Source organism: Panthera tigris, chromosome A1 (assembly GCF_018350195.1).
Source record: "Panthera tigris isolate Pti1 chromosome A1, P.tigris_Pti1_mat1.1, whole genome shotgun sequence".
Classification (NCBI taxonomy): domain Eukaryota; kingdom Metazoa; phylum Chordata; class Mammalia; order Carnivora; family Felidae; genus Panthera; species Panthera tigris.
In genome coordinates this window covers 30804427-30876515 of record NC_056660.1, presented here as the reverse complement: position 1 = coordinate 30876515, position 72089 = coordinate 30804427, and the positions used below count along the sequence as shown (strand labels likewise).

Here is a 72089-nt window from a genome sequence, read left to right as displayed (position 1 = left end):
AGATTTTCTATTTCTTCTTGAGCCAGTTTTGAAGATTTGTGCATTTCTAGGAGTTTTTCCATTTCATCTAGATTATCCCATTTGGTGAACAGTTGTTCATATTATCATATAATCCATTTTATTCCTCCAAATTCAGTAGTAATTTTATTGCTGATTTTAGTTACTTGTGTCTTCTCTCCTTTTTTCCTACTCTGACTCAAGCCTTGTTAATTTTGTTCTTTACAAAGAAACAAGTTTGTTTTTTGCTGCTTCTATTGTTTTTTCCATTCTCCATTTTGTTTATATCCACCCTAATCTTTATTATTTTCATACTTCTGCCTTTGGGTTTAGTTTGCTCTGCTTTTTCTAATTTCTTAAGGTACAAAGTTAGGTTTTTGATTTGAGATTTCTTCTTTTGTGATTTATAGCTATAAAGTTTTAAAATGATAAGAATTATATCAATATTTTATGTGTATCATCTGTTAGGTTGTGGAAAAATATGAACCTTCATACACTGTTGGTGGGAATGTGAAATAGTGAAGCATGGTGGAAAATTGTTTTGTGGTTCTTCAAGAGGTTAAATACAGCATTACCATATGACCCAGCAATTCATGCACAACTATATACCAATGAAAAATGAAAATACATGTCCACAAGGAAACTTACACACAAATATTTATAGTAGCATTATGCATCATATCCAAAAGATAGAAACAATACAAATGTCCATCAGTGGATGAATGGATAAAGAAATTGTGGTGTACATACACACAGTGGAATGCAGCTATAAAAAGGAACAAAGCATGGATACGTACTATAACTTGAATGAGCCTTGAAAGCATTATGGTTAAGTGTAAGAAGCAAAAAACAAAAGATACATTGCATGATTTCTGTAAATACAAATATAATATATTCAGTACAGGCAAATCTATGGATATAGAAAGTAGATTTGGGGTTACCACAGAATTGGGGGGTTGGGGAGTGATTACTTAATGGGTACTGGCTATTTTAATGAGGAGATAAAAAGTTTTGAAGCTAGAGAGAGCTGGTTGCTGTACAACATGATGGGTATTACTGAAATGTGTACTTTAAAATGGCTAATTGTATTTCAGGTGAATTTTACCTTAAAAAAATATTTTTAAGGCAATTAAGAAACAATGACTTCATTAACAGCTCCTTGAGGGAAGGACTTTCATATCTTCTGCCAAAAGATCTCAGCAAAGTGCTAGAAACAGCAGCTGAACATTAAGTCCTTATTGACTAAAAGGCCATAGTAAGCAACGTCATTGGGACAAGGGCAACTTAAAATTACAACTTGCTAAAGCAATAGCAAATTCATGATAGCCATTCTTTCAAGTTGCTTACTTCTGTGAACCACAATTGAATATTCAAATGTCAGTAGGGATTCTCTAAAGAATGCAGGCAACTTCTACTGCCTGCACTACAGCTGCCCTCCAGATCCCTGTCAGTGGCTGTGGCTGTTCACCTGCAGTGACAGGCATTTGAGAGGAGAGCTAACTAGAAATACTTGCTGCCACCTGGCACTGAATTCCCCCTAGGCTTTTCATGTTTTAGAAGTTTTCTGTAGGTCAGCAGATGTATCTGTGCTCCTATTCCCAAGAAAGCAGTACCCCATTTTCACAATGTCATTACCATGGCAGAAAAATCATAAAATTAGGATACACAAGTATTTATCCTGCTACCTAACGCAAAGCAAAATTATTCCCTACAGCATATTCTCAAATGCTTTGGTGATGTCTAATTTTAAACCATTCAGCTTCTATATACATTTTTTTTTCCTTTTTTAGTTCCTGGTATGGCACCCAGTGATTTAGAGTCTACAGCTCTGCTGTTGCAAGAATGTTTACTGCAGGGCATTATCGGAATCTGAATAAAACAAATGCTATAATTTCCATAGGAATAGGCTTCCAAAGAGGTGTGGGCACTCCAACTTTGGCAACCCTCTTTAAAAAGAGGAACTATGTATTACAGTAGGGGGGGAAAGGAGAAAATAAATATTGTAAAGTGACTCTAATTGGGACTAGGTTTCTGTCCCCATGACAGTACAATGTTTCAAACTGTCTGGGAATCGTGTGCACACTTGAGGCATTGTCTATTCCTTCCTGCTGCTATTTAAGAGGCTATCATAGGACTCAACTATGTCATTCTCTTAGGATGATACTCGGTGTCTTTGCACACAGCTTAATTTCCCAAGGCCATTTTAGTTATCAAAATATTTCTCACTTGTTTAGGGAAGTGTTGGGAAAACACCAGTCAATGTTTATTTGTGGCTATTTGATATAAATAAGAATCAGGAAGATTATATAAATGAAAGTCTGTTCAAAATCATTCCAGTGGTATAAAGGCTTTCTACTTATAGCACAAGGTTCTAGGGATACAAAATGTATAGCACAGGGTCTTTATCCTTATACTGCTCCTGGAGCACTCACCAAGAAAATGAAAAGTGCCATCTATAATACAAGGGGATTCTCAACAATTGAATAAAAGCCACTTGTGAGAAGAAATTTAACTCTACTCCTGTGATGAGCTAAGATCAGGGGGTTCCAAACCAAAGGAGAACTGAGAGACTAACTGTGCTAATGCCAGGGGAAGGCATTGCTGCTGTGGCTATTCCCCAGAAAGGGTGACAATTGGTCGATACGCAAATTAGCATTTACACCAATATGCTTCCCTGGGCCGTATTCTTGAAGAGATGTTGATTTTTTTTTTTTTTTTTCTTACTGGCGTTCTATATTTTTTCTATGTGTGGTATGTAGAAATTCGAGGTCCACATATCACCAAGATCCTGGATGATTTTGTTTTATTTGTTAATTAAGAATATTTTTAGAGGGAAGAATCATACATGTTTAGAAAGAACTCTTATCACAAAATTACAGCATAATCTATTTTTATTTAAAAAGAGGCTTACTAAGTTTAAGCATACTTTGTGTGGATGATGATGATCCAGTAAAGACATAGGACACCAGAGTCTGGTAGGGGTGCAGTGCCTGTCCCCAGGGTCCTTGATCAATCTTCTCTGCCAATAGCTTGGCTTCTGCCTTAGGGCACAGTTGATTGCTTTTGCCCAGCATACTTCTTCAATGTCTTCGGTAGCACCGTCTCTTTAGTATGACAATACTACATGACCTTTGATTAATCTTTGCTTATAGACCATGTCAGTTTCTCATGAAATATTTGCTAAAATCCAAGTTGATGGTTTCCAAATTCTGGTTGCTATTGAATTCTAAGTACATGTAAACTTATCACAGAGTTTTATACGTTTAGAGTAGTTACCATCATCTCGTTTAGTGTTAAGATTTTTAATTTTGCTGGCAATCTCTAACAGTGGAGATTGCAAAACAAGTATGTCTAATCTGTTATATATACCTGAAGATCCTAGAAATGTACCTTGTGTTATTTAATTAAAATATAATTCTGGAGTTAAAATAACTAGCAGTCATAAATAGTGTAATGAACCACCCAAACTGAAAATAAGTTGATCAGACACATAGTACATTTAGAGATGCACATCCGACTACACTGATGAAGGTGAGGGAAGATCGAGAAAACAAAAGTACAGCAGAGAGTGCAGCATGCTGGCTGACTTGGACTTTCACCAAAAATGCCAATAGAACGTAGGAAACTTGAAACCCAGGGGTCAGGGTTAATTATTTCATTTGCAATGAATTATTTATTTTGCAATGGTCTCAGATATTATTCAGTTTGGATTTATACACTGTAAGAGTTGAAAGCTGAGGAGCGTTCAGATAGGAGACACAAGTAAGATAGAAATGATGGGCATGTCAAAAGAGTCCTGGAAACTGTAGGAGCAAATCAGTTTGTCAATCAACAAATCAACTAAAATCATAATGCAATAAAGAGTTAGTTGCTCTAAGCATAATGGGCAACTTCATGTGTGAAAGAGGACCAAATGATTATTTACTAGCTGTTTGCAAATACATGATTATGGATGTGAGGACACTGCAAAGGAAAGGCAGAATAAGAAGGAACATATGAGAAATGGTTGTTGATCACATCCTCCAGGGAAAATAAGCCAAGTTAAATTATGGAGTAAGGGATTGTGGAGGAATAAGATCATTACAGCTTAAATCCAAGAAGCAATTTCCATTTTCAGCTCTTAAGATGTTACTCCCTATTCTTCTGATAGTTCCATGTGGATCTATGGGAGATGGTGCTTGAGCAGATAATTGCTTGAAGTGGATTCCAGCTCTGATTCCTTTTGTAGCCCTTCAGTGAGTTTATAGAGATTTAAACTGTAGAGTCGCTAGGTCATCAGAAAACCAGGTTTTGTGAGTGACTAAGACAAACAGATGCACACCCAGACGCAATTATGAGAATGGTTCACAAATTCGTCACTTCTCACAAGATAATTTCATCCTGGATAGAAGATTTACAATACCATTAGGTTCCCTTTCAACTGCAGACTTGCCACAAATATTTTGCATTTGCTGGTTCAGAAGGTACCCAGAGACAGCAGCAAATAGTAACTTTGATCTAGCTACTTCAGTAAGTGCCTCAAACACAGAAGATAGGATCATTAGTAGTTTTGCCTTTTACCTCTGAGCCTTATTTATTTGTGTTCTTGATCTCATCAATATTTTTGAATCTACCAAACCAAGTGAAAATAAGCTACAAAGATTCCAAAGAGCTAGAATGAAGAGAAAGGGAGCTAAGTCAAACTTGCCCCACATAGTGGGTATGGAAACAGAGGCATGTCCAGTGGGGCCAAAGTTATGGCAGAGGTGTTAACACCACACTTCATGGCTAACTGCCAAGGAAAAGAGAAGAAAGGGGGAATAAATAGTGGAGTGGTGGAAAGGAAGAGTCCAGAAATGGCCAGAAGTATATGTTCAGTATGGTGTGAGGTGAGCACTCTAAACACTAACCATGTGCTGTGGTGTTAGACACTGAAACTTCTGTTCACCTGGTGTTAATATACATTTTAAGGTTCCATGTGGCAACTAACTCTAACTGGATCCTTTCTTGTAGTGGGTTTAATAATAACCTTATTATTACGGTTGTTGTTGTTTCTGTCAAATTAAAGACTGTGTAGAATTACCAATATGAAAGTAAATAAATTGGGCTGTTTGGGTTGAAAAAGAATAGTTTATTTACTTTCATACCCAGTTTATCCTCCTCTGCTTAGACCTTTATTTTATTCTATTACCTGTAGAGGTATTTTACTCTATTACCTCTATAGAGGTAATAGGACCTCTATTACCTCTGGAATACTACCATTTTACATTTTGAGAGGTGAATTCATTGATTCTGTTCAGGGAAAAAATTAATCACATCCTTCACAAACACTGTATTCTTGGCAAATCTCTTTGATGGGGAATACCACTAATTCTTGATATGAACTTGTTTCCAAGACTGTTTCCATTCTTCCCTTCCCTCCCATCCCCAATATACACTGTTTCATAATATCCCCCAAATTCCTGTGGTCACAATCAACAAACTTAGGTATATTTTGAATAGGAAGCATCTTCCCAAGACTATTAGTTCTGGCTGAAGAAGCTGCTTCGTTTGAAGTTGCCTGCCTCCTGCCACTTCAAATAATAATCAACTATCAAAAGACGCCCTCCAGGAATGTCACAGAGATGAACAGCTAGATGTAAAGAAAGCTTTCAGTACCCTTGGAATAACTGATAGACTCGAATTTTCCTCATAGACTGACGACTCATTAGCATTACAGATGTGAATAAATCATGAATTCTACTTCTCTAGATGAAGGCTCTTCCTACGCCTGCAGAGTCCATAATCAAGGTAGTTTTCCAAATAATATAGGAAAGAGAAAAAAATATACTACTTTTGCTTCAATTAGCAAGATATTTAAAGTGTATGGTTGGAAGATTTTTTTCCCTTAAAATATCAACATAATAGCTTCCATCTTCCTTTCTGCTTAGTGTATAGAAAGAGGAACAATTTGCAAAAAAGGTATTGTTTTTCCTCAGTGGACTTGGAAAAGAGACATCAGACTAGCTTCTGGGTATGTTATAGAAATGCATAGGAACTATAAAAAATAATTGAAACTTGCAGAGTGAGTTTCAGAGTTTTATTCACTGCTGAATTTTGCAAACTTGGTCTTTGCTCTGTTTGAACTTACAGAACTAAACAATTTCCCCAGAATTTCTCAAGGTCACCTTTGTTTCCAAAAAGCATTTGAATCACAATCTAAGTGAAAATAATGACCTCTTAATAGTTTGTTTAGTCCAGTAGTTGTCAGCCTAGATGCACATTAGAATCACCGGGGGAGTCTTTACAAATAGTGCTGCCGAAGCCCTACCTGCAGAGAATCTGGTTTAAGGAGGTCCAGGCTTCAGTTTATTTTTTTGTTTTTTGTTTTTTTTGTTTTTTTGTTTTTTTTAAGACCCTGGTGATTCTAACGCACAGCTAGGATTAAGAACCATTGAGCTTGTCAATATCTGGAGTCAAATATTCAGTTTCTGATCATAAAATTCGACCTCGTGTACTTGTTGTCATAGTAGGACTAAACTCCTATCCAAATACACCTTCATTTAAAGCCTCAGGAAATCAACTTTGTGGCGATTAATGGATTCTTCATTTTGCCTGTCCCTACCGCCCCCAGCCCTTCTCTCTGAAGTCTACTTGGGGATTTATTACAAAAAATGCTGATCTTGGTAGGAAATGTACTAGCCATCAACTCTCACTATATGGGGAGGCATGGAATTAGTGTCACTGGCATAGACCTAATAATTTGTCTCTTAAAACTTAATATTCCTTCACCTGTAATGTAAGCTTACCTGTATGATAGCTCCCCTACTTAAGGCTCTAATGCTCTTCCCTACATCTAAGTATAATTGCTGAGTTTTGGTGAGCCCAAGTATCTCCTCCTCCTTTTCACCAGGGTTTCTTGGTAGTGCCTTGCTAATGAACAGATCACCTAAAACTGATTTCACAGAGTCCCATGTCTCTTGGTGTTGCCTGGGCACCAATTCCTGCTATCATGGTTTCTACCTGGTCTCCACCTGCTTGAAAGACACCTGAGCTAACCACCATGCCTTAGGGTCATTTAACTTGAATTTTTCAGATGTCCCTTAGCAAAGTAACGTTTTCCTCCCAGCCTATCATTTACTTTCCTGGTTTTCTTACTTCCTACACTGCTTTGCTTTTGCAGAGATTCCATCTTACCTTATACTTTCCTTTATCATGAAGCTAAAGTTCTATAATGTTAATTTTCAAGAATAGTAGTTATCCTTTCTTTCACCATATCTTATTTTCACTATTTACAAATCCATGTATTTATTTGCCTACTATTTACATGCTGTAGATTACAAGATGTACCATATGTGTTGGCAACCTGTAATTTTAGAATCTTAAGAAAAATGAAAGTTTCCAAACAAAAGAAAAAGCTTACCAAAGGTAATACCCTGGAGATCAGACAGGGTTTATTCATTATGTCTGAGCCTGGGGCATTCCAAATGCCTTCTAGCAATTTGTTTTTGCAAGTTCAATTAATTTTAAACATGAAAAAAGTTTTGCTTCCAAATTATACACTGGATCCAATTATTTAATATTTATATCATTGAGCTCTAAAAGAAAATTCAAGGAAGCAAAGAAAACATGAATTTTAGCATTTGGCCCTACTTTTATTTTGAGAAATACATTGTTTTGATACATTATAAACATGAATTGAATTTCACTTATTCTTACAACAACATTAAAAAAGGAAGTTAAAGATTTTCTATGGATTATTATAATTATTTTCTGTTCTTTTTCTAATAACACACAACAGCATTTCTTCTGCTGTAAATCATGTATAAAATTAGAAAAAAAACAAAATTACCAAGATCAGTGAATAGATTTCAGTAAGGGTGATGCAGATACTTAGATTGTAATGATGGCCCACCATAATCTTTGCACATTTAATTTGGTAGCAATAGTTCTATCTTATGATGATCATTCCCCTTTTTCCCCTAGAGTTTAATATTCTCTTTCAAAATAAACACCTTATACATATGCATTCAAATGACAGATTGTTGTTGCATAAGATTATTTTAACTCTATCTAAACTGTAAATCCTTCATACCATGCCTAATACTATAGAATACTACAGTGTAAGAATGACTCAGCATGAGGCAAACAAAATTGCAAAAACTAACTTTGAATAGGGAGACATAAGAAGGTGTATGTTTTCATTAATTCCTATGCATAGGGAAACCTAGTTGATGCAAATCTAGGTGATGTATTGAACATACATGCAGGCCTTCACTGTCTCCTGAAACTCACTGAAATGATAATGAAGTGTTCAGAAATGGATAAGGCCAGAGAATAGCAGAGGAAATGACAACAGATGAGAAATGCCAACCAAAGTTTGGAAGATGGAAAGCAGATTTACAGTGTAACTCAGCAGCCGTGGGAAAGCTGAAAACTTGACTGCAGGCTGGTGGGCATCAAGAAGCTGGCCTATAAGACTTGAGAATGCAGACTTGAAGAATAACACAATGGGTTTACAGTGAATATGAACTGTGGAGAGCTGTGTGGAGAGCTGATGGCCTGCCCCTAACTCTAAGTATACTTGGAGGTTTGCTCTCTGCAGAGGTTGCATGAGAAAGTCCCTAAACTCAAGTGCACCGGGGACAGACAAAGGTACCTTGCATCCTAATCACTTTGACCCCCATCCTTTCCAGCATTTGACTCATAGAAAGCTGGCACCCAGGCTTATACACAAAGCTTAGGGCACTCAGATAGCAAAGAACTGAAACTACTGAAAACTGTTTACCAACAAAACAATTGGGTCTCTGCTTGATTATCTTCTGGTAGGTGGAATAATGGACTTTAAAGATATCTAGATCCTAATACCTGGATGATGTCAGTATGTTACCTTGCATGACAAGGGAGTTTGCAGATGTGATTAAGGATCATAAGTTAAGGATAAGGAAGTTATCCTGTATTATCCAGATGGCCCCAATTTGATCACATGGGTCCTTAAAAGCAGATAACCTCTCCTGGCAGTAGTCAGTAGGAGGTGTGAGTATGGAAGAAGGGTTCAAATGATGTGAAAAGAAGTGGACCCACCCACCATTGCTAGATTTGAAGATGGAGAAGGAGGTCTAGGAAGCAGGGAATGTGACTGGCTTCTGTCAAGAAGGTAGAAAAAGGAAGTTAATGGATTTTTCTTTAGAGCTTCCACAAGGCAACATGGCCCTGTGAACACCTTGATTTTAGCCCAGTGGGATTTGTGTCGGATTTCCAACCTACAGAACTGTAGAATAATCAATTTGTATTGTTTAAGCCACCAAGTTTGAGGTAATTTGTTAAAGATAGCAATTGGAAATGAGTACGTCCAGCTTCACAACCCGTCACTCAACAAGCCCTGCACATGCCCAGGGCTTTCAGTCTATATTTAGATCCTCTCTTGGAAATATGAATGGAAGTCTTGCAATGCCAGCCATTTTAGAAAAGCCTCTAATAATAAAGACAGAACAAAGTGAGCAAACCACTGAGGTAACAGAAATAAAACGGTAAGTAGAGCAAAACAAAGCAAACACACTGCGATTATGTCACTGAGGTAGGAGAAAATTTTGCCTCCATGCATCCAAGTTACAAAAACCAAATGTTAGATGAAATTAAAAGTTACCTTCAGAAAGTAACAAAGTTTTAAAGGTTCCTTGTACATGTCTATGTTTTCTGAGGAAATCTTTCAGAGGGCAGAAGAAAAAGATCAAGAAATGGAAGATAGGAAAGAAAATTTGAAGCTAAACCAGGAGCTCCATTTTTCTCCTCACTATTATCTTACTCTGTGAGGGAAGCTCCAGAAATAGGATCAGAGAAAAAAAGAGGAAGAAATTACCAAGAAATATTAGAGGAAAAAAGAACATGACTTTCTAGACTGAAAAGGCTTATCAGGGGCCCAGCAAAATGAATGAGAAATGACCCACACCAGACATCATCAGGAAATTTCTAAATAATTGAGAATAAAAAGAGATTTTGAAGACATCCATGGGAAAGAAAAAAAAAAACATTGCACACTTTAACTCAAACATATGGAATTAGGCTTCTCAACAGTAAAAAGCTAGATGATAAAGAAAGGCTATCTTCAGAATATGGAGGTCAAATGATTGTCAAACAAGCAGTCAGTATCACATTAAACTTTCAGTCATGTGTGAGGCTAAAATTAAAAGAAACCTTAGGTATACACATTTTCAAGAATTTTCCCATTCACACCAAGTTTCTAATTTCTCTAAAACAATTAAAATAACATATTAATATAGCATAGTATAACAACCTAGGATAGGATAAATGCCCCCCCCCCCAGGGTGATAGCCATGCAGCAGACCTAGAAAGCAGCTGGTCCAGACATGAGAAGGACCTAAAAGTCTCCAGAGAGGATATAGCCAAGAAAATAATATATCTCTCTGATAAATTATGTGATTTCTTTTTTTAAATATTGAACGGATATTTATACTTCCCTTGTAGGGTTTTCGGCTGAATCCTGATAGTGACAAAGAAAATGAAACAAGTGATAAGTAAGGCAATTTTCCCTCCAGAGTCAACAGAAATGTGCTTGAAAAAGAATATAATCTTAGTGAACCTCATGACTTAGCACTGAATAATATTTACATTGTGTTAACAATACAAACAAAATTTTCTTTAAAAATTAATAAAATTACATAAAAAGGATAGGAAGTGGAGTGTGTGTAGATGTTTACATATGTATAGGTGTACACATGCTCAGTGAGTGATAGAAGGTGGGTTCTAGAACAAAACCCCGAACTTTCATAGAAAGAAATCATAGGTAATATATTTTTAAAAAATTAAAACACATCAGAAGAACACCAACTTTAGAAATGAAAATAACCAAAAAAGTTTAGTTATTAATTTTTCAGAAGGGTGTGGGAAGCAGGGATAAGGAAAGGTAATCTGGAGACTGATTCCCTCCCCCCAACCCTGTTAAAATATTTGAATCTTATTATGCCATAAAACAAATTTTAAATATAAGAAGTATTCTCCATGAAAAGATGTGGTAAGGAGAATCATGGATAGTTATGCTATGATTTTCCATTGAAAAGTGTACTTCAATAGCAGGTAATTACAACTGAAATAAGAATTTAGCAACCAGAAACTGCTTTATAATCTGTACATAGGTTATGAAATAATCAAATAGACAATATTAAACCATTTTTTCTCACCTGCCAATGTAATTTACTAAAAGTCTTCTGATAATAAATTAACATTGACTTTCAGATTTAATGAGTTCATTACAATAGTCATTAATGTAATACTGAAATTCAGAGTGAAATACAAACTCAATTTAAGTAAGAGATCTAAATTGTACTATTAACCAATTATTGCTTCAGAAAGTCCAGTCATACAGACAGTGACTGTTGTCAGTCCCTCTGTTAAGATAAGTAGTTCACATCTCTAGTTTAATGTATTTCTCCATGTTTATTGATGTGACAGATATGGGGGCTTAATTGGGCTTTTTCTTATTTTAAAACCTTTATAGGCGGCATTATGGGGATTTTATTCGCATATTAAGGTATCCCACAACTTTTCTGTATACATAACTTCCTAATTTTGCATAAGTAAATAGAAGTGATGCTTCAAGCCTGTATTTCACCGGAAACAACATCCACAGGTACTTTTCTAAATAAGAACTTGCTGACTGCAAGTTGTTTGTCAACATAAACCGTGAGAAATCCCGGTGAGGACTCCCAATGAGGAGGCCTGGACATTTTGCATTCTGTCAATGGATTGCTGTGTATGAGTTTGGGGCATCTTGCGACTCAAGTTTCAGCTTCTTTAGAGAAGTCTATGAGCCACTACTTTTGAGGGAGTCTAAAGATAATTATTTATGTCTTGATCAAGCCAGTAATAGCACTTATACATCTATACAAGTACTGCCCCTGAACATTGATACATGATCTAAATCTACCTTCCTGGTTCACAGATTGCTTGGTTGATTTCCATTTGTGGATATCTAACTATATCTAGAAGGATTTGAGTAAAATGAGACTTAAGTAAATTATTCCTATTTTTTACAGTGAGTTTCACTTGAGGAAGTCCAGCTTACCCTTGCCCAGGGACCACAAAGATCTCCTTGGTGTTGTCTAATTCTGGTATAGATACTGCCAAAGTCGGCAGATATTTCACTTGTTTAAAATAAAAACAGTCACTCAAAAGCCTTCCCTTTCATAGCTGTATTTTATGTTTCAAACATGTAGATATTCTCAGACAGTGGGAAAACCATTTGATTCCCTAGAGGATGTTGTGGTCAATGAAATTATGGATTACATTATATTCAGAAACAACATGATTTAATAACTTGATTTGTGTATTCCAGAAACCTTAACTCTTTCCTTAGAGGTGTCAGAGGCAGGATTTGAATCCAAGTCAACATAATACCAAAACCTTCAAAGTAATTTATACCTTGAATACAGTTGGGGATACTACTGGCTTCAGCGAGGGAGCTTTCTACACTTGAACCAGACCACAATTCTTCTTTTGTTTTCTTGGGGGGGAGATAGGAAAAATGAGCTGTCTCCACCATGAATGTTCTAGCCCAAGAGATATTTTACCCATGCTGTTTAAGGGGGGAAAAACGTAGTGGAAGTCTTTTCATCTACCTATCTTTCATCTACCGAAAGTTTTGTTTGCCTGCTACTTTTAAATGTTTATTTTGGAGGTGCATCTGGGTGTCCGGTTAAGCACCTGGCTCTTGATTTCTGCTTGAGTCATGATCTCACAGTTGATGAGACTGATCTCCGAGTAGGGGTCTGCACTGAGAGTGTGGAGACTGCTTGGGATTCTATCTCTCCCTCTCTTTCTCTGCCCTTCCCCTGCTCACATGCTCACTTGCTCTCAAAATTAAAAAAAAATTAAAAAATGTTTATTTTAGAAGCCATAGAAATCCTTGCTTTGAGTGTTTCAAAAAAGGGGAAAAATTAGTAATTGGATGTCCTCCTTATTGAAGCTCTCCGTCTCTGAGAAGATTACAGAGGAGGATAGGAAGTACCCTCTTTTGAAGCAGTTGCCTCATAGTGGTTATTAAACTTGATTTTGGCAAACCTCTTTGTCAACCCCATTTGTTTTGGAAAGATTCCAAAACGGGCATTTGAAAAAAAAAGAAAGAAAAAAAAAAAACTTTGACATTATTTCTACTTCATAATGTCCTGAAATTTCATCTCAGAGCTTTGAAAAAAACTAAGCAATTAATTAACAGGGAGATTTGTAAAAAGGAAAGAGCTCTCCCTGATTTTGGCAAGATCCCAAAACAACATAGACTAGTTGTGTTAAGAATTACAGCAGGGGTCTAGAAAAATTAACTTAGGTTAAGCCATTACAAGTTATTATAGCGTAAGTTATGTGGCCCAGTGCGGGCTTCTCGTTAAGGGTGACACATAGGCCTAAGTCAATTGTGCCCTGCACAGAGACGGTTGGCTGAGAGCCTGCAGGTGGGGGCAGAAATCCTTCCCTCACTAGGCTCACTCAGCTTTGCACTCTGAAATAGTCTGCATCCTCTGTGGGGTGTCGGGGTGGGGGGATTCATGCCTTCTTCTGTCTGGTCTGCCCCGATGCGATGTCTTTTGGCAAGGCACATAAAGATTCTGTATGTGCTATCGGTGGGTTGCACTTCATATTCAGAGGACCATGACAATAGAAAAGAATCGGAAGCAGAGGAGTAATAGCCAATCAGACTACAAATCTATCTGTGGAACTTGACTCCAACTTACTTTGTGAGGATGCAGCACCCATAAAAATTAGTGGTAGTGGCTGGGTAAGAGAAAGACTCTTGACAAAAAAGTGGCTAGGGTGGCAGTATATATACAGTGATGCTATGCAAAAAGGGCTCATGACAGAGCTAGGCAACCTGTGGGAGTGGACACATTGCCCCCTGCCCTCTGGACTGGTTGCCCTTCATGCCTGAGTACCTGATCATTTCTCCTTCCTTGACCGCTATACCTGCTTTAAACTAGATAATTCCCATGAGTTACGATTACTAAGCTATTTGATATCTAAATTAAAATTTGTAATTTAATCAAGTATGCATTATGCAGATATATTTGTGCATGTATATGTATACTCATCAGTGTACATCATATAAACACGTCTATATGTGTACACATGGATGTGCATGCATGTGTGTGTGTGAGTGTGTATGCGTGTGTACACTTGGACTTCCTTTGGCCTAAGCAGTAAGACTGACTTCTGACGAAACCATGCTGTAGTAATGTCTTCTGGATATGTGGGTAAAAGTTGTCCCTGCATCTTAATTAACCAAATGGTGGTTTATGATTTAAAAAAAAAACCAAAACACTATAGAGCAAGACCCCCAAGATGTGGATGTATGTGTGCCCAAAATGTTTTAATTAAAAGCTATTTCTAGACTGGTAGACAATTCCCTCAATCATACAGAAGAAATTTAGTGTCTAAAATAAAACACAGTGTTTCCTAATAAGATTCTTTAATTCTCTGTGGGAATTAACCACAGGTAATTTGAATCACACTAGACAAAAACAAAACAAAAAAACCCAAAACAAAACAAAAAACCCAGGTAACTCTTGAAGCAACCCTACACTGGTGGCTAAATCTGTGCAAAGCTGTAATGTGGCATCTCAACTGATCTTTTAAGGCTCATTCTGCAGCAGGTGAAATATTACAAGAACAAGGAGTCCAACATCTATAAGATGTCAGGCTGTAGTATAGTACAGTTTTATCAAAAGACATTGCTCAGGTCTTCTAATTTGAATTCTCTGAATGTGCTTCATATAAGATTTTGTGAAATGTCTATTCTAATGATTTACTAGTTTGTTTTAATTGGCAGGAAAGTATGTACTTATATTTATAAGCTGAAAAAATATTTTAAATATCTTGGTCAAATTTATTCTATAAAAATAAATGTGATTGCTTTAACAACCTTTGAGAAATTTTATGGATAAACCAAACACATGTCTAAATATAGAAAATCATACCCAATCATGCATAAGTGAAATCTGCTACAATCATTCATGAACGTTAAATGTCAGCAGTGATGGATATTTATACAGAAAAGGAAGAAAAGGTGGAACAGTGGCATTATGGATCAAAGTTTTTCAAAATAACATTGATATGTTTTGACAGAAGGGAGAAATAGTAAAATACTTTAAGAAAGATTAAAAAGTAAAAAATAGAAGGAATTTGTACCATGTTCTATAGGCAACAGCCTGGAGGTCAGCACAGTTATTTATTCATGAGTGAGAATTATTTGTCAATTATGTAGAGCATTGCCTTCCAACCAGGGTGCCAAGGGACCCATGGGTGGCCCTGGAGGGACCACTGTTTCCAGGAAGTCACCAGTCAGTTGTTTTAGTTAATCAAGTAAAACAGAAATGACTAATATTTGACAATCCAGTGGACACAGTTTCTATTCACAGTTATCCCTTGGGTTGAATTTTATTAGAAGGTGGATGTAATTTTACCCCTCTTAACGAATCAAAAATATTAATAAATAATAAATTGTGAATCATAAGTCAATACTATAGTTGGAGATTGTTTAAAGTTTTAGGAGTGAAGTGCAATTATGAAACTCATGATCTCAGAGTTCTAGGCATGGGTGTTTGATGACAAAGATAATATTATTCTGAACAATACTTAACTGAGCCCAGGTCACCAAAAATAAATATCAAGAAGTAAAGTTAAATATATAAAATACACTTGACTTTTTGTCCCTAGTTCTGGATAGAATTCTGACAGGGAAGAATATTTCATCTATGTAGTTACCCTTAGCAAATGTAGCTTAGGTACCTATGAATAATATTTTTTATCCATAGTTCATAAAAATATTGTTTACTTTAAGCCAGATACTTTCAAAGAACTGTTCTAAAATAAAATCTACCCTCACAAATGCCCTATTGGTTTTGTATATAGCATAATATAATACTATATTTATACATCTGGTAAGTAAATTCATATTTAACAAGTTTGAATTGTCCAAAATTTGTCAGCAAGCAAGTAGCAGATGTGGTATTGAAACTTTAATTTAACTTAAACCCAAATCCATGATCTACTAAAGAAATAGTTCCTGTACCATGACTTTATTTATTTATTTATTTTTGGACAACTTTTTCAGTACATACCATTCTTTTGTTTTTAAGTATAATTAACATACAGTCTTATAGTAGTTTCAAATGATTCAACAGTTCTGTTCATCACTGATTGCTCATCATGACTAGTGTACTGTTAATCTCCCTTATGTATTTCACCCATCACCCCAGCAACTTCCCCTGTGGCAACCACCATGATTTAAAACAAACAAACAAAAAAAAACTGAAGAGAAGGAAGCAGGTATGTATTAGACACTTGTCTATATCTACTCAAAATGGGAACATATACACTATAGGACATCAGAACTAAACTAGATTAACCAATTGAAAAGAACTAGAAAGGTATGATACCTACCAAATAAAGATCATTAGGATATATTTTGGTATTACAAGGAGCTACAAATATTTTGGGAAAATTTTACATCAATAAATGCAACAGTAGAAAATCTCCTTTTAACCATACAAAATATGGATGGACAATTTGGTTCATTGTCATTCAACTTATTCGGGTTAGGGGACTTTGCTTCAATGTTGCCTTCTATGTGTCATTAATGTCCTATCTGAATAACTTGAGATCTTTTGATGAACAGTGCAGCTCAAGTGTCCTGTAAGATTCAATAATAAAGTCATCTCATGAGGCAAAATTCCCATATAGATGCCTGTGCATATGTTCACTTGCCATCACATAAGGTGGCCCTTCTGATTTTAAAAGTTGTTATTATTACTCTGCAGCTCATAGCTCTACGTATCTCTCACGTTAAGATAACACCAAAGACTTACAATTAATTTCTAAATGACTCAGATAAGTCTATCAACTTACACCTATTTCCGTTTTTGCTCTGTGAATAACCCCTTTGAGTCACATTTCCAGAGCTATCAAGGAAAATACAAACTCGTTTTCTGTGGTTATACAAGCCACTGAGAATATGTTGGTGTGGGAGGCAGACAGGCTGAGAACATGAATTGCTTAAAATCATTTCCACCGAGGTGGTCTCAGAAGTATGGCAGCGTCTTGTTGCTAAGATAACAATGATAGAATCTCTGATCCGATTATGAGAATGTCGCAGTCACCTCCTGAAACAAGTCAGTTTTCCAGTGTTTTTCTTTTTTGTTATACATTATGACAGAGGTAGATACTGATGAGATCTCTAAGCTATAAGCCCATCAAGGATGCTATCAGTTTTCATGGATCTCCTAGAAGCTTTATAGTCTTTTATTACCCTGGCAAAAGAAAGTGTTTCATTACATACATTCTTTGGACCTGTCAGGGTAACTGACTACAGCTGTGACCAGGAACCCAGAAAATGTAGATGCTTAAAACTCACAGAGATTGCTAGGTGATCCATCAAAATCAAAGCAAAGATCATCCGAGTGCAATTTAAGGCAAGTACTATTTCTCTGTTTGCCTAACATGCTCTAGTTCCTGAGACATGCCAGGGAGTTTCACCTCATTGGAATCTAGGAATTAAAGCAGAACTCCATATTCCTGACAATAAAATCCCACAGGAAACAAATCAATGAGAAAAGAGCATCAGTTTGTGAATAGAATGCTTCTTATTTGCACCTGTGACATGGAAAAGAAATTTTAGCATGGAGATATTGCCCTTAAAATGTTTAAGTAATTTTTCTCACAGCATATACTCTCTTAAGACAACTTTAGAACCAGCACCTTAGCTACCACTAAGTGATATACATGCCATTCCCTGAAGATGTAGTCTAGATTCTCTTGTGAAAAACTAATTCCCATGTTTACAATATCCAAAAACATGCAGATATCTAGAAGAGAATGGACTCATTATATGATGCTAACCCTTACACTTACACAGATTCTGAAAGAGATGCATGGCAGAGGAACCTCATATTGATTTACTAGTGACAAATTCTGGCTGTTATGGTTCTAGCTGAGTTGCTGGATCAAAGAGATATAACATTATTGATCATAAATAGTAAGCTTCTTATCTGTAAATAAGTTATGCCATTCCTGTTTGCCTGTATTTATCAATGAGGGGAAAGCAATAAAACAGGAGCAAGGAAGCAGTCATTGTGGCAGTCTGTGACTAGGAACAAACAAGGAAGTGTGAACAGGAAAGTTGAGATTTTAGATGCCAAAGAAAGTGATGTATAAATCACGTGGATAAACTCTTAAAATTGATGTGACATTTTGAGTACGCTAACACAAATTATAGTGATAAAATGAGTACTTTCAGGCAATGAGATAGTTCTTTGTGAGGGGGGATGAATTTTCTCAGTTCACTTGGACTTGGAATAAGCTTAGTTTATTTCCAAGAAAAGGATCCTATGCAGCGCCTGGAGTTCTGAATATAATCATCCATAACTGGATCCTTTGTGTCTTCCATAATATGTGCCTATTCACATATTACTTGCCATTTATGGCTAACTTTGCTTCATCTCCTGGAAGAATTCTCTTCTTCCTTATCTCTCGACACTGATACCCTCTCCCTCATTTTCTGACTCCTAACATCTGCATCACAGAATTTAGCATCTCATTATATAACAAAATGTATAATACCTTGTATTTGTCATTTATGTCTCTCCAGATTATCTAGCATCTCAGTGGCAGTGATTAATACAGTACTGTGAACATAGACGTTCAGTAAATACTTGCTCATGGAATTAATTGATATTACTATATTCTTCTAGGATTTTGATGTCTTTATGTTCTTCATTTTACACAAGAATAGTTTTTCTAATAAAACTCTTGTGACCTAGCCTCTTTTTAAATTCTGGACAGGTACTTATTAGCCTCAGGGAACAAGTCAATTTAGTCTCTTAAGTTTGAAGAGAGTTTACTGCCTATTAAATCTCCCTAAAAGTCCACAATCCACCAGACCACAAGAATATGTGCTATGCTTCTCCTGTGTGTCCCCTCCTGTCCCTAACCCTTGCTTGACAATGTTTCTGGATTATCACAGAGTGACCCCTGATGGACATGCTTATTTTTCTAACTATTTGAGGCTGTAGGACAATAGTGGTGTAGGAGTTTGAAATTGAGCTAATTCACCACATGTAATCCACAAAACCGGGGACAAAGTTTGGAGGGTTGGGGGGAAAAGGATAGGGAAGGCGAGGCTTTACTCTTTTGGATTTTAGAGGTTGTTTTTGCATGGATCTCCCCTGTAGCCCCAAAGCCATTTTCCTTTTTTTTTACTTTCAAAACCTTTTTATCTTTTTAATTTTTTTAATTTTCATTTTGGAGAGAGAGACCACTTGGGGGAGAGGAACAGAGGGAAAGAGAGAATTTTAAATTTATTTGAAAGAGCGAGAGAGCGAGCAGGAGCAGGGGAGGAGCAGAGAGAGAGGGAGAGACATTCCCAAGCAGGCTCTGCACTGTCAGCACAGAGCCCAAGGTGGGGCTCGAACCAACCAACTGTGAGATCATGACCTGAGCAGAATTTGGAGGCTTAACCAACTAAGCCACCTATATGCCCCCAACTCCATTTTCCTAATTCTTACATTAGATCTCCTATAGTTTCCCCTCTCTCTCTCTAGTTTTTATTTTAGAATTCACGCAGGGTCAGCTTTCACCCTTCCCATTGTAGCTTCTCCATTGCTGTTCACATGATAATAAAGACCCAGTCCTATCTCTGTGTTTTGTAAAAACACATCAGGTTTCAGCCAGATGTCAAAGGTATTTACCTCTTTCTGGCTGTCCTTCTGAAAGCTCCAAAAGAGGAGGTGTGAGTTCTAGTGTCACGGTACATGGAAAGCACTGGGAAGTTTGGCTCAAGTTTACTTTTCACTGGACACGGCTATAGCTAGGTATCTTCTAAATTTCATGAGAAAGAATACCCATCATCACCATGAGTATTAACTCTCAAAGACCTCAAAGTCTACTTCATGTGAAGCATTTATCTTCTTCCTTTGATGTCAAATACCTTTGTTCTTGAGAAGTGAAAAAGACATATTCACTGAGTCTCAAGCCTATTTTGATGACAAAAACAAAACAAAACAAAACAATATTGGTTGAAAATGTCATCAACTGTGTCTGAATTGTCTAAAGTAACTGTCGACACCATCATATTGATTTTTTTCTTGACTCCCAATTTTTTTTTTTCCTGATAGCAGTGGCATGTTGCCTTCAGTACTAATATACAGCATTTGTTATGCCACTGTCCTGTTCACAACCTCTGGAACTTACTGTTTCTACCAGTAGATAAATCTTCTCATCTTGCTTTTCCACAATTGTCCATTACCTGGCCTCAATGGTATTTCTCAGAATACTTCTTTCTAACATTTTGGCCATGCATCTCCTTACTCTTCCATTGACACATCACGCTCATGCCTATTGGTGTGTTATTAATCATGTCTTACTTCTTCATGGAATATTATTTTTTGTCTCCACTTGTCTGGCTTGCCCATTCTACAAGGTCCATTTTATCTCACATCTTCCATAATGATTGCAGAGTTTAAGGAAAAAAAGCCGATTTTGCAAACAATACCGATTTCTATCTTTATGAAATAAAATATCACACATCTTGGCAATTTAATATGTGCTACATTTTTGCTTAAATGAATTTTTGCTTACATGTTTCCTATCATCCCTTTCTCCTTGAAAGCAGGATTACTTCTTTGCACTAAGGAAATGTTTTTGTCTTACTGATTTTGTATTACTCGTGTGTTTAGTGTAACAAATACTGAAAGTTCAATACTGGGTGTGTTCAGAATATTTTTAATACTGTAAAGGATCTATGCCAATTTAACTACTTTTCTACAACATTTCCTTACTTCAAAAGAAAGGTTTACATACATATTCACTAGTGATATATTAAAATATACTAGAATAGTGCTGCTCAAAGTTTAGACTGTAGACGTGTGCATCCATGAGCTTAATGGTTCCTTAATGGTTCCCAATAAAGTAAGAACAGAAATGGAGAGAAAGCACTTACAAACTTTTATAGCAATTTTACAGAATAATTTCATATCTGTTTAAATGAGTAATACTAAAAATAAAAATTGGACCTTGTGTTCTGCATGTCTTGTTTTAATTATTTAATTTTTGTAAGAAATAATTTTATATGTATGGTCAGAATTCTCCAGAGAAATAGAACCTATAGGATATATGTCTATGTATCTCTACATACCTCTGTCTCTAATATATACATTATATACACATAATATATAATATATACATACATATAAACATATATAATACATACATATATACATATATAATATATAATATATACATACATATAATATAGACATATAACATATACATTATATATTATAACACTATGCTCATTATACAGAATTAGCTCATGAGATTATGAAGGTATACAAGTCTCACTATCAGGATGAGTCAGTACCTTGGGGATGCAGAAGAGCTGATGGCTTAGTTCCAGTTTGAAGGCCAGTAGGCTTGACTCAGGAAAAGCTGACATTCCAGTTTAAATCAGGAGGCAGGAAAAGCCAATGTCCCACCTCAAAATCAGTCAAGCAGGAGGAATTCCTTCTTACTGGAAAGAGGGTCCGGTTTTTTGTTGTACTTAGGGTGGTTGGATGAGACCCACCCAAATAAAGTGGGGGACAATCTGCTTTACTCAGTGTACCAATTTAAGTGTTAATTTCATTAAGAAACCCTGTCATATAAGTACCCAGCATAATGTTTGAGTATCTGGGTATTCCATGACCCAGTCAAATAAGGTAAAATTAACACAGCATTTTTAAAAAATATCTATCTGTGATAAATCAGAAATTTTAAAAAGTCGATCAGACAGATAAACTGGACCTTTAGCACACATACTTTGAACAGTACCCAAGTACTGATTTCCTCAGTCAGGCCAGCCCTGGGCTTAAGAGCTGATTTGCATAGAGTCCAAAGGTTTGCAACTGAAAAGCTTTCCGTGAAAAAAGATCTAAAGCACACCCAAGTCAGGTGATCTATTTACTGGAAGGTTATGAACATTATTAGAAACAGAGCTTTGGTAAGTCAGTACTAAAAACAAGAGATAGAAAAACATGGCCTTACTCTTAAGGGACTGGGAAAGTTATTTCAAGCCAAAGCTAAAAGTATCAAAATCCAAAAGGAAGTCAGAATCCTGAGATATTGGCTCGTACATATGCAGTCAAGGATTTGGCATAAATTCAGAAGACAAATGTTGCAGCCTGTATATCCCAGCATCCTCAGACTTCATTATTCTACCATTTGAAAGGAAAAATTGCTAGAGCAGTTTTTGCAATGGAACACGGCACAATTCAATATTGTAAAATTTAAAACTATATTAACTCAGGCAATTAAAGAGTTAATAAGAAAAATATAGAATGAGGCTTTCTATAATAAGACAATAGGAAACATATCTTTCATTATGGCATTAGATGCACATACTAAGTTGCATGTTAAATGAAGTGTCTACTCTTGCTTATATTTGAGTTCTAAAACATTGGATTCTCCCTGTCTTTTGAATCAAAACAAATTCGTCTCCCTTTTAAAAATACTTGAAATTAAGTGTTAATAATCTTTGATATCTATAAAATGTCTTTCCTACGTATAGACAGAGTTTGAACATACTAACATTTATTAAGAGGCACACGTTTTCCAGGCACTATGCTAAGTATCTGAAGTATCAATTCATAATTTTAATTCATTCCTACAAGAACACTATGAGGTAAATGTTCTTAACTTCATTTATGGATATAGATATTAAAGTTCAGAAAGTTAAATATCTTCCCAAAAGTGGCTCAGATATTAAGTGCCAAAGTCAGGATTTGAATCCATATCAAGACAACACCAGTGCTATGCTCATTGTATTGTGAGATAGCAGGAGTGAGGGCTAGAATGGAATGGGGACACACAAGAGCTGGGAACAACAGAGCAACAATGAGAAAGACAGACTACCTTCATATGCCCTTTCATAATATGTTCCTCCCAGTTGTTGACCCTATTCTGTGAAAATAAAGATAAGATAATAAGATTCTGAAAGCCATATCATCTCAAGACATTTCAAATTGGTTTATAGTGCACATATTCTGATAGGCCCGAGTAAAATGGTTGTCACCTGATGAGAATCAACTTGTCATGATTAGTCCCAGGGAGCTGGGAAACTTCGAAATGTTTTTCCTCAGCGTATGTGAGAGAACAAAGAGGCATTTCGTATTTTGAATTAGACATGCTGTTGTCCCAGTGATATATAATCTTATCAACAGGAATGAGGATGAGAGAAGGTGGCTGTCCTCTATGCCTGGCTGGTTTAACGTTGGACAGAGTTGGTGTTTTATCACCACTTTAAGAAGGGTGTCATGGTCTAGGTATATAAGAATTACTCAGGTAAACTTCAGTCCAGTTAAGGCCAGGAGGCTTGTGCATTACATAAATCAGTGAGTGAGTCCTTACCATTTCTTTAGCTTCTGCAATATGCTCCTTGGTAAGTTAAAAAAAAAAAAAAAATTAAAAGCCATATTCCTAGGCGAAATGAAAGGAGACAGTTGAGTGATGATAGTGGCTCCAGTTCTCACCAATAAATTTTATCTTGAGTTATTTCATAATGCTTTTTCTCACCATGTGTATTTATTGACAGTTGCATACAGCCCTGGCACTGGTTATCATCAAAGCATTGAATATATTAAGAAACCTATCTCAGACCGACAGAGTTTCTAAAGGTTGAAAGAGGTCTATTTAAGAAAAAAAAAACAACATTATTTTGAACTTAAGCTTGTGCTGTCAGAGCATTGATAACAAGTGGAAATATGCTTCACTTTTATTTGCATAAGGATAGTAGTCACTGTTATCCCAATAAAGAACTACTTATTAAATGTGAACTAGAGAGCCAAAGAGAACCAAAGGAACTAAGAAATAGAAGTTACTCTTCAACTTATGTTTGGTTAAAGAATAAATGATTTAGGGGCGCCTGGGTGGCGCAGTCGGTTAAGCGTCCGACCTCAGCCAGGTCAGGATCTCGCGGTCCGTGAGTTCGAGCCCCGTGAGTTCGAGCCCCGCGTCAGGCTCTGGGCTGATGGCTCGGAGCCTGGAGCCTGTTTCCGGTTCTGTGTCTCCCTCTCTCTCTGCCCCTCCCCCGTTCATGCTCTGTCTCTCTCTGTCCCAAAAAAAAAAAAAAAAAAAAAAAAAAGAAGAAATGATTTATTTGAGTAGAGAGGATCAGTGCTTTCTTAAAATTGTTATTTAAGGGGAATTAAGCTAACAGCTACTTTTGTTCATGTACAGCTACGTTGTTATTCTGCTCCAGTATATTCACCATTCACATTTCTTCTCAGAACAGCATAACTAAGTAAACAATGAACAATAGTTAATAGAACATGGAAGTTAGTGCTACAAATGAGCTAACAATCCACGGCCCCATCTGTTAAACACCACTTGAAGCACAAGATATTTAGCATTTATCACTTAGTAGCTGTAAATCTTTTCAAGGGATGCTATTTCCATCATTTATTTGGAGTAATTGTCTTATAATTCCAATAGTATTTAGTAGCAGGAATGTTTTCTGGAAATTCCATCTGAAGTTTCACTTTCATGTTAATCCACTTGTATTAGTTTGGTAGATCCATGTTAAATGAAGTGTCTACTCTTGCTTATAACAGTATCACTGGCTGGGTGGCTTCCACAACAGTTTATTTACTAAACTCTGAAGCCTGGAGTTCTGAGATCAAGGTGCCAGCAGTTTCTCCTGAAGCCTAGCTCTCCCAGGCTTGTAGATGCCCCCTTCTCAGTGTATTGTCAGATGGTTTCCTCTCTCTGCAGGGGCATCTGTGGTTCTTTCTGTACATCCTAATCTCCACTTCTGAAGAGGACACCAGTCAGATTGACTTAAGGTCACCTTAATAGCCTCATTTTAACTCAGTTGCTTTTTTAAAGGCCCTATCTTCAAATATAGTCACGTTAGAGTTTCAATATATGAATGGGGTTGGGAAGGCCTCGTTCAATCCATACCACCACTATTTAACAACCTTTATGTGATTTGATCCTTTGGATATACCCTTCTCTGTATTCTTTTCTATCAAGGAACTATGTATTGTTATTTTTTTAAGATGAATTTTTATCCTTTCTTTTTCCTATCTTCACTTTTCCCTGTTTTAAAGGACATGTAAAATGATTATTTCCGTAAGATTGCATGGGTACAGGTGCTTCAAAGTAAAACTTAGAAATAATAAAAATGTGAGTGGTAAAATTTTTAATTAATTTGAGATAAGGTAGTGACTTTTGTTACCTTAGAGTGAGGAAGAATTCTGTGCCCCCCCCACAAAAAAAAAACTCAAAGCAAAAATAGAAAAGATTAACATTTTGAGAGTTTCATTAAAACAAAATTAAGCATTTGTTCTCAGTGAAAAATTATTAAGGCCAAGATAACAGATTACAGTTATTCAAAAGATTGAAAAGTTGTTTTTGGGAGGCCTGAAAATGTTGAGGAGACATATATGTAGAATAAATAATGAATTTCTGTATATCAATTTTTTGGCACCAGTTTATTAGAAAAATAGAATATGCAGTTCCCCGGAGAGAAAACACAAAAGGCTAACAAGCATATTGCAGACATGCTCAAATTCATTTGTTAATTTAATAAACAAAGAATTGAAAATGAAAACATGATATGATATCACTTTACATTAATTAGAAAGCTGGGTTATTGCAAGTGTTGGTGAGGATGTAGAAATACAGGAATGTCCATGCACTGCTGGTGAGAGAGAGGCTGGCATATCTATTCTGGCGATCACATTGTTTATAATTCATATGAGTAAGTACAGCCTATAACCCACAAATGCCACTCCTAGGAGATTATCATAGAGATTTCTAATGGAAACATGCAAGAGTATTCACGACAGCATTCTTGTGACTGTAGGGAATTAGAGTTAATCATGGTGTCCATCACTGTCGGAATTGATAAATAAAGTGTAATTAATACACTCCACAGAACTCAAGTAGAAGTCAAAGGCAATGCAATATATCTACATATAAAAACAAGGAGAGAATTTAAAAGTTTAATCTTTATGGCAGGTGCCATTTTCCCTCACCCTCAGAATAAACACGGGGCCATGTGTAGGAGGTGGGGCTGCATAGACACTTGCTACCTAGTCTGCTAGCAGTGTGCCATGCCAGTGAGTTCTCCTAAGGATTCACCCACTCCAAGCCTGCTAACCTCAGCCCTGGGCTCAGCAAATTTTGTTAAAGCCATGCACACTGTGTCCAGCTGCTGAGTGCACAGCCATCATCAGGCAGTGCACTCAGCCTTGTGTCCCCAGCCACCCCTGTGTGGTCGCCAGCTACCATAGTACTTTCGGGGATCTGGCATAGAATTAGTGACCCAGTGCAAATTTTGCTAACACCACCACCCTGCTTACAAGTTACCCAGTGGGCATGACCCCTCAGAGCTGGCCTGCCTGGGTCCCACTGACACCACAGAGAGCAAACACAGTCTACAACAGACAGAGAGTCCATACAGTCATCTGAAGGAAAAGTGACTGAGACACAAAACACATAGGATACTCTCCTGAAGCACTAGGTTCTGTTGCAGGGGACATGGCACTGCAAGACATTCTAGGACCTTCTCTTCATAAACTCACCACTTTCAAGACCAGAAAACATAGCTGACATCCTTAAAGCAATGCAGACAGGCAGACAAAATGAAGAGACAGAGAAATTTACTCTAAATGAAAGAATAGGACAAGGAATGTCCAGAGAGCTAAGCAAAACAGATATAAGTAACTTGCCTGGTAAAGAATTTAAAGCAATCATCATAATGATACTCATTGGACTTGAGAAAAGAGTGGAAGACATGAGTGAGACCCTTAACCCAGAGATAAGGAATAACATAGCAGAGGTAAAGGGCTCAATAAATGAAATGAGAAACATGCTTGATGGAATGAACAGCAAGATGGAAGAAGCAGAGGAAAGAATTAGTGACCTAGAAGACAAAGTAATGGAAAGTAACCAAGTTGAACAAAAGAGAGAAAAAAATAATTACGTAAAACAAGAATAGACTTATGGAACACAGTGACTCTGTCAACTGCAACAACATTTGCATTGTAGGAGTCCCAGAAGAAGAAGAAAGAGAAAAGAGGGAAGAAAATTTATTTGAAGAAATAATAGCTGAAAACTTCCCTAATCTTGGGAAGGAAAGAGACATCCAGATCCTGGAGGCACTGTGAACTCCCATCGAAATCAACAAAAGCAGACCCACACCAAGACATACTATAATTACAGTTGCAAAATATAGTGATAAAGAAATTTAAAAGCAGCAAGACAAAAGAGAGTAATTTAGAAGAGAAAACCCATAAGGCTAACAAGAGACTTTACAAAAGAAATGTACAAGCCAGAAGGGAGTGGCATGATATATTTAAATTCCTGAATTTAAATCTGCAGCCAATAATCCTCTATTCAGCAAGATTATTATTCAGAAAAGGAGAGATAAAAACTTTCCCAGAAAAACAAAAACTAAAGGATTTTATGTCCACTAAACCAGCCCTCCAAGAATTATTAAAGGGGGCTCTTTGGGAAGGAGAGACTAAAAGTGATGGTATAAAAGTAAGAAATACAAAATTAGTAAAAATGAATATTTCTGAAAGGAACAAGTCAAAGTTTTTGAAAAAAACTTTTTTTTTACTCAAAAAGTTACTCAGATAGCACTATTGGGTATTTGCCCAAAGCATTTAAGAACACTAATTCAAAGGGATACATGCACTCCTATGTTTATCACAGCATTTACAATAGCCAAGATATGAAAGCCTCCCAGTGTCCATAGATGGATGAATAGGTAAAGAACAGGTAGTACATATATATATATATCTACAATGGAATATTAGTCACCATAGTAAAGAATGAAATATTGCCATTTGTAACAACATGGATGGAGCTAGAGTGTGTAATGCTAGTGAAGTCAGAGAATACAAATATCATATGATTTCACTCATGTGGAATTAAGGAACAGAACAAATGAGGAAAAGGGAAAAAAGAGAAATAGAGAAAAATCAAGAAATAGACTCCTAATTGAGAACAAACTGATGGTTACCAGAGAAGAAGGAGCTGGGAGTATGGGTTAAATAGGTGATGGGGATTGAAGACTGTACTTGTGACAAGCCTGGGGTGATGTATGGAAGTGTTGAATCACTATATTGTATGCCTGAAACTAATATAACACTGTATGTTAACTACTTGGAGTTAAAATAAAAACTTAAAAAAAAGTGTAATGCTTAATGGGAAAAAAATGTTTAGTGAGATCTATGGCACAATCAACTTATGTATATTAAAATATATGCACACAAAATAACAATACACATTTTATGACAACAAGGAACACTTGCCAGTGGATATGGGCATGGAAAGGCAATCATTATTAAAGGGAAAAGACAAATACAATGAAAATAATTCAGAACTGAGGATTATGATATAACCGACTCCATTATCTATACTATAATGTTAAAAAAAAAAAAAAGGAAAACAACTTCCAAGAAATGTTTCTGGAGAGTTGAATTTATACTTGGAGGAAACTCCTATAAAATAATATATAAACATTTTCTGGAATGAACACATTATCCCTAATGGAACTTTATATAAAATGGTGACCACAGTAACCTTTTGGCAAAGAGATACTTTTGACAGATTAGTCTTTAGCTTCTAAATCACATTATTGAAGTTCTGTCCAGTTGCACACGCTAACCTAGTGCTTTTTATCAACACTCATATTTTGCTTCTTTTGTGACACTAGGTTCAGAGTTTTATCTTTTCTTCTATTTCCTTATTTAACAATAGAGATATTTTTCCATTTCCTTTAGTCTTCATTTTACCTTTAAGTTTTGAGTTTAAGTCACTCAAAATCAATTCAGAATTACTGTGATATATATATATATACACACACACACACACACACACACGTTGGAGATGTAAAACAACCCAGCAAAGAGAACTTGTTACTTAAGCAATCAGGTTAGTTCCTCATACACCCTTTTCTTCCAGCAACTAAAATCAACATAAATAAATAGATTTCAAATGCACCCAACTTCTCAAGATAAATAAATAAATAAATAAATGCCCATTAGGGACATTAGGGAAAATTTTGCAAGTGAAACTACTTAGTCCACATGTTTCTAACTTTTCTTCTTTCAGTTCTATGTTACATTTATCAGTGGAGTATTTATCCTTAAACACAAATGTGAGTCTTCACACATTCGTGCACCTTTGAAGCCTCTTCATTGCTCAGGGAGTAAAGCCCAGAGTATATCCTTTGTTACTCCCTCGTGTAATTTATCCAATCTTTGTCTCTAGTCCCAACCCCAAAACAGGTCTCAAATTAAGAATTATTAAAAAAGAAAAACGAATCACATCTTCCCTAATGATATTTACCCTATTATAATTGTGTTTCTTCTCTGATAATTGAATCCCTACAGATGTTTTAAACTGTATGTGCTACCTCTTCTTAGAGGCATTTTCTCAGTGGAAATGCCTTATTCTTATTCTGTGTGGGTATTAGTATTTACGTATAATGCTTTTCTGAACTAAGGTACATTTGCCTTATTTCTGCTGTTATGCATATGAATATAATTGTCTCCACTTCTTGATGACAATCAACTCTAAAGAAGTAGAAATTATGCTTTTATAATTTGAGTAAGCCCTCTTCCCATATCTAGCTCTTAATCTGCTTTCTTGCAGATCATAAATGTTCAGTAAGTACTATTTGAATGGAAATGACAAAAGTTTAAATAATTTTATAATATTTTCATAGTAAATAGATTCTAAATTCCTACTGGTCGTAATCATTAATTGAGTCATGTACCATAATTGAATTAACCAAACCTACCAATGTCTTTCGTGGTAAAGATAGCTAAGAACTTCTGGGACAATTATGAAGATATTGACCATAATAGCCATGGTCTGGGGCAAGGAAGGGACCATGTATGTATGTGTATCATCTTCACCAGAAGCAACAGTAACAACCATAGAGATGTCAGTACATCACCACCAACCACTCCTCAGCTGGCATCAGTCATAGAATGTAGTATAGATAATATTTAGCGAGAACTTGCCATAGATCAGGCACTCATATGAAATAACTGGATCATATTAAATAATTGAGTCCTCTTAAACCTCCATGAGTAAGTACTATTTTTATCTCCCTGTTGTACAGGACAAAATCAAGATGCAGAAAGTTTAATTACCCAGTGTCATATAGCTAATAAGTGGCAAAGCTGAGCTGTGAACCTAGGCAATATTATCCTACTTTCTGTGCTCTTAAACTCTACACATACTGGTCTTTGTGATGTAATACTTCTTATAAATTTGATGCCCAAGATAAAGAACCAGGACAATCACATTCTAGTGCACACGGGTGAGACTCTTTCTTTCACTAAGAATATGTATTTTCCTGCAACCAGGCGCCACTTGAAAAAAGGAAAAGAGGGAGAAGAAATGGTGACCTTTTTGAAGTAAGAGAGACAGCCCTGACTTGAAGATTTAACTTTAAAATTCTGACTATGGGATTCAAAAGAGACTGAGAAGGCAAAGAAGAAAGTATGAAAAATGGAAAGACTGATTTGGCAAATTTGAAGTCCTTCAGCTCCTATGCTGTACCCTATAGATGGGAATGGGGATTAACCAAGAGAGTGACATCAGTTATAGAAAACAAGTAACATTAATACTTTTGTTAGAATGGTAGAATATGAATCATATCCCTCTCCCCTTAATGAACATACCTATTATATGAAGTAGCCTATGAGAACAGTAAAATCACACATGCATTTTATCTGGGTATGATTCTTCACAAATTTCACTGAACAGAAAATATCAAATTTCTTTTTTAATTTGAATCAAATCTACTTGACTCCAAGCCTTAAGCTTCCTATGATTCCAGTGGAAGGGAAGCTTGGAGTCAAGTTGATTTCATGATCCATTACCCATGCAGACAGTCCTTAATCCTCCCTTTAAACTGTCTTTTCACTTTTTCACTTCTTTTACCCCCAAGCCCTCCTGAATAAAAAGGGCAGTTTCCCCTCTTTCTTCTCTTCTTAGGATGCTTTTACACACACACACACACACACACACACACACACACACACACACACATTTTTTTTTTTTTTTTGGCCAGAGATGATAGCTTGGTCACTTACTGGCCAGGTTAGTCTATTGCTAGTATTTCAAAGTGATGAAAAACTTTAAATTAATTGCCTAGATAAAAATATGGATACTCCTGAAAAATTAACAGATCTGGCAAAACTAGGTCTGCAGTTCCTCCTGAGAACATTAGCTGGGGCAGTGTACTACTACTCACTTTAGATGAGGCTTGCAGGCTTCAGGTTTCCTCATCAGGACAACTAACATCTCCCAGGGCATTAACTTGCTGGTCCTTGCCAGTTATCACATTTACACTGTTGTCTTCCTAATATAAGAGAAATATCTCCCTACAGCTATATCACTGTTGACCATGAAGGCCTTAAGTTTCCCCCTGGTTTAACTAAATTTCATGTAGGCTTCTTCCTGGTAATAGGTCTCTGACCTCTTTTTTGGAGCTTACTTATTTAGAAAACTTGGTCCTCTGAATTTTTTCTCTGCCCCTCTGAGATGTAAGTCTTCTCCCAAGTTCTTGCCCATTTTTGTAACCTTAGAGGGTCTTTCTCAAAGACCTGGGGGCTATTCCTTTGAAATGTAATAATCAAAAGAATTAGTACCCCTGTATCCCAATCTCTCTGGCATGGTAGGAACCCAACACAGTTGGCCTAACCACATAGACCAGCCTTCCCCAATGTTCCCCTTTATTTTTCATTAGCTTGCCCCAGCATTTAAGAATCCTTCTACTTTCTGTTTCAGCAAAGTTGACTTCAGTGTCTTTTTCCTGTGGCAACAGTCTTCACCTCTATTGTTATAATCTTGAACAAAGTTTTCCTTTCCTGTTTAATTCTGGTGCAATTTTTCATTGACACTATCAAAATAGAAGAAAAGTGGACCAAAATTCTAAATATTTTTTTTTTAGAAAATGGAAAAATGTATTCCTTAGTGTAAAAACATTCCTTCATAGATAAATATGCAATTAAATTGAGCCTACGTGGGAAAAATTAAACCCAGTCCAACTTTGTTCACTTAGGTGCCAGCCTGGCTCTGTTGGTATTTGAGATTGTGACCCCTGGTTTGGACTTTTAAAAAAGCCGGGAAGAGAGGTTATTTTCAAGCACCTTCTGCTTTAGGCCCTGAGAAGCCCCTGAGGCAAAGAAATACAAGGACCTAGTCAGAACGGATGGAAAAATGTAGAGCACAAAACACTGTGAACTCATTCCTTCTGATTTTTCCTTAGCAGAGAAACCAAAACACAAATGAATTTTCCAATAAATTATCCTACCCCACAGTGTTAGTGAAGCACAGTGTTTTCTGCTCATCTTCCCTGTGTTTGTGTCTGTTTGTGAATAATTTACCAAGAGGGATTCATTAGTTTTCTTTCTGTTTTGTAGTTTTTAATAAACACAGGGCACTGTGATTTTTATTTTGATCTGTTGGATTTAAATTACAATATGAATGCTTTAGCACGTGAAAATCAATTTGAAATATATTTAAATGTAGTGAGATTCTTGGATGAAAGGGACTAGACAAACACTGACTCTTTCCAAGACCAGTAGGTGCTTGAATATCTTCTGTGATTTTTAAAATGCCTCCTGTCCTCATTGTTAATCTCGCTGGAATTCTGCATGCTATTCTCCCCTAATCTGTTTTGTAGTGTCATCTTAATTTACATTTGCTATTGCTAAAGGTGTTCTCTAGGAAGGAATGATAAATCACACGTATATTCTTTAATTTATCATTCTCATTATTCAACACGAGTTTACTCACTCAATTTCCGACATACGGAATTTGTTCTAAGGCTTCTAATTCAAAACTGGCCAAATAGGCCACCGCATAATAACTTTATCATTTCTATGAAACACATATGAGTTATCACAGGCACATGTGTGGTCCTTGTTTCTCCAAAAGGAAAAGTCTTATTTGGTCTGTGTTAACCTTATTTATAGAAGAGCTTCTTGGGAGGTGATGACACAACAGATAATTTCTTCTTCATCATTGAGGGATTTTTTTGAAACCTAAGCATCCTTGCACACACTGCGATTCTTAAAGATGCATGCTTAAATGGCAGTGCACCTTGGTTCTGGGAGACTTGCAAAGATCAGGCAAGCCGCACCTTATCTAACTTCATCTTCTCATTATTAATAGGTGCTTGAGCATTGTAACTCATTCATTAGGCACATAAACTTGAATTCAGGTAGATATAAAATGTGCTGCATAGAAGAATTCAGCTTTAAATTGAGATCCCTTTACTTTTTATTGTACAGAATTTAAAACCAAGAAGTAAATTCACCTCACTAGAGCCACGTTGTCTGAAAAGACCATATTTGCTCTAATCAACTGAAGATAAATGCATTTGCCAATGTAAATGTTGATATCTGCTGCTTTTTCTTTAATGCTTAATCTTGAGTAGCATACTAGACATAATTCTGTATTGTTGCATAGGGTGTATTATGGGGAGTTTAGTATATCTAAGTTTCCTTTATTGTTTACCTTAAACTCTAATTAAAGACAACTAATAAAATTGTTTTCAGCACTTTTAAGCTTTAAGTACAGTGGATAATAAATAATCTTTTCTAAATTCCTTTAATTTAGTCATTCAACATTTCTACCTATTGTATGACTATTTAAATATATAAAGCATTAATTAATTTTATATTATTTAAAGTATAAAACCATTTCAAGAAGGACTATTCATAGATAGTCCATCTATAAATACTACAAAATATTACATAAAACATTATTTTAATAGGGCATGAATATTAATGTCTGCTAAACTATTTTTTTAAAGTTTATTTACTTTTGAGAGGCAGAGAGACAGGAGGAGAGGGGGCAGACAGAGAGGGACACACAGAATCTGAAGCAAGTTCCGGGCTCTGATTTGTCAGCACAGAGCCCAACACGGGACTTGAACTCATCAACCATGAGATCATGACCTGAGCTGAAGTTGGATGCTTAACTGACTAAGCCATCCAGGCACCCCTGGTAAGCTATCTATTTTGATGTTCTTTGGAACAAAGTTATTTGTATCAAAATTCAAATGAAAACAAGGAAGACTTCTTAGTCCTCAAGAATTCAAGGCTTCTCAAATAAATATAAGAAAGAGATATAAAGATTGAGAAGGTATAGGAGAAGAGGATTTTTTTTCTGATAACTTTGAATTCAGTGGTCTCCAACTATGAGAAGGGCATGTTACCAAATCCCATGTTCGGCTGCCCATTGGTCAAAAGGCCAATACTCAAGAGATGGCTGTTGGTTGGCAAGGAATATGAGCTTTATTCAGGAGGCCAGCCAGCTGGGGAGAAGGCAGACTCTTGTCCAAAAGCCAACTCTGTGTTTCTGCCTAGCCAAGAGGGTTTTAAAGGGACAGAGTGTCATTGATCAGTGAGGGGGTGCAGTAGCCTGAAACGTTTCCTGACTCCATGAGATTTAGTGGTGCTTATTTTCAGAGGTGCTTGATGTTTGTACAAGAGGTCTGATTCCTGTTCAGTGATGTATGAGGGCTTTCTGTTCTCCTCCTAGAAAGGAATGTAAGATTTATAGATACACGATGAGGGTCAGGAAGTCAATCACATGAACTTAAGAACACATATGAAAGATCACCATGTTAGTTACAAAGATCAAGGTGGCCTTAATTCCCCACTGTTAATTTTATTCCATATTTATGGTATTGAGGGAGAAGACTCACCTTCTGTAGCTTCTTCAGGTTGATAAAGGGTATATTCAGGACCTTGGGATGGAATATGTTAATGTGGATTTGAAGCATTAATTTATGACTGCTGATGTGGCTTGCTTGAAGTTTTTTATATACACAATGTAGTGAGCTTAAGTCTTAGGTATACACATAGTACCGCTAACATCAGGGTGAGTCCTAATTTTAGAATGCCTTGTAATGTGGACTTAAATCCTGATGGTATCTAGGAGAAGAGGTTTGTGAACCAATCATATCCTCCCTGGAACAGAGCAGGTAGAAATATAGGGTTTGCTGTAACTAAGTGGCTTGCTGTCTGATTTTATCAATACCGGTTTCTACCTCTGAGGAGGTATTGATATATGTGCAGCAAGACAAATTAACAACAACACAAACTCCCTCTTGCTCAGTTAGGAGCCATACGGTTATCCAGGACAACTTTAGCAAGAGATTCTACTGATTTCTGTGAGTTAGCCAAATATTTGGCAGTTGTATTATCCCCAGTGGTGGAGAGTTTGAGACAGACTGCAAAGCACATGTTATTGGGCAGCAGCCCTCCCACCACAGCAACATATAATGAAAGAAACATTCATCCCATCAGGGATATTGCCTGGAAGATCACAAGTTGGTCTGGGAAATAATTTTAGGGAGGTGGCTCAATGTTTGGTTTTGTTAGCAGGATGAAGGGAGAAGGGGATCACCAGGGTGGCCAGACGACACCGTTTGGGGTTAAAAAACTTTGTAATATGGTCTGTGGCCATGACTAATTTGCAAATAAAGACAAACCCAAATAGAGCACAAAGACAAAATGTGGAGACCTCCTCAGGTCTTAGAATCAGCTCAGTAATAGAGCAGCTAATTCCATCCAATTCCTGCCCACCTGAACTTGGCTATGGATATTGTCCATAGCCAGAAAGAAAACAGACTATCATTTACACGTAGGGAGTTGCTCCCTTTTGGGAGGTGGTTTCACATGATATCTAATTGAGGAATATATGCCTGCTCTGTCCTTTGAAGATTAACTCTTTTAGTTCAGTAATTGGAGGGACCATAACACACTGGGTGCCTCATGATCTTTTTGGAAGAATCTATTCTAAGCCTATACATTAGTATTTGGGCCTTTGTAATTGGAAATCAGTTGCCTTCAGGTGTTATAAATAGGGTGGGCCAAGAGGTCTCCATGGTCCAGCATCCACTGAGCTTTTGGATGACCTATCCAGCAATCAGTAGAACATGTACTATAGCCAAATTCGGAGTTACCTGTACGAGTGCATTGTCTTTCCAACCTAGGGAGAGAGAAGACATCATTAATACGGGCCACAGAATGAACATAGTTGTCATAGGTTTCCTTTCCTAAAGAGGTCTTTTAAATCTTGAATAGGATGGCTTTCCCAGCAGGGACTTTCAGTGGCTTCTTTGTCATCTGTAGCTAGAACCCTCCTCATTCTGGTACAGTGTATCTGTGGCTGATACCTGAAAATTTTAGAGAGGTATGATGGTTAGTCAAACATCATAACACCCCATCCATTTCTCAGCCAAATTTTGATCAGGCTCTTGATTTTTACAGGTCTTTTATAATAGTACTCTGTCTCCAGGCCTAAAAGGATGAAGTGGCTCATCTGAAGCATACATAGACCTGGAGAGGACAAACTTGTGCAAACAGTTAATACCTGACTCAAATGTTGTACATACTGTTTAATCTTACTTTCATTTTCTAAGTCTAAGGGTGCTGTCCCTAGAGCCTAGGTTTAAAAGGGTCTCTCAAATACAATCTCAAAGGGCTTAATTTTAGCCCACTTTTGGGGGCAATCCTAATGCAGAGAAGGGAAATCGGTACAATCTTATCCCATTTCAGGTTAGTTTCTTGACAGCTTTTAGTCAAAGTCTTTTTCAACGTATGATTCATCTTTCCCCCATTTTTCCTGTTGATTGAGGTCTCCATGAAGGATGCAATTTCTGGATGATCTGTAAAGCAGCATTTACTTTATATACCACCTCACATAGAAAGGCAGGCCCATTATCACTCTGAATAGTGCTGGATAAACCAAATCTAGGAATAATTTCCTTTAGCAAGAGTCTTACAATATCTGGACTTTTTTTATGTTTAGGTGGGAAACACTTAAAACCATCCCAAAAATATACCTACATATACTAGTAAATATTTACAATTCCAAGTAGTCCTAGGAATGTGGGTAAAGCCTATCTGCTAATCCTCAAAAGGACATTCCAATTTATATTGTATCCCTTGACCTGGTAAGTGTCTCTCATTGTTTGGATTATTCTTTGCATGTACAGTACATCTCTGGGTGCCTGTGTGGGCCATTTTCTATAGATAAGTCTCCTTCAAATGAGGCCTAATAAAATCCATTAAAGCATCCTTCCCGTAGTGTGATCCTTCATGCAGATGCTTTAAGACTAGATTCACTATCAGGGCATAGGTAATACTATCTATTCAGGTAATAGTATTATCCAATGGGAGTTATTTTCCATGAAGCAGTGGGGTCTGTTTGAGTAAAGCCCCATTTTTGTGTGCGTTCTCTCTTCATCTTATTTCCTGTACTGGGGTTTAAAGGCAGAGAGATCCACTCAAGGATCTCTCGAGTGTGAGTTTTTGGCCACTATTTTGGCTGTTGCATCTGCTAACCAGTTACCTCTTGCTATTTGAGAATCCCCCTTCTGGTACCCTGGGTGATGCATAATCACTATATCAGCAGGAAGATAGATAGCTTCTAATAATCACAGGATTTCTTGGGAATATTTAATGTCATTGTTGGGGAAGATCAATAAACCCCTCTCTTTCCAAATTATCTGGTGTGCATGAGTTATCACAAAAGCATATTTCGAGTCGGTATAAATATTTACCTTTTCCACTTGTGATAACTCCAGGGCCCATGTTAGAACAATCAGTTCTGTCTTTTGTGAGGAGGTAGTTGGGGGGAAAGCATGTGCTTTTATTATCTGAACCAGTGTGACCACTACATATCCAGATCATTGCTTGCCATTGTCCACGACACTATTACCATCTGTAAATAACCCATAATCTGGTGCCGGCAGTGGTTGATGGAGGAGGTCTGACTGGCTAGAATATACTGCATCAATGATCTTAACACATTCATTCTTACTTGAGGTGGTGTTCAAGTTATCAGGTGGCAAAGTTGCTGGATTCAATGCTGTTGTTGCTATAAAGTCACATTTGGATTGTCTAACAATACAGCTTGCTATCCACTCATTCTTGTAGCTATTAGCCAATATCCTGTTTCTGTTCTAAAAGGGTTAATATTTGGTAAGGCGCATACACCATTATCTCTTGCCCAAGCGTTAACATTTCTGCCTCCTGTAGTATGTCACAAATAGCTGCAACAGCCCTCCAACAGGGGAGCTATCCTTTGGCCGTGGGTTCTAATTGCTCAGAGAAATAGGCCACTGGCTGTGGACTATCCTCAAGAATGTGTATGAGGACCCCTAATCTGTGACCTTGCCTTTCATGTATGTATAGCTTAAAGGGCTTTCTAGGGTTTGGTAATCCTAGAACTGGGGCATTTGCTAATTTTTCCTTTATTGTCTCAAATGCCAATTGATATTCCATAGTCCAGTTCAAGGGTCTGAATCCAATTCTCTTAGAGCTTCACATAAAGCTTGACTATCAAACCATAATTTGAAATTCAGATCTGACAGAAACCAGTGATTCCCCCAAACTCATAGAGTTGTCACTGATTTCTGGGGGTTTGTAGAGCTAAAACTGTTTCTTCCCCCCACCCCCCACCCCATCAGTGAGGATACATTGTCCCTGACACAGCTGAAAGCCAAGATAAACAATCTCTTATTTACAAATTTGGGCCTTGTATGCATTTTATATTTGCAGTCTGCCAAATGATTTAAAACCAGAATAGTATTGTCTAGACAAACTTCATAAGTGGGGGTATCAACTAACAAATGATATACATGTAATAAAATCCCATCAGCTAATTTTATCATCCTCAAATCCTTTGCTAAGATTTCACCAAAAATAGTGGGGCAGGGGTGATTTTTAAATCCTTATGGTAACACCATCCAATAGTTTCAGGAGGTGGTTCTGATTTCTAAGGGTCCTGGCATTCAAAAGCAAACAACAGTTGGGCCTTCTCTGTCGGAATTCAGAAATAGGCTTCCTTTAGATCTAGTACAATCAACCATTCATAATCACCAACTATTACAGTTAGTGTGTATGGATTGGACAAAGTCAGGTATGTCTTGTATGGCTTAATTAATGGCCCATAAATCTTGTACAAAATGGTACTCATGAGTATTTTTTTTTTTTTTTGGAAGAATGGTTGTATTTATCGTATGGCCTTCAAGCTCAAATTAAGCCATATTTCAAGAACTTCTGTAAGTTGGCCTGTATATCTTCTAGAACTTCCTTTTTTTAAAGGGTACTGCCTTTTCCTAGGGATGGTAAATCTCCTCTTTCAAGTCTGTTCATACAGGTGTCACATCTTTTGCCCTCCCTACCACTCTATCTGCCCAAATCACTTTACTTGTTTATTGATTTCAGGAGGGAATGGTTCTGCTTCTGGTGTCTTAACCTGAGTTAGAACAGCTTGTAATGGGAGCACTTTACCCGGAGGTACCTTTATTTGTAGGTGCTTGTTTCTTTGGAGAGTTACCTGAGCGTTTAGTTTACAAATCAAGAATTGCCCAGTAAGATCAGACATTCTGGCATATAAGGAAAATGATGTCTCAAAGAAAAATCACCAAACTTGCATTCTAGTCATTGTAGGAAAGGTCTTTGTTGTTCTTGACCTGAGACCCTCAACTACAGAGACTGCCTTCTGGGTGTTTTGTATCAATTTAGTATTCAAGATGCTGTACATGGCCCCTGTGTCCACTAAGAAGTCCATCAGCTGATTCCTCAGTGGAAATTGTACCCAGGGCTCCTGTGGGGAAATGGTAACTGAATCAGCGAGATGGTAGGGAGCCTCTTAATTTGTCATCTTCCTCTCCTTCCATCACCATTTATTTATACCTTGTCCCTCCTCCCTGCCTTTATTTTCCTTTCAATTTCAGGCAATCCCCTTTCTGTGCCCTCCCTTTTTGCAGTAGTGGCACTGATTCTGACCAATAGCTCCTTTCTTACTTCCTAGAGGTCACTTACTTTTCTTTTTCCCATCCCTGCCTTCCACACTTTCCATTGACTGTGGCCTGGTGAGCCCTTTTACTTCTCATGCAATAAATACTTCATAGGCTACATCAACTAGCTGTGATGGTTCCATTCCTACTACCTTTTTCTCCTTTTGGAGCTTTCTCCTTATATCAGGCATGCTGTGCCCTATGAATGTCATGTTTACCATGTGGATATTTTCTGGGGCCTCTGATGATATATCTGTACGTTTCTGATAAATTAGGTAAATCTTTTCTAACCAAGCCAGACTTTCTGTTGCATCTCTCAATTCTTGAATCTTACTGAAACTGCACTGCTTGGGAGACCTTTACTTAAACCTGCCAAGATGTACTGCTGATAATGCTCAGGTCCAGGCAAACCCCCTTGGTTTGGGTCCCAATTGGGCTCAACCAATGCGAAGGCAGGTGCGGGGTCTGGGCTGGATCCTCATGATGGGGGTGCTGGGCTTCCTCATTTCATTGACTAATACTAGCCATCTTTCATCTTTCATCCGAAGTTAATATGGTATTCACTGAAGCTTGGATATCTGCCCAAGCTGACCTGATGAGCTGCAAAAGTGCTCAGAAAGAGTTCTACCATTTTTTTGGGGGGGGGTCTCACTATAAGGGGAGATTGGCATTTTTATAACTCATGAAGTCTGAAGTTGTAAAAGGAATATATGTCCAATAACATCTGAGAGGCTGTCCTTGAGCACCAATGCCCTCGACTGGGTATTGCCTTAAGGATATTGCCCACTACCCATAGTGGGGTACTTCCTGTCCAAATTGGGTGCCCTGCCAGGTCTTAAAGGAAGAGACTGTTCCAGGATTCCTTTGTTCCACCCCTTAGAATGGTGAGGAGGAGAAGGTGGAGGTAAGAGCTCCTGCAGAGGGGGCAGTGGGGTTAGATTTGCCACATATTCTTCCTATCCCTTCTATTTTTCATTTCTATATTCCTATATTCTATACAGCATCATCAGGAAAAAAATTTGGTTTTTCCCCTTGTCTCTGCACCATTAATTCACTTTTTTTCCTGGGCAGCATCTTTACTATGTAAAGACAAGCAGCCTGAACATAGGGTATCTAATTATCCTTTCTTGCTCTTTGACAAAATATCCCTAGTTGTAAAATGGTGTAATGGTTTAAAGATCCATTTAGGGGCCATCTCTCATCTGCTTCTAGAAAGTACATTGGTCAGGCAGTATTAGAATAGAAAATCAGCTTTTGCTTAGTCGTAGATTCCTGACTATACTCCTTCCTTTTATTCAAAATTTGGCTCAATGTTGGCGGGATAGAGATAGAACCCCCATTACACCAAAGATGATACACACACACACACACACACACACACACACACACACACCAAAGACATAGCTGCCCCAAATCACAAAGGAATTGACCAATTGACCATTATTCAAATTCTTAGTTTCTCCCAACTGTTGTGCCACTTCCAGAATGGGAAAGCACAGACAATGAAAACAAAAGTTCCTAGCTCTTCACAAAAGAGAAACCATGTTGATGTGCACTTTCAACAAACCTACCCAGTCCAAAAGCTTGTTAGCTTGCCCCAGATGCTCTTTCCCTTTCCATTCAAGTCAAAGAGCAAGTGTTAGGAATCAACACGGAATTTCCCCAAGACAAAAGAAGCCTCTGCAGTTGCAGGGACAGATTCTTCAGATTCTTTCCCTGAAACCAACTAAACCTGAGCAGCTAACCCCCTCCAGTAATCCAAGTTACTAGCTCAGGAAATGAACAAGTAAGCCCTGGAGTGCTGCCCTAGACAACTGCGCTGCTTTGGAGTTCCCAGGGGGAACTGGATGCCACAGGAGCATTGGCTCCTAGTTGGCTTCCCAAAAGTTGTTACCAAATCCCAAGTTCGGCTGCCCATTGCTCAAAAGGCCATTTGTCAGGGGATGACTGTTGATTGGAAAGGAGTATGAGCTTTATTCAGCAGCCTGGGCCACCTGGGGAGAAGGCAGATTCTTGTCCAAAAGCCAACTCTGTGCTTTCTGCCTAGCCAAGAGGTTTTTAAAGGGACAGGGGGTCATTGATCAGTGAGGGGGTGCAGTGGCCTGAACCATTTCCTGAATCAATGTAGATTTAGTGGTGCCTATTTACAGCTTTAAGTACTTGAAAGGTTTGTGCAAGAGGTCTGATTCCTGTTCTGTGATATGCAAGGGTTCTCTATTCTCCTCCTAGAAAGGAATGTAAGATTTATGGGTACACAATGAGCGTTAGGAAATCAATCACATGAACTTCAGAACACCTATTAAAGATGACCATGATAGTTTTGAAGATCAAAGCAGCCTCAGGCAATTCAAAACATTTATTAAAAAACTATTGCTAATTTTTACCATATGCTCATAACTAAATACAATTTGGTAATGTAATTTTATATTGATTAAACAAATGAATTTTGATGTATAAGACATTTGATAACCATGTATTATTCATATTATATTTGTTCCTCATTTTCTTTTCTGTTGCCCCAGTTACTCTTCCAAAAATGGCACTAAGGCATGAGCAGGGACTAAAAACAATTAACAACAACAACAATCACTTTCATACTTTCATTTTCACATTGATTTCAAATAATCACAGATGGCAAGTTATCAAAAAACAAATCTAATCAAATAAAATCTTAAACCCATCAAGACTAAAATAACAAATGACTAAAAGATAACAGGAAATATATATATTTTACTAAGATGCAGGGATTTTTGTGTTTGTTTTATTTTTGTCTTTTGAGAAAGAGAGAGAGACCACACATGCTAGTGGAGGAAAGGGGGAGAGGGAGAGAGAAAGAGAGAGAGAGAGAATCTTAAGCAGACTCCATGCCTAGTGTGGAGTGGATCCAAGGCTTGATCTCATGACCCTGAGATCATGACCTGAGCCAAAATCAAGAGTCAGGCACTCAACTAAGTCACCCAGACAACCCTAAGATGGAATGGTGTTTTCATGTCAGAATGATCAAATAAAATCAAGTGTGCAAGCAGAAATACAACTAAGTAGAAAACATGTCATTGTAGGATAAAGACTGGTTGTTACAGTAAAGCTTTCATAATTTCAGTTTTTTAATATCCCCTTCTGAAAATACTACAATTTTGTACAGTCACAGGAATAAAGCTGCACCTTTGTTTATAATTAATGTAACTGTCCTGCTTCTTCCTGCTTCATACATTTACCCATATTCAAAGCATTCTGAAAGCTTGGGAGCTTTTAATTCTTTCTTTGCATTGATTTCTAGTTTGAGTTTAATCAAAGAGATAATCCTTTAAGAGTAAGTATGAGACCTTTTGAGGTAAAGAAATGCTCTTCTTGTAACTCTTGAATATTTATGCAAACTAGCTTTTTAAGGCACTAGTCAAAGCACCAGACACATTGAGAAATATTTGGATGTAGGATGTTAAGCCATGAACAATATGGTTCAACATTTTGATCTTAGTTCTCTTGTGATGTCATTATTTCTTAGTTTAAGATTTTAATTATATTCACACTGTAATTTTTTCCAAATACTCTTAGATACACAAAAATCTAATGAGATATACTTGAATATATGGTAGTTTTAAATACGTATGTGTCAAAATATTTGGTTATGTTAACTATATTAATGAAATCTCCTGAATTAAACCTAAGAAGTAGGTTTCAGACTCTCTGTGCACAGAGATGAGAATTTGTTACAATTTTCTGTTGGTAAGTCAATTATAATTACATGTTAAGTTGGACAAGTACATCATCACCCTCAATAATAACCACGTGTTAGGTTCTATATCAGTAAATATTTTCCAAATTGAATTTCTCATCCTTATGTACTTCTCCCTGCTCAACAGTCAGTTTGAGACTTTTTGGTATTCCTTTCCTTTTTATTCCTGTTTAAAACGTACAAAGACTTCACTTATATAATTGCTTTTACTATGCATTAAGATATATTCAACTTATGTCTTGGGAAAATAAATTAGTTTTTATACATTTTGAAGTAATTATGTCAGTGCAAGTTATAAGAAACAAATTATAGGCACAACAAAGAAATAATTATTTAAAAATATCATCAGAGAACAAATTCTGGCTCCATGATAAGACCCAGATAATTGGGTTCAATTTATTGTCTTCACCCTTGGTATTTGAAGCCATAAGATGTTCATTCTTAAAAAAAACACAAAGTTCAAATGATTTTAAAAGGTCCACATTTGAATGAAGTTGAAGATTGTTAGACTGATATCTCTGCTGTCTGTGTGCATTGATGGCAAAACCACAGCCAACATTCTAAGTGAAAAGCAGCAACATGTCCTTAGTTTATATTCTCCATCGTGTTCCCAATGGCCAGTAAAATACATTTTACCTCTAGAGATGTCCCCAAATCTTCCTTATTACTTATTATTTAAAACACTAATAAACATTTTTCAGTTTTGGTTTGTTTTTCTTAATTTTCATAAGTTCTAAAATAAACAACTGCTATGCTACCTTGTTAGGAAGTGTTTTTACACCTGACTTGGAGAAAGTCATTTGTCCCAGGTACTCTGACATTCTGATTCCTGGGGCAAACTTTAATAGACATTTCAAGCAAGGTTTGATTATAAAAGAATCTACAAGCCATTAGTTGTAGCTATAATAAACCTGTGGCAATCAATCCCAATGCCTGGGTCAACCAAATGAGGTAGAAGGAGCGAATAGCCTGAAACTATGGGTTATTGGAAATCTCACTGATAGGAAACATCCAGAAAATGAATGCTCATCTTCTCAGTATTTACTAGGAGGAGAATCTCTCCCCTACTTTATTTTGCTCTGGCTTTGTAGAAGTGAATAAGCTGATATTCTCTGATATGTATTAAATTGCTTCAGAGGAAGTGACTGAAAAATGTCAGCCAGTGTGTGATTTCTAAAAGTTAGGCTACTAAAATTATTTAAATGATGTGGTTTGTAGCATTCTAAATTAAAACCCTGTTTTGGTCCTATTCTATTTTGCATCTTTTGCATATATATTAATATATATATGTTAATATATATGACATATATTAATATGTATATGTATATTATATATGTATATAATATATATTAATATATTTATTTTGTATCTTTTGGATGTATATATTAAATTTTTCTTTAAATGTTTATTTTTGAGAGAGAGAGTATGTGCGCAAGCAGGGGAGGGGCAGAGACACAGACTCTGATGCTCCAGGTTCTGAGCTGTCAGCACAGAGCCCAACAGGTGGCTGGAACTCATGAACTGTGAGATCATGATGTGAGCTGAGGTCGTATGCTTACCGATTGAGCCACCCAGGTGCCCCATCTTTTGCCAATATTTTAAATTCATTAAGCCCAATCTTTAAGATCTTTTATTTTTTTTCATGCAGTGGAATAGACTTTGCTTGCTGCTGTTTATCCCAGTGAAACCAATCCCCACAGCGTGTCCGCCTTTGGAGTAAGAGCCACCTGTCAGGGCAGGACAAGCTAGTTCACAGCTGTGATCACTGTGTCCTGCCTCCCCAGAACTGAAGGCAGAGGCCTCTCTCTCACCAGTCCCCATCCCAGCCACTCTCTGGAAGACATATATTTCATAATTCTCATAATGCAAAAGATACAACCTATTTTTGTCTTAGTTTTATATTTACAATTATATAATTTGATAGATACACGTTTGTGCAATTTTCAACAATATACAACCAAATGTACATATATATAATTAGTAAATTAGTTCACTTTTCAATAGACATGAACACTTTTGAGTCCCTTTATGATGTCTGACACTTTGGATAATTAATCACAAGATTGACAGTTCTGCATTTCCATGTGTCACTTGTTAGCTGTCACAATTATCAAGGCAGTTACTATGAATCGCCTTCATAAGAGCAGTTGGCATGGCATTCAGAGAGACCACTCTGTAATAATGATAATAACGATAATAACTATTCCACTGGTGTCCTGGCTGGAGAACAGATGGCATATCAAAAAGGGGCGTTTGAGGAGAGTTTAATAAAAGGACTATTTGCAAAGGTGTGAGGGGTTTGAAGGAAGTCAACAAGTAATGATGTGACACTCTGGAGATAATCACAGCAGGAAAGGCACTATTACCCTAGGTCTGAATGGGTTAGGTGAAGGAGGATTTATTTAGCAGAACCCAGCAGGAGTGGAAACCATGGGGTGGGAGAGGGACATCTACAGGGACATCCTGGTCCTCCTTTGGTACAGAAAGGTGGTCCCCACCAACCTCATAGGAAGAGACCTGAGGAATGAAATCGTATGTCAATTTTTTCTCTCACTTTCCCTTCTCCTGTGGATAACTTTCATTGTCTGAATCCAAAATATACCAGAAAACAAGAGTAATTCAACAGTGTCAATAGAGTATCAATGAAGTGCAAGGTAGAGAAGCAAGGTTGGATCTGCAAGGAACAAGATAAGAATACTCAGTAAATATTTAGTTAGCACCTGCATGCTTTATTTTATTTAAATATTATAACAGCTCTTCATCATGTTACTAGTTGAAAATTTGAATCTCAGCTTTCTGAGAACGCATAGCTAATCATTGGTAAAGCTGGGGTTAAGGCTCCTATTTATCTAATTCTAACTTATGCTGTTTTTATTATGCTGTGCCCTTCATAAACTACCATGCACCTTACAAAATCCCAAATACTTCCTTTATAAACAAGTACATTTATAGCCTAAAGTCCTTAGCAATGATGATTTCACCTTAAGAACACATGAAACTTGCAACCACTGACCATAGCAGGTCCCTATCCCCACTCCCTTTACACACCCCATGCTTGTAATTTACAAAAAATGTCAAGTTTTAACCCCTACTTAAAAAAAATCTCAGGGGTGCCTGGATGGTGCAGCCAGTTAAACGTGTGACTCTTGGGTTTGATTCAGGTCATGATCCAAGGTTTGTGAGTTTGAGCCCTGCGACAGGCTCTGTGCTGACAGCGTGGAGCGTGCTTGGGATTCTCTCTCCCTTTCTCTCTGCCCCTCCCCCATTCATGTGCGCGTGCGCGTGCGCGCTCTCTCTCTCTCTCTCTCTCAAAAATAAATAAACTTAAAAAAAATATATATAAAAACTCTCAGCTAAGAGCTACACTGTATATTTCAAGATCTGAGTTTACTTTGCTTGTCCTGCTTCATTGTTTAAAAAAAAAAATCTGTAGTATTACCTGCATTGGTCCTGTTTTCTTAGCCTCTGGGTCTTAATTTTCTGTTACTCCCTTTTCATACATCACCTTGGCATTTAACACCAGGTGCAGTTTAACCCATGAGACACAACTGTGTCTTTGAGACCAAAGCAAGAGCACCCCTTTTCACTGCTGAAATTTCTGTATTGGGAAAAAAGCAAAGAAAAAGAATTTAAAACAATATATAAAGGACAAGCCATGAAGCTAGCTCAATTAAATGAGAGAATTAGCATTCCAATATTATCTACTTATTTGTTCCATAGAAAGAATATGGAACTGAAGTCAAGAAAACTATCCTCAAACTAAATATGCTGCTAATTACTACTTCCTTTTATTTCATGTTTCTCGCTGCCTTTGATCAGGGCTTTATTCAAAACTAGCTGTTCAAAATGATTGACATTTATGGAATAAACAAATTTAAGTTTATTCAGTGGCTACTTTTCTTCTGTGGTGGGTTTCTTTTCTGTAGGCTTCTTCCCAGTGGCTGGTTTCTTGGTAGCTGTAGCCTTTTCCCCACCAAAGGTTTCTTCTGCTTTTTAACACCAACGGCCTTATTCACCAAACAGGAATTACTACTTGCTATGGACTGTGCAATCATGTGACCTCAATAGACCTTGATTTCCACTGATGCTGAATTGTTGAAGGAATGTTCTAGATCCTCAGAGGGATCTATTAGTATAAAAGAGGGTTAGAGATGTAAAAGTCAATAAAATTATAAGGAAGAGTTCTTAAGAATTGTTGATCATATTCATTATTGCCCATTTTCCTTTTGGACTATTTATTTTTCTGTTGGCATAATACTTGTTTTACTTTTTTCAAAAGACATTTACCTGTGGAGTAATGGGTGTTAGAGAGAGAGAAAGATGTAGAGAGATGAGAGAGAAATTATGGGGAGGTGGTGAGGGAAAGAGGGGAGGGAGAGGAGAGTTATTTCTAGGTTCCAGCACATAACACAAATTTATGACCTAATTTATTTATTATTGAAAATGTATTATTAAATTGAATGAGCAGAGCACATACATTGCTATTGCTGGAGGCAACCATAAGTCATATTCTGACAGGTTACATGTATTTAATGCAACTATTTATTTTTTATACATGAGAAATGAATAATTTCTTTAGTAATTGCCAAATTATACACTTCCTGAAATGCATGGAATCTTCTTAGGGAAATACATTTACCAAAATGTCATGTGAATTTATGCATATTTCAAGGCAGATTCAGAGAAAATATGTATAACAGCTTCCTAACTTCCTTTCCAAAGGGTGACATGAAAGGATAGCTTCCATTTTATTATATTACTTTTGTACAGGTTTAAAATTGCTTAATGTTTTGCATATTTCAATAAAACATACCCAAAATAAAATAGAGGCTAAATATATAGTCATACAGCTATTATGCAGTAATAAGGTAAAAATTTTTGAAGATTTTTGTTTTCTCTTTTTTTTCCCATTATTTTGGGGGTGGGGTAGGATAAATCTATTCATTTGGTTTCACAATTGCCTAAAGATATTTGATAAAGAAAAGTGATCTTTGTAGCATTTTAACTGTGCCCTATGGGACTCATCAATTGACACTCGACCAGAAAAATTAGCATAACCCTTTTACCAAAAGTCAGTAATCTGAAACTAAAAGTGAAAAATTAATTTACTTTCTGGAATGCCTATGCTTCTATGGGTGTGAAGTAATTTATAGCTAAGTTTGACGACCTGGTATTTTTCAGTGTCATAATATGAATTAGGGGGATAGGGTAGTGTATAATAGAACAGATCCTGAGAAAAAAATTCTAGTGAATAACTCTATTTTATCTCTGGTAAATTTTAGTCCCATAATACAAAGCCTCAACATCCACTACCTCAGGGAATAAATTACTATTTAGTCTTTGGCTTTTAGGCAAGAGAGGAGACTATTCTTCAGGATAATATATTAGACATAAGATTGAAATATTCTCAGAAATGTATTCTTTCAAAATTTATGTTTTCAAAGAAGTATTCAAAGTTCTGGGCTTATTTTTTTCTTTTCCAGAGTCATTTGGAATGCTTGGTTGAGCTTCACTGAACCTCAGTCTCTCACTCATTTTAATGCCTATCCATACACTGAGTGTATCTCATGCAGGGGCTCTGACAATGGATTCAAATGCATTTAAATACATAGCATGTCCTTCCTATCTCACGTTCCATCCTTGTCATAAAATCTTATAGTCCATTGTTAATTTTTTTTTATTTTTATAGACTTCTAGGCATTATAACTCCTTTTCTTAACTGTCTCTAAAACTTCCAGAAAGAATAATTAAAACAAATTGACAAGAGTTCACTTAGGTGGAATGTCAGTGAGTCACAAAGAAATAATTGAATTTCTCTCCACACTTTGTGTGTTTACCTGGTAACCGTGGTACTATGCACAAATGAAAATCTCAAAAACATCCATTAGTGTTTTGTAAGTGTAAGATAGTTCTATTTCAGGACTGATAGAGTGGTTCTACATCCAAGTCAGAGCAAACTTTTTCTAGCAATTTTACAGTGCCAATGATGCAAAAAGGAATCTGTCCTTATGCAGTTCTCCCAGAGCTGGCTTTCTTAACTAGATATTAATTTGTTAATTTTAGTAAGTATAATTGAGCACCTACTGTGTACACCTAGGTGCTCAAAGGGGGAAGCAAAGAGAATCTGCCTTTGGAGACGTTTATATAAACAAGAAATTATACCTCCATAAACATGAGAAAAATAAGGTATATTTTACTGCCATGAGAGGGAAATGGTAACACATTGTGGACAGTCATGGGTTGAAAATATTTCATCTAGACAGGCAAACAGGAGGAAGGGATAGGTTATGGGGTGGGGGATAAGGGCATTTCAGGCAGAAGTCATAGAGTGTAAGCAAAGGCAGAAAAGGTAAAAAGCACATATAAGGGAAAAGTGAAGGAAAATAAGGTGGGGGATGGCTTTAAATTTTGATTTAGCTGGACTATCAGTAGCTCTGAATATGATGTTAAATAAGATATGGCTTGAGTCTAGCTACCTGTGAAAAGCTATTTTCCTTCCTTCACAACTCTGGATGGCATGTTCCTTTGTTTTGCATCACCAGAGGGGAAAATCAAGCACAATTTAATTTAGCAAGTCTTTATTAGGAATTTACAACGGGCAGCACTCCATGTGGGTTATAGAACACATAAGCAGAAGGAATAAGACTAACACAGTGATGTGACAACCAGCAGGCTAAAAGTGAAAGAGAATCCACTCAGGATGCATACCCTAATCATAGCTGCTGGAGTTTTCACCCTCCTAGTCTAAATCATTGGTACTTAACATCAGAAAACAAATATAGTTATATCAACATATTATTTTAGTTTTGTGCAAGCATGTATACTGTGTTTGTTTAGCAAACACAATTACTGTAAACTTTTATCTCCGCTAGTGTGTTTATCTCCGCTAGTGTGTTTGATGCCTTCCTATAGCTGTGAATTAAAAGAAACTTAAGTATCATTAAGGAAAAGTAACTTCGCCAGGTTGGCTCTGTCAGCATTTGCTGTTTGAGTGCTGATAGGAAAGTTACCCAGACGAATGCTCCTTAAACTCATGTATTTCAAACTTTGGTGTGCAACAGATTCATGCAAGGTACTTGCTGAAAATACAGCTTCTTTGTTCCCTGCCCTGGATTTTCATTCAGCATTCCTTAACAGAAGAATCCAGAGGTTCTAGAATCCAGAGATTTTGCCGGAGGTGATCTGCAGATCATAATTTGAGAGATATAGCTTCATAAACTCTGTGTATGCAGACAGTCTCCCACCACTGTGCAAGCAATGAACTATCCATCCAGGAAAAAAAAAAGAGTAAAATTATTTGTCTACATGATTGAACGTAAAAATGATAACTCTAGTGACTTCTATCTAGAATTCCTCTTTCACTCTTATATATTCTTTCTAAGAGAGCAGATAGGTTTCATCTAATCTGCTGGTAACGATGGATAAGAAGTTCCTGCAGTCCTGGCTTGTAAATGATTGTGGGGCTGATCAGGTTTTTCTGGAGGAAAAACATGTTACGGTCAATTCGCCTTGCCTGCAGTGAATGGCAGAACTGTATCATGTAGGGTGAAATCCCTGTGTGTCTTCACTTTTCTAACATGTGCTTTGTGTTCCTTTGTGTTTAGCCATTTTTCTTTCTTGTCTTCTGAGACTTGGCAATTGTTTCTTCTTCTTTTTTTTTTTTTTTCTTCTTGTTGATCTTCTCTAAGTCTTTGTTCTTTCCTCTTTGCCTAGAGATATTTGCTCTTAATGCAGTAACCTAACCATTTCTCAGCCTGACTATTCAACTTCTCTCTGATGGGGGCCCTGCGTATGTATGCAGAGTATCTCCCAACTTGTCCAATACCCGCTCCCCTACCCCAGCTCACAGCAGGGCTCTCGCCTCACTGCCGTCCAATTTTCGTAGCCATCCCTGTCCCTTCTCTGTTTTTGCACACTCTTCCCCAGTCTTAAAGGCCCTTTACCTTTCTCTCTCCTCTCCCTGGAATAATTCTAATTCTGTCTCAAGGCCCAGATCGAGTAGTAGTTACTGGTTTGTTTCCGTCCAGCTGAGTGGAAAAACTGTTTAAATTTGAAACAACATAGTGATGCAGATTTTTACCTCTGCTGTGCCAGCATGATGGCAAAAAAGCTATATATAATTGGAAAATAAAGTCAAATAAATGACATCTTTGGTGATAAAAGATTGAAATATATAAAACCATTATTGCTACTTAGTTGAAAATGGTTCAGATCAATGCTGGAATACAATTTAGTTAAGCAACTAGAAGCTCATCTTATAAACAGTTCTTAATCTGAAACAGTATTTTGTGCAGATCATAATATATAATTATGTATTACATATGTGTGTTCATCTGTAGATATATATATTATAAATATATATACACTACAATAGGGAGTATTGGATGAAAACTGAGATTTTAATAGCAGCAATTTCATTACTACTCTTGAAAAATATTGTATCTTTCAAGAGGGGAAGGAAGAAAGAACAATGTCTTGAAAATTAATTTAGTTTATGCCTAGGCTTCTGTGATAAAATTAGGTACCTGCTTTACTTAGACATTTAGCTTGATATCTATAAAATCTGTTTTCTCTTTATCCCTTTCTAGCACTTGATAATAACAAAAATAAAGGGCTTATAAAAGTATAGAAGATAAGGGCTTACAAATGTATACAGTAAAAACAATTATAACATATGGACACAAAGGAAGTTCTTTATCCTCTGCCCACCTTCAATGCCAAGGATCCATTTAGTGAAGATTCAGACTTTGAAAAAAAAAAAAAATGACTTGCATGTAAAATATGATCAGTCTCCTTTCACCCAAGATTCACTTTGGAACTTCTGATTCATTATGACATTTTTACAGAGTTCTTTCTTTTAATTGTGTATGTTCACACTTGGGTTTTTAGGTATCTCTGAACTTATCACTTAAAAGGCCTTTATAATAGTCTTTCAAAATTAATGAATCAAATGCTGTGAGCACATGGATTTCTGAAGAACATTTAAAAAAGGCCAGGCTTTAAAAGTCAAGGATGATAAGAAAGAGGATCAACTAAGTGCTATAGCCAATAATCCAACTCACTCCTTAATGCTTCTGAATTTAAAATTAGAAGTGTTTCACTACACCTGAATTACTTGAATTACTTCGGTCCAGATAAGTAATTCCAATAGATCAACCTTGGAGATAATCCTCTAACTTTAAATTTAGACTCACTGAAATGTCTGCTCTCCTCAAAATATCATTTTATAGGTTGAAGATGTTGTCCCTAAGAAGATCTAAGGCGCTTTAAGATGAGAAACAGATGAGATCTGTTACATCGCATGCATAATATGTTTGACTCACTTCTCAAAAACTTTCACATTTTATGTGGTTATACAGTTAAAATGTAATTCACAGGACTCTTCATTATACTTGTATCATTCTAAAGAGGAGTGGTAGAAATAAGAGTTATCATAGTGTTATGACGGTGAAGGAAACTAATTAGCTTAGGTCAGAGGATAAAAAGCAGAATGGTAAGCATTTACCATACATGAAAAGAAAGGAAGAGATAGATTTCATGAAGCAATAGATCAAAGGAATAAAACCCAGTCTGAGTTAAGTTCATTGCTAACACAATTCCACTTAATGCAGTAAAGCAAATGAAAAATCAATTAACTAGAAAGGATTTCGCTTTATCGCCAACATACTCACCATTTCCACTCTCCAGTGACTTATCAAATTTGCATAAGTAAAAGTCATAATTAATGTAGACATAGAATACACAACCATAGTTTTCCTCAGGGATCATGGAATGTCAAAAACTGTTAGAGATGTTAGTTAACACTTCAAGACATCCCTGTAGTACCCATGGGCAAAATGCAAAGGGTGCAAAGCAATGTAAATAAATACATGGAAGAGCAAATCAGACAAAGACGGGTGAAATTGATATGTAGGACAATCTCCTACAATATATGTTTAACAAGGTACTTCGAAGGCTAGGGGTATAATCTTTAAAGATTATATCTGAGAAACAAAATTCTATTGTCAACATGGTTAAAAGGAAATCATTACATGATCTTACACAGTTTTAAAAATAAATAACAGAGTCTGGTACAATATGGACGATACATTAAGTTGATTACTTCAGTTTCTACATCAGGAACGTAAAAAAAAACCAGCAAATGTTCTTAATGTTCCTCATAGTTTTGCTCTTTCTCTTGGACACTCAGAATTCTCAGAAAGCTCTGAAGGCACATCACATATTCATACTCACTCCTCACAACTGTGGTGTCAAATGTAGCCTCAGTTTACCTTCATTAAGGTAACATCCATGTTTTACTTCTTACAACAATGCTCTGCCTTCAAAACGGGATGCCTCTCTGTCCCATTTGGCAATCAAAGTCCCTTTTTTCTGGGTTAGTTCAAGTGCATTTATCTGAAAAATTTGCCCACACTAATAATCAATCATGGGCTAATGGGTCATCTTTGAAAATAGATCTCCACTATAACATCAGGTATATCTAGGCATTATTTTAATTTGTGGATTAGTGAATTGATTTCATACACTGTATTAGAACATATATGTTAAAGAAGCTGTTTAATGTATTTTCTTTTTTTCTTTTTTTTAATGTTTATTTATTTTTGAGACAGAGAGAGACAGAGCATGAACGGGGGAGGGTCAGAGAGAGAGAGGGAGACACAGAACCTGAAACAGGCTCCAGGCTCTGAGCGGTCAGCACAGAGCCCGACACGGGGCTCGAACTCATGGACCGCGAGATCATGACCTGAGCCGAAGACAGACGCTCAACCGAGTGAGCCACCCAGGCTCCCCAAAACTGCTTAATATATTTTCAAAGGGCATTTCAGATGACAGCAAAAATAGAGCATAACAAAACAGAATGGATACAAACATCCTGCCTCAAGTTATGAAGTGTAAAAGTGTTCAGGGGCAAATCACCTTGGAAAATTCATAAAACCCAAGAAACTTTAGGTGATGATAAATCTGATAAGTTTTCAGAAGACCTCTACATAGATATGAAGTAATTTCCAAGGAATCCACTTTTGCAACTAATCATTCCATCCCTATAACTCACAAATCCTTAACTAAAATAATCTGAACTTTAAAAATTTACGTTTGCATCTGTGGGATTCATGACAGTCAATATCTACTAATGGATTCAGAAATGAGAAACCTGAATATGAAGATTTTAAAAAAATCATTATTTTTTGGGGTGCCTGGGTGGCTCGGTCGGTGAAGCGTCCGACTTTGGCTCAGGTCATGATCTCATGGTCCGTGAGTTCAAGCCCCGCATCAGGCTCTGGGCTGACGGCTCAGAGCCTGGAGCCTGCTTCGGATTCTGTGTCTCCCTCTCTGTCTGACCCTCCCCCCGTTCATGCTCTGTCTCTCTCTGTCTCTCTCTGTCTCAAAAATAAATAAACGTTAAAAAAAATACTTTAAAAAAAATCATTATTTTTAAATGCCCACATAAATAACAGTGTTATATTAGTTTCAGGTGATTCAGTAATTCTATAATTACTCAGTGCTCACTAATATGAATGTACTTTTTTAAAAAATAAGTGTATTCTTTAAACCCCATCACCTATTTCACCTGTCCCCTCAGCCACCTCCCTTCTGATAACCATCAGTTTGTTCTCTCTTGATTTTCTGTGTGTGTCTTTGCTTCCTTTGCTCCTTTGTTTTGTTTCTTAAATTCTACATATGAGTGAAGTCATATGGTATTGGTCTTTCTCTGACTGAATATTTCACTTAACGTTATACTCTTTAGATCCATCCATGCTGTTCCAAATGGCAAGATTCCATTCTGTTTTATGGCTGAATAATATTCCATTGTATATATAGACCACTATATTGGGCTACTTCCATAGTTTGACTATTGTAAATAATGCTTAAATAAACATTATTTATTTTCCCCAATGGCCACACCAGTTTGCATTCCCACCAACAATTCAAGAGGGGTCACTTTTTTTCCAATCCCTGCCAACACTTGTTTCTTATGTTTTTGATTTTAGCCATTCTGACAGGTGTGGGGTAATATCACATTGTGCTTTTGATTTGCATTTTCCTGAAGATGATTGATGTTGAGCATATTTTCATGTATGTGTTGGCCTTCTATATGTCTTCTTGGAAGAAATGTCTGTCCATGTCTCCTGTCCATTTTTAAATTGGATTATTTGTTTTTTGGTGTTGAGTTGTAGAAGTACTTCATATATTTTGGATACTAACCCTTTATCAGCTATGTCATTTGCAAATATCTTCTCCCATTCCTTAGGGTATCTTTTAGTTTTGTTGACAGTTTCCTTCACTGTTATGAAGCTTTGTATTTTGATGTAATCCCTATAGCTTGTTTTCGCTTTTATTTCCTTTGCCTCAGGGAACATATCTAGAAAAATGTTGCTATGGCTGATGCCAGAGAAATTACTGCCTGTGCTCTTTTCTAGCATTTTTATGGTTTCAGGTCCCGTATTTAGGTCTTTAATCCATTTTGAGTTTATTTTTGTGTATGGTCTAGGAAAGGAGTCCAATTTCATTTTTTGGCATGTGGCTGTCTACTTTTTCCATTTTTCCCAGCACCAATTTGTTGAAGAGAACTGTCTTTTTCCCATTGTATATTTATACCTCCTTCGCTGAATATTAATTGACCATATAATGAAGGCTTTATTTCTAGGTTTTCTGTTCTATTGATGTATGTGTCTATTTTTATGCCTGTATCATAGCGTTTTGATTACTACCACTTTGTAATATAGCTTGAAGTCTGGAATTGTGATATCTCCAGTTTTGTTTTTTTTCAAGATTTCTTTGGCTATTTAGGGTCTTTTATGGCTCCATGAAAATTTTAGGATTGTTTGTTCTAGTTCTGTGAGAAATGTTGTTGGTATTTTGATAGGGATTGCATTAAATCTGTAGATTGCTTTAGGTCGCATAGACGTTTTAACATTTGTTCTTCCAATCCATGAACATGGAATTTCTTTCCATTTGTTTGTGTCATCTTCAGTTTCTTTACTCAATGTTTTATTGTTTTCAGAGTACAAGCCTTTCATTTCTTTGGTTAAGTTTATTCCTAGGTATCTTATTATTTTTGGTACAATTTTAAATAGGATTGTTTTCTTAATTTCACTGTATAGAACTACAACAGAGTTCTGTCCATTGAAGTTGTTTCAACTTCACTGAATTAATTTATCAGTTTTAGTAGTTCTTTGGTAGAGTTAACAGGGTTTTCAGTATATAGCTCCATGTCTTCTGCAAGTAGTGAGAGTTTTACTTCTTCCTTGCCAATTTGGATGCCTTTTATTTCTTTATGTTGTCTAACAGCCGTGACTAGGACATCTAGTACTATGTTGAATGTAAGCATTGAGAGTGGACAACCTTGTCTTATTCCTGACCTTAGGGGAAAAGTTCTCAGTTTTTCTCCATTGAGTATGATTTTTATGTGGGTTTTTCATATAAGGCCTTTAATATTTTGAGGTATGTTCCCTCTAGACCTACTTTTTAAAGGCTTCTTCTGTATCTATTAGAATGATCATATAGCTTTTATTCTTACTCTTGTTCCTGTGATGTATTGTGTTGATTTATGAACATTGAACCACCCTTGCATTCTGGAAATAAATCACAATTGGTGGGATCCTATGATGAATGATTTTTTAAATGTATTGCTGAATTTGGTTTGCTATTATTTTTTGAGGATTTTTGCATCTATGTTAACCAGAGATATTTGCCTGTTCTCTCTCTCTTTTTTTTTTTTTTTTTTTTTTTTTTTTTTTTTGGGGGTAATGTCTTTGCCTGATTTTGGAATCAGGGTGATATTGGCCTCATAGAATGAATATGGAAGTTTTCCTTCCTCTTCTATTTTTGGAATAGTTTTTAGAAGAATATATATACATATATATATACACACACACACACACACACACACACATATATATATATACATATATATATTTAATTTTATTTAACATACAGTGCAGTATTGGTTTCAGAAGTAGAATTCAATGATTCATAACTTACATACAACACCCAGTGCTCATCACAACAAGCGCCTTCCTTAATACTCATTGCCCATCTCGCCCATCTCGCCCATCTCCCATTCATCTCCCTCCATCAACTCTGTTTGTTTTCTATTGTTAAGAGTCCCTTGTGGTTTGTTTTCCTTTATTCTCCCTCACCTCTTTTCATATGTTCATTTGTTTTATTACTTATATTCCCCATATGAGTGAAATCATTTGGTATTTGTCTTTCTGTTTGACTTATGTTATCTACCATAATACTTTCTGGCTCCACCTATGTCATTGCAAATGCCAAGATTTTATTCCTTTTGATGGCCGAGTAATATTCCATTGTGTATATATGCCACATCTTTTTTATGCATTCATCTGTTGATGGACATTTGGGCTTTCTCCATAGTTTGGCTATTGTTGATAATGCTGCTATATATGCCCGGGTGCATGTACCCCTATAACTCTGCATTTGTGTGTCCTTTGGGTAAATAGCTAACAGTGTAATTACTAGACTATAGGGTTGTTCTATTTTTAGTTTTTTTGAGGAACCTCCATACTGTTCTCCAGAATGGCTGCACCAGTTTGTATTCCCACCAGTAGTGCAAGAAGGTTCCCCTTTCTCCACATCCTTGCCAACACCTGTTTTCTTGTGTTGTTAATTTTAGCCATTCTGACAGGTGTGAGGTGGTATCTCATCGTGGTTTTGATTTGTATTTCCTTAATGATGAGTGATGTTGAGCATATTTTAATGTGTCTGTTGGCCATGTACATGTCTTCTTTGGAAAAGTGTCTATTCATTTCTTCATCGGATTATTTGTTTTTTGGGTGTTAAGTTTGGTAAGTTCTTTATAGATTTTGGATAGCAACCCTTTATCCAATATGTCATTTGCAAATATCTTCTCCCATAGGAGTTGTTTTGTTGATTGTCTCCTTCACTGTGCAAAAGCTTTTTATCTTGATGTTTGCTTTTGCTTTGCTTGCCTTCGGTTACATATCTAGTAAGAAGCTGCTCCAAATGAAGTCAAAGAGGTTGCTGCCTGTGTTCTCCTCTAGGATTTTGAGGGTTCCCTGTCTCACATTTAGGTCTTTCACCCATTTTGAATTTATTTTTGTGTAAGAAAGTGGTTCAGTTTCATTCTTGTGCATGTTACTGTCCAACTCCATTTGTTGAAGACACAGTCTTTTTCCCATTGGATATACTTCCCTGCTCTGTCGAAGATTAGTTGACCATATAGTTTTGCTTCCTTTAGTATTACTATAGGGTAGTATAGTGGTAGTATCCCTTTGCTTTTGTTTACCTGGAGTGTCTTAATTTCTCATTTATATATTTTTTTATTTCATACTCAAGTTTTATGGTCTTTTTCTTTATAAAGGAGAGACCGCATGCTTCATATTCACTGTAACAATCTGAATACAACATTGATAGGCTTATAACTTATTTTCTGGTTATTGATCTATTCAAATTTTCTATTTCTTCTTGATTGGGTTTTGGGAGGCTGTATATTTGAAGGAATTTATCCATTTCTTCCAGGTTGTCCAATTTGTTGCCGTAATTTTTAAAGGTTTGCTTATTTTGAGAGAGACGGAGAGGAGGGATAGGCAGAGAGAGCAAGGGAGAGAATCATAAGTAGGCTCCATACTGTCACTGCAGAGCCCCATGCCGGGCCTGAACCCATGAACCATGAGATCATGACCTGAGGCAAAATCAAGAGTTGGACACTTAACCAACTGAGCCACCCAGGCACCCTGGCATAATTATTTAAATAATATTCTTACACATCTGCTTGTATTTATATGGTGTTGGCTATTATTTCTCCTGTTTCGTGAGTGATTGTGTTTATTGGGGTCCTGGCTCCTGCTCTCCCTCATCCTCTACCCTTCCCCTTCTTTTTGTCTTTCTTCTGAGTCTGGCTAGAGGTAATCAATTTTTTTGACCTTTTCAAAGAACTAGCTCCTGTTTGCATTGATCCTTTCTACTGCCTTTTTTTTTTTAAGTTTCTATTTCATTTATTTCTACTCTAATCTATATTCCTTCTTTCTGCTCATTTTGGGTTTTGTTTTCGTTTTTCTAGCTCCCTGAGGTATCCAGTTAGGTTGTTAGAGATTTTGTTGTTTCTTGAGGTAGACCTGCTTTGCTACAAACCTCCCTCTCAGAACTACTTGTACTGCATCCCATAGATTTTGCACCATTATGTTTTCATTTTCATTTGTTCTCATGTGATTGTTTATTCCTTCTTCAATTTCTTGGTTGACTCCCATTCATTGTTTAGTAGCATGTGATTTAACATTCATGTATTTGTGCTCTTTCCAGATTTTTTTCTTGTGCTTTATATCTAGTTTCATAGCATTGCGGTCAGAAAAGATGCATAGTGTAACTTCAATCCTTTGACTTTGTTGAGACTTGTTTTGTGACCTAATATGTGATCTATTCTGGAGAATGTTCCATGTGCACTTAAAAAGGATGTGTATTCTGCTGTTTTAGGATGGAATATTATGAATAGATATGTGTTAGAGCCATCTGTTCCAGTGTGTTATTCAAATCCACTATTTCCTTGTCGATTCTATGTAGATGATCTGTCCATCGATGTAAGTGGGGGTGTTAATTTCCTTTACTATTATTGTATTACTATTGACTAGTTCATTTACATTTGTTATTAACTACTTTATATATTTGGGTGATCCCATGTTGGGTGCATAAATATTTGTAATTGGTATGCTTTCTTGTTGGATTATCCCCTCTATGATTATATAGTTCCTCTTTGTTGCTTGTTGCAGTCTTTGTGTTCAAGTGTATTTTGTCCTATATAAATATTACTACCTGAGCTTTCTTTTGACAACCATTTGCATGACAAATCCTTCTCTATCCCCTTACTTTCAATCTGCAGGTGTCTTTTGGACTGAAATGAGTCTCTTCTAGGGTCTTGTTTTTATACACTCTCATTTGGGAGATATTCCGCTGGATTCTCATTTTGTCTAACTGTGTCTGTTTCTGTGTGTTAGGAAAGTCAGCTACATCTCTTGATCTTGAAGGTAAAGGCCTTGTGGAGAAGAGGTCCTGTAGTGCCCTACAGTGAAGTGTCTCCTCTTCCCCAGGGCCTGGCACTTGAGGGAGCATCTCCTATGTGTGCTGAGTGTACTCTTTTCCCTTCAGTCCAGTTGTCTGGAGAAGCTCACTATGCCTGTTGTAGGCCCTGTTTGGTCCCTGGCTATATGGGGCAGGTTTTAACAAGGGGTGTGCTAGTCTGCTTGTGCTAGTCCACCACTGCTGCTGGAACTGAAGCCCTGCAAAGTGTACAGGTCAGGAAACAAGGTGTTGGTGGGGGTTTGTGCTGGTCTTCTCAGGAAGAGGTCCTCAGTGCCAGGACTGAAGCAATTGTAATTGGCAGAGGCAGATCTTTGGAAGTTTAGGGCTTCACGTAAGAAAATTTGGTAGGGAGTGTTAGCCCTGTGCTGGTTCCTGCAGGTGGCTATGTGTTTACATTGGGGGGTGGGGGAGGGAAATGTCATCTAGCTCCTTTGTTCCTGCAGCAGTCTCATGGTGATCCCTGCCTCTAACTGCCAGCTCTGAGATGAGTAAACAATCTCCCTCCCTTCTGCCCCAGTCATTTTTCAAACTGCTGCTTCCTCACTGTGTCTCCTCTGGCTGTTTGTCCTGCTGTCTTTTTAGGGGCAGGAACTTGGCTTCCTCAAGACTCTCGCAGAGCCTAGCCCACTTAATTTTTGAATTGCAAGTTTTAAGTCTTCCTGATTGTAAGAACTCACAAAATTCAGCCCTTCTTGCTTTTAAAGCCAAATATGATGGGGATTTGTCTTCCCCATTTGGGCTCCCCAGTATGATAATCTATTTCTGTGCCCTTCTCTGTGCCACTCGCTCCCTTTTCACCCTGGATGGCCATGGTCCATTTTGCTCCCAAACTGCATCTCCCCCTTCTTATCTTTTGGTGTAGTTTCTTCTCTATCTTTAGTTGTGGAGTTTGTTTTGCCAGTCTTTGGATCATTTCTTTTGGGTTTTGCCAATGTGAGTGTTATCTAGGTATACCAGAAGGTCCAGGGGGGCTTAGCGTCCTCCTATCCTGCCATCTTCTCATGGTGCCCTGAAGATTTTTTAATAAGAAAAATTATCACCAGAACTATGATATCCACAATTAATTCTCTGAACCAAGGCATGAAGCAAAACAAAGCACCACCTAGGAATCTGTAATCCAGGATTCACAGAGGTGGATATGGGACATATTTGCCAGGGATGAATAAAATGCATTATGGAAATTTCAAAGTAATGAAAAGCATAACAAAAAAGAATGTTAACAAAGTGATCTATTTCCACTATTGCCCAAAATTATAAAAATAGTTGAAAATTTTATAAGTTGGTGAATATTTTACTCAGTACATGTTTTAAAATTAATGTAATATATTTGTAGGCTACCTTTTGCAAGAAGTTTTCTAAAGGCATATTGAAAAGAAGCTATTAGAAAAACATTCTAAGCAAATACATATGAAATAAGAATTCTTTGAGGAATTATAAAGAGGTAATAAGGAAATATAAAATTACATAAAAATTTCAGAACATTAGTCTGAAGGTAAAGGCCACACTTCTATGTCTAAAGTAAGGCTTTTAAGTTTGCTCTTACTGCAACTTTGTTATGGGTAACCACTTTTTTTTCATTGAATCTATAAGGATTTTAGGAACAATATTTTAAAAATAATATAATTATCAAAATAATTTGATAACTATATATTTATATTAAAAATTAAAAATGTAATGCATTTTAAGATAAGTGGTACTCTGCATAAATAAAAAATGTTTTTAATTTTAGCTAATTCTTTCCTCTGTTTTTGTTTGTAAATAACATATTTTCACCATTGAATAAAATGTAATCTTTGATTTAGAAAAATCCTATGAAAACAGATAACTCTGCTGAGCTTTGTTGGCATAGCATTTGCTTATGAGAAAATAGCCAGACCCCTTTAATGCTTCATAATAGCAGTAATCTCCTCTGCAATGGTGGCCATTAAATTTATGAAAGTGTATACCATAAATATCACTAACTGGGAAAGACTGCATCTTGAAACTCTTAATGTTTAAATCAATAGTAGTAATATAAATGTTTTTATGATTGAAAAATTTAATTCAAACTATAGTGCCTGTACGATTCATAATAAAAAATAACTATAGAGTCAACTTAGAAGTATCACATGGTGAACATTTCAAAAGTATGCCTAGTGTTCAAATTAAAATTGTAATTATCATTTTCAGAGGCAGGCAGGAAGGATGAGAGAATATTAGCCATTGCTTTCTTCACTTGTCATTAATAAGCATTATGCTTTTCATAATTTGAATAGACCCAAGGAGAGTACAATAAAATATATTTTATTTCATTTTGAAGTAAAAGTAAAACCATCTCATTAAGAAAATAATGTTATAATGACTAGAGAACAACTGTGCCTACATAACTTTATTGGGAGCAAAGGCCATCCTTAATAGACACAAAGTAAGTACATTACTGAAGCAATGGATTTTCTGCCATACGTTTTAAATTAAATCCAGTGTTGTCACTAAAAAGATACTACTTCAAGTCATTCACTAACTATAAGTATCAAAAGTTCTTGGAATAAAGAATCAGAGACAGAAGGAAGGATGTTCATGATTGTACAAGCATTCCCATAGTATGAGGGATGTTCACTTCTGACTGTGAAGGGACTCAAGTATTTTTGGGAAAAAAACTTTTTGTTTTTGTTTTTAGACAAAACCTCTTGTCTTTATAAGGCATCCTGATGTTTATTATAATGTCATTAAGTATTAGGGTAATTCCTAAGAAATTGCCCCATTATTTATGTGCAAAATTTATAGAAGAGTCTTCAACCTGATCAAAATTTTCCTGTCAATGAGGATAAAGATGAATCCAATTTACTTTTAGGCATTTAATTTTCACCTGACTCAACATAAATATTTTCCCCTCTGCTTCACTGAGGTATAATTGACAAATAAATTGTAAGATATGTCAAATGTACAAGGTGATGAATTGATATATGTATACATTGTGAAAGGATTTCCCCCAATGAGTTAATTAACAGATCCATCACTTCATATGCTTATATCTATCTATCATCAGTGGGAACACTTAACTTTAACTCACAGCAATTTTCTTTTTGTTAGCAAATCTTCTGATGCTTTATTATTTTTTTATTTTAATTCCACTGTGGTTAACATACGGTGCTATATTAGTTTCAAGTGTACAATATAGTGATTCAACACTTCCACATATCACTCGGTGCAATTATCAAGATAATTGTACTCTTTTTTTAAAAACAAATTTTTTAATGTTTTTATTTATTTTTGAGACAGAGACAGAGCATGAGCAGGGGAGGGGCAGAGAGAGAGGGAGACACAGAATCTGAAACAGGCTCCAGGCTCTGAGCTGTCAGCACAGAGTCCGACGCGGGGCTCGAACTCACAGACTGTGAGATCATGACCTAAGCTGAAGTCAGACACTTAACCTACTGAGCCACCCAGGTGCCCCAAGATAATTGTACTCTTAATCCCCATCACCTATTTCAACCCATCCTCAACTCCACTTCTTCTCAGGTAACCATCTTTTTGTTCTCTATACTTAGGAGTCTGTTTTCTGTGGGTGGTTTTTGTTTTTTTCCTTTGTTTTGTTTTGTTTCTTAAATTCCACATGTGAGTGAGATCATATAGTATTTGTTTTCTTTGATTGATTTGTTTTACTTAACATTATACTCTCTGCATCCATTCATGTTGTTACAAATGACAAGATTTCATTCTTTTAAAAAAATAAATATTTATTCAATTTTGAGAGAGAATGAGCAGGGGAAGGGCACAGAGGGACTGAGGCTGCAAAGTGAGCTCTTTGCTGACAGCAGTGAGCCTGATGCAGGGCATAAACTCATGTACCGTGATATATCGTGACCTGAGCTGAAGTCAGACACTCAACTGACTGAGCCACCCAGGTGTCCCAGATTTCATTCTTTTTAAAGGTTGAATAATATTTCATTACACACACACACACACATGCACACACATCCCCTAAGTCTTCTTTACCCATTCATCCATTGAGGGACACTTGGGCTGCTTCCATAGTTTGGCTATTGTAAATAATGTTTCAATCAACATTTGGGTACATACATATATCCCTTTAGTGTTTTTTGTATTTTTTGAGCAAATACCCAGTAATGCAGTTATTGGATAATAGGGTAGTTCTATTTTTAATTTTTTGAGGAAACCCCATACTGTCATCCACAGTAGCTTTACCCCTTTGCATTTCCACCAATTGTGCAAAAGGGTTCCTTTTTCCCCACAACCTCACCAACACTTGTTTGAGTTTTTGATTTTAGTCATCCTGACAGGTGTGAGGTGATGGTTCACTATAATTTTAATTTGCATTTTCCTGAGGATGAGTGATGTTGGGCATCTTTTCACGTGTGTGTCGGTCATCTGTATGTCTTCTGTGCATTTTTTAAATTGGACTATTTGGAGGTTTATTTGGTGTTGAGTTGTGTAAGTACTTCATAGGTTTTAGATACTAACCCTTTATCAGATACGTCATTTGCAAATATCTTTCCCCATTCATTAGGGTGCCTCTTGGTTTTGTTGACTGTTTCCTTCACTGTTAAGAAGCTTTGTATTTTGATGTAGTCCCAATAGTTTGTTTTTGCTTTAATTTCCCTTGCCTCAGGGAACATATCTAGAAAAATGTTGCTATGGCTGATGCCAGAGAAATTACTGTGTTCTTTTCTAGCATTTTTATGGTTTCAGGTCCCATATTTAGGTCTTTAATCCATTTTGAGTTTATTTTTGTGTATGGTCTAGGAAAGGGGTCCAGTTTCATTCTTTTGCATGTGGCTGTCTACTTTTTCCATTTTTCCCAGCACCATTTGTTGAAGAGACTTTTTCCCATTGTATATTTATTCCTCCTTTGTTGAATATTAATTGGCCATATAATGTTGGCTTTATTTCTAGGTTTTCTGTTCTACTCTATTGAGGTATGTGTCTATTTTTGTGCCTGTACCATACTGATTTATTTATTTATTTATTCCTGCCATACTATACTGTTTTAATTACTACCACTTTGCAATGTAACTTGAAGTCTGGAATTGTGATACTTCCAGTTTTTTCTTTTTCAAGAGTACTTTGGCTATTTAGGGTCTTTTGTGGTTCCATCCAAATTTCAGGATTGTTTGTTCTAGTTCTGTGAGAAATGCTGTTGGTATTTTGATAGGGATTACATTAAATCTATAGATTGCTTTGGGTATGATGGACATTGTAATAACATTTATTCTGGGGTGCCTGGGTGGTTCAGTCAGTTGGGTGTCCAACTTCGGCTCAGGTCATGATCTTGTGGTTCGTGGGTTTGAGCCCTGAATTGGGCTCTGTGCTGACAGCTCAGAGCGTGGAGCTTGCTTTGGGTTCTGTGTCTCCTCTCTCTGTTCCTCCCCTGCTCGCTGTCTCTCTCACTCTGAAAAATAAAGATTAAAAAATTTAATAACATTTATTCTTCTAATCAATGAGCGTGGAATGTCTTTCCATTTGTGTCATCTTCAGTTTCTTTAATCAATATTTTATACTTTTCAGAGTACAAGTCTTTCACCACTTGGTCTAAATTTATTCCTAGGTACTTTATTATTTTGGGGGCAATTATAAATGGGATTGTGTTCTTAATTTCACTTAAATAAAAGTAATTTTTTAATTTATTCTAGAGACAATAAGATACAGAGTACAAGCAGGGGAGGAGCAAGCAGAGAGAGAGGGAGACACAGAATCTGAAGCAGGTTCCAGGCTCTAAGCTGTTAGCACAGAGCCTGATGAGGGGTTCAAACTCACAAACTGCTAGATCATGACCGGAGCCCAAGTAGGACACTTAACTCACTGAGCCACCCAGGTGCCCCTTAATTTGACTTCTTGACGTTTCATTTTCATGTATAGGTATGCAATGGATATCTGTGTATCGACTTTGTATCTTGTGACTTTACAAAGTTTGTTTATTAGTTCTAATAGTATTTTGGAGTCTTTAGGGTTTTCTATATATAGTATCATGTCATCTGCAAATAGTGAAAAATTTACTTCTTCCTTACAGATTTGGATGTATTTCTTTTTGTGGTCTGATTGTTGTGGCGAAGATTTCTAATACTATGCTGAATACAAGTGTTGTGAGTGGACGTTTACTTGACCTTATAGGAAAAGCTCTCATTTTTTTCCCCATTGAGTATTATTTTTTTCTGTGGGTTTTTCATATAAGACCTTTATTATTTTGCGGTATGTTGCCTCTAAGCCTACTTTGTTGAAGGATATTATCATGAATGGATGTCGTACTTTTTCCATTTTTTTTATGCACCTATTGAAATGTTCATATGGTTTTTATCCTTTCTCTTGTTGATGTGATGTATCATGTGGATTGATAGGTGAATACTAAACCACCCTCCCATCTCAGGAATGAATCTCTCTTGACCATGGTGAATGATTTTTTAATATATTGTTGGATTCAGTTTGCTAATATTTTGTTGGGGATTTTTGCATTTATTTTTATCAGAGATCTTGGCATGTTCTCTTTTTTTTGTAGTGTCTTTATCTGGTTTTGGAAATCAGGGTGATATTGGCCTCATAAAATGAAGTTGGAAGTTTTCCTTCCTATTCTATTTTTTGGAATAGTTTTGGGAAGAACAGCTATTAACTCTTCTTTCAATGTTCGGTAAAATTTGACTGTGAAGCTGCCTGGTCCTGAACTTTTGTTAGAATTTTTTAAATTACTGATTTACTTTCATTGCTGGTACTCATTCTGTTTAAATTTTTATTTCTTCCTTATTGAGTTATGAGAGGTTATATGTTTCTTAGAATTTCCATTTCCTTGTGGTTGTCCAATTTGTTGGTATATAATTTTTCATAATATTCTATTATAATTGTTTTTATTTCTGTGGCATTGGTTTTTATTTCCACTCTTTCATTTGTGGTGTTGCATATTTCTCTCAATCTCTCTCTCTCTCTCTCTCTCTGATGACTCTGGCTAGAGCCTTATCAATTTTGTTGGTCTTTTCAAATAACCAGCTCCTGGTTTCATTGATCTTTTATTTTTTCCTTAGTTTCTATTTCATTTAACTACTCTATTATTTCCTTATTTCTGTTGTTTTTGCATTTTGTTTGTTCTCCTTTCTTAACTCCTTTAGGTATAAGGTTAAGTTGAGATTTTTGTTGCTTTTTGAGGTAGACCTGCTTTGCTAGAAACCTCCCTCTCAGAACTGCTTTTGCTGCATCCCAAAGATTTTGCACCATTGTGTTTTCATTTTCATTTGCTTTCATGTAATTTTTATTTCTTCTTTGATTTCTTGGTTGACCCAGTCACTGTTTAGTAGCAAGACATTTAATCTCCATGTATTTGTGCTCTTTCCAGATTTTTTTCTTATGGTTGATATTTAGTTTTATAGCCTGGTGTTCAGAAAAGATGCAAGGTATTATTTCAATCCTTTGAATTTGAGACTTGTTTTGTGGCCTAATATGTTATCTGTTCTGGAGAATGTTCCATGTACACTTGAAAAGAATGTGTTTTGCTGTTTTAGGATGAGATGTACAGGTGTTAGATCCATCTGGTCCAGTATATCATTCAAAGCCACTATTACTGGTGTGCCTGGGTGGCTCAATTGGTTAAGCATCAGACTCTTGATTTTAGCTTGAGTCATGAGAGTAAGCCCTGTGTTGGGCTCTATGCTGTGTTAGAGTTTGCTTGAGATTCATTTTCTCTCTCTCTCTTTCTCTCTCTCTCCCTCTCATGCTGCCCCTGCCTCTTTTCTCTGCTCAAGCTCTCTCTCTCTAAAATAAAAAAAAAACACCTCTATTACGTGTTAATTTTCAGTTCGAAAGATCTGTCCTTTGATGTAAATGGGGTGTTAACACCCCGTACTATTATTTTGTTACTATTGGTTAGTTCACTTATGTTTTTATTAACTGTTTTATGCATTTAGGTGCTCATGTGTTGGATTCATAAATATGTGTTATTGGTATACTTTGTGGTTGGATTGTCCCTTTTCTTATTGTATATTGTCCTTCTTTGTCTCCCTTACAGTCTTTGTTTTATAGTATATTTTGTATTTTTAGATCTGATATTAGTCTCTTATAGGGTGTATATAGATGGCTCTTGTTTTCTTATACATTCCATCACCTTTGTCTTTTGATTGGAGGATTTAGTCCATTTAAATTTAGATTAATTTTTGATAGGTATCTATTAGCATTTAGTTTCTTGTTGTTTTTGTAATGCCTCCTTAATCTTTTCTCCTCTTGCCCTCTTCTCTCATCATTTTATGGCTCTCTTTAGAAATATACTTGGATTCCTTTCTCTTAATTTTTGGCATATCTATACTGGTTTTGATTTGTGGATACCACAAATGATGGGTATATCGTCTTCTGCATATAATAATGTATACTAATTTGATGGCTACTTAAGTTTGAATTCATTATAAAAGCATTAAATTTTTATTACCCTCCACCTAACATTTTAGGTATATGTTGTCATACCTTAATTTATTTTATTTTGGAATCCCTTGAATGATTTTTATGGATACACTTAATTTTAGTGCTTTTGTCTATCCTACTTTTCTTACTCCTACTTAGGATCTTTCTTTTCCACTCATAGAGTTTCCACGAACATTTACTGTAGAGCTAGCTTAATGATCATGAATTCCTTTAACTTTTGTGGGGAAAACTCTTATCTATCCTTCTACTGTGAATGATAGTCTTGCTGGATAGAATATTCTTTGCTGCAGGTTTTTTCCTTTCAGCAGTTTAAATATATCATGTCACTCTATTCTGGCCTGTAAGCTTTCTACTGGGGAAAACAAAAGCTTATAGCCTTATGGGGTTTCCTTTGTATGTAGCTGTTTTCTTTCGCCACTTTTAAAATTCTTTCTTTACCACTACCTTTTGCCATTTTCACTAGTATGTGTCTTGGTATGTGTTGATTTTGTGGGGGATTCTTAGTGCCTCCTGGATCTGGTTTTGTTTCCATCCCCAAATTAGGAAGTGTTCAACTCTACTTTTTTCAAACAAGTTTTCTTCTCCTCTTCTGGGATCCCTATAATGTGAATGTGATTATGCTTGATAATGTGCTTGATGGCACCGATTTCCCTTAATCTAGTCCCATGTATTGTTAATATTTTTTCTTTGTCCTGTTCATCTTGATTGCTTTCTGTTATTCTCTATTCCTTGTCACTGCTTGGTTCTGCTACTTCTTCTAGTCTATTTTTTATTCCTCTAGTGTATTTTTAACTTCAGTTACTGAATTCTTCATCTCTGATTGGTTTTTGTTTTAATATTTTCTATCTCTTTGTTTAGAGTCTTACTGAAATCCCCCACTCTTTTCTCAAGTCTAGTAACTCTCTTTATGATCACTGCTTGAAATTTTCTATCAGACACATTAGTTACCTCTGTTTTCATTTAGGTCTCTTTTGTGATTTATCCCTGTTCTTCCATTTGGGACATATTCCTCTGTCTCTTCATTTTATCTAAGTCTCTATTTCTATGTGTTGGGAAAGTCAGCTACATCTTCTGCTCTTGCAAGTAGGGGCTTTATGAAGAAGAGGTCTTGTGGTGCCCTGTAGTGTAATGTCCCCTGTTTACCAGGACCTGGTACTTCAGGGATGTCTGCTATGTGTGTTGCATGCACCCTACTGTTTGGCTGAGCCACATTTGTCTTCAGTCCAGTCATCTGCAAATGGCTGTCTTTGCTTATTGTGGGCAGGGTTAGGTCCACAGAGGAGTGTGGGGTGGGGCATGCTTTTAGCCACCTATTGAGAGTGGGCATGATGTGCTTATTCCCATAAGTATCCATGTATCCAGACTGAGGAACAGGGGATGGAAATGGCATCTGCCAGCCCTTTTGTTCTTGGAGAAATCTCCCAAAGATTTCTGCCTGTCCAGCACAGGCTGAGATTAATACACACATCTCCTTCCCATATACCTCAGATTTTTTAAAAGCGCTGCTTCTATGCTGTATCTTAGCAGGCCTGTTTGTTGTGATGTGTCTCTAAAGGTTGGGATTCCATTTCTTCTTTCCCTCCAGGCTCTCCCAGTGCTGAGCCCCCCTGATTTTCAAAGTTCCAGGTGGTCTTAGTGATTGTAATAATTTGAAAAGTTAAATCCCTCTGGGTTACAAATCCAAATGTTATGGGAATTCATCTCCCAGTGTGGGTGTCCTGTGACTGGTGTGGGGTCTGCTTCTCATTCATTCTCCATGCCTGCAATGGCCCTCCCTCCTGCAGACAGTCTCACAGGTCTGACCTGGTTCATGACTATGTTTCTATCCATCCTATCATTTTCAGTGTGGCCACTTCCCTACCTTTCGCAGTGGAGACTCTGTTCTGTCAGACTTTGGCTCATTTTCTGCATTACTTACATTGATGTGGTGTTTTCTAGTTGTATTCACGGGACGATTTGAGTTACGGTTGCTCCTACTCCAACAAATTTCCTAGAATCTAGTAAGTCTTATTAAAAAAAAAAATATATATATATATATGGCACAACATCAGAATATTGTTTGTCTATACTTACTTTCAGCTAATGATTACAGGTAGTACTTCATCTACTATTGGGGCAAAGTGTCTAAGGAAGCACATCAATATCTTTAGATGGTTATTTCGTTACTACTAGAGTTTTAGAGTAGTAGCAGTCCTACTGTTACTCTTAGAAACACTAGATTTGGTTGTATCAAACAATTGGGGTGTCAGAAAAATAAAGTAGGAATTACACTTAAGGGTCAGACCATCAAAGTTGAATGTGTAGATCACGTGAATTTCCTTTAGAAATCCTGAGAGAACATGGGCTAAAAAGTAATTAAATAAAAGTTAGTTTATCTCAATTCATTTAAAATGAAGACAAAGTTACCTTAATTTGGGAAGTTGATGTAAACACTAATTGTTGTAAAAAAAAAAAAATTGTACCAGGTACTTATATAGAATAAATAATATATTTTTAATGGGATTTTAAACAGTAGTTCATTGAAATTTTGTAAAAAAAAAAAATGGTAGCTTAAGTTTAAACAAGCAAGATGTTTTAAAACACCACAAAATCTCAGTCTATAAATAGGGAATAGCTTTCAACAACAAATGGGTCATCCACTGTAACAAAAATACAGGATAACAGTTAAATTTGGATTTTATATTTCAGGATATACTTACAGCAACAACAACCAAAAAATATCAGGGGTGCCTGGGTGACTCAGTCAGTTAAGCAAATGACTTGATTTTGGCTTAGGTCATGATCTCACAGCCCATGTTGGGCTCTGTGCTGACAGTGTGGAGCTTGCTTGGAATTCTCTCTCTCCTTCCTCCACTTGCACTCTCTCTCAAAATAAATAATAAATAAGAAACATTAAAAAAAATCAATGATTAGCTAGATGTTCTTTACATTTTATGGCAACACAAAAATCCTGTAAGAAGGCCTTTTCTCACTTCAAAACAAAAAACAGATAAATGACTTTGTGCAGCATTGCAAATAATGTTAAAAACAGCAAGAATCACACAGAACAACCACATTTCT

The 72089-nt window shown here is 36.6% G+C and overlaps 1 long non-coding RNA gene across 2 annotated transcripts; it reads right to left on the bottom strand.

Moving 5' to 3' along the window:
- Positions 1 to 34329: 34329 nt before the first annotated feature.
- Positions 34330 to 52367, bottom strand: LOC122230969. 2 transcript variants are annotated; one of them, XR_006208028.1, is made up of 5 exons: positions 52290 to 52367; positions 47020 to 47178; positions 36002 to 36214; positions 34739 to 34780; positions 34330 to 34568 (listed from the first exon to the last, which is right to left on the bottom strand). It is a non-coding gene; the product is annotated as an uncharacterized LOC122230969 (long non-coding RNA). The 2 variants fall into 2 exon arrangements; XR_006208029.1 differs by lacking the exon at positions 34739 to 34780.
- Between the last annotated feature and the right edge of the window lie 19722 nt (positions 52368 to 72089).